The sequence below is a fragment of the Sitophilus oryzae genome, unplaced genomic scaffold, assembly GCF_002938485.1.
Source record: "Sitophilus oryzae breed Bouriz unplaced genomic scaffold, Soryzae_2.0 scaffold_497_pilon_pilon, whole genome shotgun sequence".
Taxonomy (NCBI): domain Eukaryota; kingdom Metazoa; phylum Arthropoda; class Insecta; order Coleoptera; family Curculionidae; genus Sitophilus; species Sitophilus oryzae.
In genome coordinates this window covers 1,569,713-1,641,801 of record NW_022147081.1, presented here as the reverse complement: position 1 = coordinate 1,641,801, position 72,089 = coordinate 1,569,713, and the positions used below count along the sequence as shown (strand labels likewise).

General features: G+C 33.1%; 1 protein-coding gene across 4 annotated transcripts; it reads left to right on the top strand.

Moving 5' to 3' along the window:
- The first annotated feature begins 30,493 nt into the window (after nucleotides 1-30,493).
- On the top strand, nucleotides 30,494-48,099 carry LOC115886796. 4 transcript variants are annotated; one of them, XM_030906086.1, is made up of 10 exons: nucleotides 30,494-30,679; nucleotides 30,748-30,969; nucleotides 31,028-31,203; nucleotides 37,723-37,963; nucleotides 39,840-40,024; nucleotides 41,836-42,086; nucleotides 44,400-44,612; nucleotides 45,716-45,955; nucleotides 46,372-46,562; nucleotides 46,754-47,241. In XM_030906086.1, exons 1-5 carry the CDS (start codon nucleotides 30,654-30,656, stop codon nucleotides 39,979-39,981), a joined length of 807 nt encoding a protein of 268 aa, XP_030761946.1. In that variant the 5' UTR covers nucleotides 30,494-30,653; the 3' UTR covers nucleotides 39,982-40,024; nucleotides 41,836-42,086; nucleotides 44,400-44,612; nucleotides 45,716-45,955; nucleotides 46,372-46,562; nucleotides 46,754-47,241. The 4 variants fall into 4 exon arrangements, with proteins under 4 accessions (XP_030761946.1, XP_030761947.1, XP_030761948.1 ...); XM_030906087.1 differs by having other exon boundaries at nucleotides 46,352-46,562; XM_030906088.1 differs by lacking the exons at nucleotides 46,372-46,562; nucleotides 46,754-47,241 and adding an exon at nucleotides 47,835-48,099.
- The last annotated feature ends 23,990 nt before the right edge of the window (nucleotides 48,100-72,089 follow it).

The window sequence follows — 72,089 nt, the reverse complement described above, 5'->3', positions numbered from 1 at the left end:
AAAAATAAAAATGATTTTCAAATTCTACTCTCACTTTTTGGAAAGTCTCTCTCGGAATATTTCGACATGCTTCAGTTATCCTCTGCCGCAATTCTTGCAACGAACCTGGTTTTGTCTCGTAGACTATGGATTTAGTGTAACCCCACAAGAAAGAGTCTAAAGGAGTGAGATCAGGTGACCTTAGCGGCCACTCGATTGGACCCCTTCTGCCCAATTCATTGCCTTGGATAATATCTATCCAACCACCGCCTTGTGACAATAGAAGAATGCAGAGGGGTTCCATCTTGCCGAATGTGTTTGAGGTCTTCATTAAGAGTTAAATTTCCTTCCAAATCTCTTTGATTTTCAACCTCATTTACAATGGCTGGCTCTATTAAATTGTTCAGCATTTCCACATAAGCATCGTCAGTCAAATTTCCATCGATGAAAAATGGACCTATAATTTTATCGCCTAGTATTCCGCACCAAACATTGAGCTTTTGGGGATGTTGGGTGTGTCCACGATTTATTATGCAACGTCTCCAAGAAACTAGTACAGAATTTGGGCTAAAACTTAATCCTAACAAAACTACTGTCATGATTGTGGACCGACAAAACAACAACCAACCTCACGTGGGAAACATAGCTGGATTTAAGGTGGTTAATAAATACTTATATCTGGGATCGCTAATCGACAACAGCGGCTCATGCGAAGGCGAAATAAGACGTAGAATTGCGCTGGCTAGAACAGCCGTAACTAAATTAACTAAGATATGGAAAGATACAGCCATCACTAAGAATACCAAACTAAGACTCACAACTCAGCCTCTCAAAAAAAATAAACCGATGTTTTCTGACATATATTGGTCACATTGCTAGAAGAACGGACTCACTGCAGCTGCTAATAGTCGAGGGAAAGGTAGAGGGAAAGCGACCACGAGGAAGATCACCCAAGAGATGGGTTGATCAAACTAAAGACCTAATCGGCCAAGGCCTTCATGAAACCGTCAGCATGGCTCAAAACAGAGCGGACTGGCACAATACGATAAAAACCGCTACAGGAACATCATAGTCACTAATCCCTCTTCAGGGAAACGGACCAAAGAGAGAGAGAGAGGGTGTGTCCTTCAACAACAATATGCGGAGTCTCATCGCTCAAGTATCTGCAGTTCTGCTTATTCACATTTCCGTTTACAAAAATGAGTACTCATCACCAGGGTTCGGAAGTAGTTAATTAAGACGTAATTTACCTGATTAACTACATGTAGTTTTTCTTCAAAAACTACGTCTTTTCCCGTTCATTATCTACATGAAAACTACGTTAATAAACTATGTATTGATATTATGAATAATTTTCCTTTGTATGAGGTGTAATACAGATAATATGATGTAAATATTATATCTAAAGCCATATTTCTTCTGTTTTCTTAAATACATTATGTGTTTTTAAAGCATCAACTTATTAAAACCTCACCTCAAACCTTTGATATTTGAAAGTTACATAAACTACACCCTCTACATAAACTACATTAACTACATGTAATGTAGTTTATGTAGTTTTTAAAAGTTTTTCATCACTAAAAGAAATATATTTAGTGAGTGAAGGTTCCCTTCGAATTTCCTCCGTCATTAGTTCGCAGAACTGAATCCATCTATCTGGACCGTCGTCGCCAAGTTCCTGCAGAATCTTCATTTTTTAGGGATGGAATTTGTACATTTTCAATACTCTTCTGACAGATGTTCGAGGTATACCTGTGATTGATGCCAACTGGCTTGTTGATGCTTCTGGATTGACCGATACCTGACCAATAACTTCCATCTGCATTTCTTCATTCAGTACCCTGGGCCCTGTCGTTGTTTTATTTTTGACCGATCCAGTTTCTTGAAACTTTAAAATCAAATCTCTAACATAAACGTGACTTACGTTTTTGTCCGGATTTCTCTCATTGAAAGCATGTGCCGTTCTCAAATAGCCCATACCTTCACCACCATAGAGAAAAACTATTTGAATTCTTTCCTCCATAGTATAAACCATTTTTTTTCAAATAAGCGAATCAAATAAAGGTTAAAAATACCACCAAATTTGCAATTGATTGAAAATCGATAGAAGACAGTGTAAAAACGCAAAGATATGCCGTTTTAAGGTACCTGTTTGTTGAAAGTAAAAAAAATAGATGATAAGGAAGAATTTGCGTTGAAAAACGAATTATCTTTGGCATAAGTTACAAATTGGGGCCCAGCTAAATGAGGCAAATGAGGTATTTGCCTCATTTAGCTGGGCCCCAATTTGTAACTTATGCCAAAGATAATTCGTGTTAACTATAATATTCCTTGCTTATGCTGATAAAATCACTTTTTTCATTAATGTCCACCTAATTTTTCGTGTAAGGGGTAGCTTTTCAATTTCACCCTAACAACTTTATGATCATCGTTTAGTATTTTTCATGGGCTTTCCAAAAAGGCGCCACAAGTGGGGTGTTGCCATTTAAGATTTTCAAGTGAGTAGGGGTGCCGCCGAGGGTGCCGTCTAAGGAGTAGCTTGGGGTGGTTCAAAAAATACGTCATATGTTCCCCCTCGATTCTCCCTCGATATTATGGAAACGGTATTTTTATTTTTTTATATTTTTTTTGGTTTAAAAATTATAGCCACAATTATAGCGTATTGTTACAAAACCATATAAATTATATATATCACTGTAATCACAAAACTTCAATTTATTTCTGTATTGTAACGGAATCTTAAATTATGTCTTTATTTTCGAGAAAATTTAATCCAAACATAAGGAATATTTTGTTGATATTTGACCATCGAAATCTTAAAAATAAAGAAGTTGTCTAAAAATGTGCTACAATACGGATATAGTATAATTCTTTATCTTTAATTTCCTTCTTCATTTGTGCAAAAATACCTAGCCAGTTTGTAGCGTTTTTTATAAAACATTACCACTGCGAACGGCAGCTTTTCGTTGGTAGAGCAGTCGTGGATAAGGTATTTCACTGGAAAGAACTAATTAACAATAATAACTCGAAATTATAAATATTGGGCGCCAGGCATGAACAGATAAAGAAAACACAGTTGTTTATTACTTAAAACTAGTGACTATATTCATTCATGATGTTCTTTGCTGGTACATGACATTGTAAAGTTCTAGTAAATATATAGTGGTTATATGTCGAGTAAAGCTATGTATGTAAATAATATTAAATATGTTCTATGAAAAGACTATGAAAAATACAATGCGTGTAACGTTTAAGAGAATATATGAAATGTAGCATTATTTTAATTAATTTGATATATTTTATATGATGTTAGTGCAATAATAATATCTATAAAAAAGTAATACTATTACAAGGCGTAATGTAATGAAACCTAAAATCTAAATCATAGTAATAATCTAACCACTAATAGTCTGTACGATATCGTTTAAAATGTACGTTAAGTTAAGACTGAAAATCGACTTTAAAGTTAAAAATAAAATCGACTTTAAAATTAGAACCTAAATCTACACTTAGCTGTTCTTGAGGCAATCCTGTTTCGAAGAGTAGCAGCGTGAGGTCGGCTCATATCTCTGCAATGTCTCTCGGCTATCCTGTTGGCCAATACAACAAAAGAGGCCAGAATGAGGACACCATGAATCAATACAGCCGTAACTACTGACTAGACTGAAAAATGGGAGCGAAGCAGCATGGGGCTTACACTGTATCCATACTGTGGCAATATGGGGACACTACCCGTACCTTGGAACCCTACTAGGACCTTGGATAATGTCCGTAACCTGGACCATAACCTTGGATACAGTCCGTCCATAAGATAACGGTACAGGGGAACACTACCCGTACCTTGGGTACTACTAGGACCTTGGATAATGCCCGTATCTTGTAAATAGTCCGTACCTTGGACCCTAAAATACGAAACTCTTGTTTAAAATCAAACAAGATCTAATAAACAAAATGAACCTACCTCGAATTACTTCCGAGGGCTCACTAAATAATAAAGAACATGTCCTTTCTTCCATGTGACATTCTGGAGGACAAAAAAAAAGGGACGCCAACGTGCCAGCAAAATACAAATACAAGTTAGGTTGGGACATCCAAAACTCTACCCTAAAAATATGCAGTAATAATATCGAATCTAAAAGGATAATATCTCATCTTTACCTGTTGCTTTGAAATAGCAGCTGATTCAGATTATACAGCAAGATTTAAATAATCACCATTTCTAAAAGCCGGGATGGTTAGGTTAGGCTACAGAGCGCGAAAAGCAAAAGTCAGTCGACAGCACAAAGAGTTGACAGAAGCGATGTTGACAGCGCCTCCACAGAGCGATAACAGGGTTGTGTCAAACGATAACAGGGTTGTGGACTAGAGAACGTAAAAATTACGCGTCAAATAAATTATCCGGCCTGAACGAGAGGGAATCCGGTGATGATAGGCCAGACATCATATATTATATATAAAAAAGACATGTAACGAACTAAAAACGTTACAAGTTTTACATAAAACGTTTAATGCCGAACGCTTATTTTGCTACTTTTTCAGACTAGCGAAATGGACTCTTAAGGCCACTAAGATTAACTCCCCTCCCATACTTTCTACATGCATTAAAAATAATATTTTACTGACGTTTCGTAGAGAAACATTATTATATAACTAAAATAAAACTAAATAGAAACCAGCCATTCGTAAATCGGTAAAACAATCAACCGGTACGAAGCAAGAACACGACAAGGAACGAAGCGTTTGCAGAAATTAAACGAATAAAATAGTTTATCTGCCATAGTATTTATTGAATTGCAATCCGGAACTGCTCGCTAAATTCATGTCCATTGTTTCATATAAACAACAGCTTTGTGCTCTTTATATAACTTATAAACGGGAGGAAAAAATGACTTATTTACCGGTGAAAATAAATAGAACACAACAGATTTAAAGTCGACAAGCTGGTTATTAATTTACGACAATGGGTACACTCCCTGTTGTTGTGTATTTTTTTGTAGGAAAATATGTAATATTCTCTTTAAGGTAGCGGTAATTTATGTAATTTTTAGAATTGCAGTTTGTCAGGCAGAAATTTTTAATGTATTTGATCAACTCCAAGGGTTCAAGGATCAACTTGACCGGAAAAAATCGAAGATTTTCCTGGATTTAAGTAAGAACAATCTTCGGATTGTCGCGGGGTTTTTAACAGGACACCAATGAAGAGGATGAAGCCTATAGGCTTGGTGCATTCTCCGCCCGTGCTGACACCATGGGAGAATATCGTAAACAATTAGTACTTAAAAATACACGGGTTTAAATAGCGAGAATATGAAAAATGTATTATTTTATTATTCTAAAAGCGTTGGGAAGTAAAATATGTGAAAATTCTAAAAATAAAAATAAAAAGGTAAATATTTTAATATCTTTAGAAGGTCTAACTTGTATTATAATTTATTATTCGAGTTAAAAAAAAATTGTCACAACACAACACGGCGTCTAGTTCGAATTCATTTTACGAGCCCTAACAACTATATGTTGGGACAAGTTCATATTTTGGAATTATTGCCCTGGTTTTTCAAAATGACTGAAAAATATATGTTTAATTTTTTAAATATAAACATAGCCATATATCCTAAACAACTTCACAATATTTTTATGAATTTGTAAATCAATCCATATTTACAGTAGCGGATTTTGTTCATAAAAGGGACAAATTTGCTGACAACTAAATGTTGGGACAAGCATTTTTAAATAATTAATATCATCATAGGCGGCTTTGCTATAAACGTTACAAATGTCGCAAACTGTTTACTTCAGCATTGACAGCTTGTAAGTGACTCGATACTTTGAGTAGTGAGATTTACTGTAAGTAATTTTAACTTTTTTAATTTTCAATTTTGTTAATTTAATTCAAAGTAATGGTCCGTGGAAAAGCTACAAATCAAAAACTACACGAAATTATCATTCGTCAATACAGTACGGGAAAAACAATTCGAAAAATTTCTGATGATTTAAGTATTCCAAAAACCACGGTCTTTAATATAATAAAAAAATACGGCAAATATGCCAATGTAGACGTTAGAGGTAACAGTTCGGGAAAGCCAAAAGTTGTATCTCAGAGAGATTTACGAAATTTAGTAAAAATTTGCAAGTCTGCGAGAAGAAGTACTCTTCGCGAAGTAACAGTTAAATGGAATACTGTAACTAGTTTAAGTATATCAAGAGAATGTTGCCGAAAATATATCCATAAATGCGGTCTGGGGTTTTACAAGGTAAACTTTATTTTGTGTGGATAATCAATTATCTGAAGATTATTGATACAAATTCTTATTTAGGCCAAAGAAAAACCGCTACTGACAGAAGTTCAAAAGAAAAATCGCTACAATTGGGCAAAATCTAAATTATCGTGGACACAAAACAATTGGAATAAGGTCATATTTAGCGATGAGTCTAAATTTGATGTTTGCGTTGGAGATCATCGAAAACGAATAATACGAAATAAAGCAGAAGCCTTTCATAAAGATTGCTTGAGGCGTTTCATAAAGAGAGTTGTTAAATTTCCTAAAGGGATTATGGTTTGGGATTGCATGTCAGCAAGAGGTTTGGGCAAATTAAATTTTATAGATGGCACTGTTAACGGTCAAAAATATCAACATATACTTGAGACCTCACTTTTGCCTAGTGCTCAAGAATTGTTTCCAAACGAAGACTATATTTTCCAACAAGATGGAGCATCGTGCCATTCAGCAAAATCAACTAAAAATTGGTTCCGTAATAATAATATAAAAGTTCTATCCCATCCTGCAAGTAGTCCGGACCTCAATGTTATAGAAACTGTGTGGCATAAAATGAAGCATTATTTAAGAAATCACCCTCAACGAACAATTTTTGATTTGCGGACAAAACTGCAGGAAATTTGGGATAATTTTTATCCTCAAATGTGCCAATTTTTGGTAAATACAATGCCATTAAGAATTCAGGCAGTTGTTAAGGCGAAAGGTGATGTAACTCCGTATTAAACAAATTTCTTGTTGTGCTGTCCCAATATATAGTTGTCAGCAAATTTGGCTTGATTTTGGCAAAATAAGCTATTATCAATAGTGATTTGTTTGCAAAGTTATAAAAATATAGTAAAATTGTCTAGATAATATTGTAATGTTTGAATTTAGAATAATAAACAAAATAAATTGAGTCGTTTTAACAAATTACTATTTTTATTGCAAAAAAAGACCTTTTCCCAACATATAGTTGTTAGGGCTCGTACTTATCTTTTACTACCCGAAACAGCGTTACATAATACAAACCTCGTTTACAGCGCTTTCACATGCGACGGACCGTCCGCGACGGACCGTCCGCGACGGACCGTCCGCGACCTCGAGTAAGTACCATGAGTTTATAACAATTTCACATGGCCGCGTATGCTCCGTCCGACGGCGACGGAGTTTGTTCGACGGCTATCTTGAAAAAACACGACGGACGGTCCGTCGCGGACGGTCCGTCGCATGTGAAAGCGCTGTTACAGCGCTTTCAGATGGAGCGGAGCGTCCGCGACGGAGCGTCCGCAACTTCGAGCAAGTACCATGAGTTTATATGAACAATTTCAGATGGGCGCGTATACTCCGTCCGACGGCGACGGAGTTCGTCCGACGGCTATCTTGAAAACACGCGACGGACAGTCCGTCGCGGACGGACTGTCCACGGACAATTCAAACGTTTTTCGGCCTAACTGGACTCCTCCCCAGACCATAACTGTTCTACCTTGATAAGGGTGCACTTCCTAAACATGATCCAACCGAATAAGATTTCCCGGTTCTCTCCATGCCCTAAGCCTTCTCGAATCCGGATGAATTCCAAAGCGTCACTCATCCGTGAATAGAACATTGGCCCATTGTTCATTCGACCACTGAACATGATCTTGAGCCCACAAATATCGTACCTCTCGATTTCCTCTCGTTAAGGGTTGAGCTCTCCAGGGGCGTCTACTTCTTAAGTTGACCTCTTTTAATCTATTGCGAACAGTGTCAGGACTAACGGTTACATTATGTGTTTCCTGGAGAATTAAACTAAGCTCTGGTGCTGTAAAAGTCGGTCCGCGTCGAGCATTTAATTGTAAAAAATGATCTTGCTGAGGGGTAGTAATGCGATGTCGCCCTGTGTGCCTTTCAGCAACATCACCACTTTCACGGTAGCGTGCACTTAATCGCGATATTACACTTTGCGTTGAATTTAATGCTCTAGCTACGTCGATTTGGCGCATTCCAGCTTCGAGCATACACATGGCCCTTAGCATTTCGTCTCTGTTAAGATGTCTATGCTCCATAATGTCGTTTAATACTAAACAGAGTTATTTGAATGAATTCTGGCAAGTTATCATAAAAACATAGCCAGTACAGGTTAAATTCGAACAACTGATGCTAGGTGCTTTTTATACATTTGACAAAAAATGCACAAACACTTCTGCAAATATTCCAAATTTAGAAATAACTAGTGTGACTACTTCGTTTCAATCAAAGTAGAAAGAATCGGCCTACAAATATGTGGTTGTTTATTCAAAACATTTATTTTTAACTTTAATAAAATGATATCCCTAGATTTTTCCGGTGTGTGTATTTATATTGTATTTTTATACACCGATTGTTTACGATATTGTCGGATGGTGGCAGCATCGGCAAAGAATACATCAAGCCTATAGGCTCAGCTAGTATTCTTAGTAATGCAACAAAAAAATAAGACAAAAAGTAGCCGATCGAATTACCTGATTAAAATACCAATCGAATTTTCTAATTAGATTTATTAATCGGATTCCATTTAATTTACAACATATCAAGTCGTTCGACTCATCAATTAAGATGTCGAAAGTGGGTTAGTAAATTCAATCTGACAATTCCGAACCCCCGAGGAAGAAATTTAATTAAACTATACAGAGAGAAAACAATTTTGCGAAGAGATGAAGACTACCAGTCACTTGCCACTTGTGACATTGTACCTAAAGGCGCGTTTACACGAGTCAAGTGGATTAATAAAGTTTCTTCTTGAATTCAACTGACTTCCGAGTTTGCACATTGAATATGTCAATAATTAATCCTTGTTTATGTCATGCACTCACCGGCACGAAAAACGGGCACCTTAAAATTTTCATGTATTTTAAAGTTTTGTATATTGTGTTCTAGTGTGCAGATTTTGGTGATTTTTTCACCAATTTGTAGCTAAATTATTTGACTTTTTAGTGTGTCTTTCTAAATTAAAATTGAAAGTTACCATCTGTCAATTATTCGGGGGAAAACAAAATGTTGATATATTTTGGTGAAAGTTTGAAACACCTTGTGGAGTATTTTAACAAAGCAAGGCATTTTAAAATCATTTTGTCATCTAGGTGTATCTTTTCTCGACAGTTTGCTTTTTGGATCATCGCAATAGCTTCATTTTTTTTGGAGATATTCGCTTTTGAAGAAGACACTAGCATTGTTTCGTATTTTTTACATTAAAACTATATCTATGCTTTTCGTCTTAGTCAACAGACCTAAATAGTGTTTACGATTTATCTGTCTGTCTTTGAAAAATCATATTATTATTGTCTATTAGGCAGATATTCTAGCAGAGATGGTTTTAAGTCCAAAAGTTGATCTCTATCTCTACCATGATCAATTAAAGCAGTAATAGCCAATACTTTAGACCTTCAGACCATCTCTACTAGAGTAAATGTCATTAAACAATAATAATATGACTTTTCAATGACAGTGACATTACAAAAACAATAAACACTATTTTATAAGAGTGTTGATGAGCAAGGTTGATGAGGACTTTGAGTGATAAGCGATGGTGACAGCGCTGCCAGATTGTGATGGATTTATGAGATGAATCTTAATTTAAAATTTTAGTAATTAATTGATTTATTTGTTTTATAGCTTATTTTACTTATTACATATTGGCAAAAACTAGTCCATTATAAAGATTATTCTAAGCGTTATTATGGATTATTTATTTATTTATTGATGTACAGGGTGGGTCAAATTCGACGCTTTTAAATGGAAACACCCTTTTCTATAGGAGATAGACTAAAACTAATATCGGTGTCTGAAGCTCAATTTTTATCAAAAACATGATGGTGAAAACCGCACATAAATATCTGTTACCGTTTCGGAGTTACGGGGTGTTTTTCAAAAATGTGCGTTTTGAACAAATCGCTGTAACTTTTTTGCTATGGAAAATTTTGTATTTCTATGAAAACATTTCCAAAGCACCTTTTTACGTAGAATTTAATCGTTTAAGTATAATTTTTCTAAAATTAATAATTTAAGAGTTATCAACTGAAAAATTGATTTTTTATTTGTGACACCCTCTATATTTTTAATTAACTGAAAAGAATTTAAAATTACCTTTCCAAAAATATAGCACACTTGATATTTTGTTCTAATCCCCTTCGAAATATTAAATTTTTAAAAGTTCGCCACTTTTAACTAGTAGGCTTTGGACCCCTTATTGATGATATGCCCTTAATGCAACTCGAAAACATATTTTTCCAGCAAGACGACGCAGCGCTCTTGAACGCTGAAGTTATCAGCAAATTTTTGCAGCCAATTTCAAGAATAATTGAATAGCTTACCAAGATCCCAGCCGTTGGCCGTCGAGGCCGCCTGACTTAGTGCCCATGGATCTAATCCTATGGATATATTTGCGGAAGAATAAAGGTTCCTTATTCTTCCGTATAATCTAGACAAGAATTAGAAATACTTAGCAGTTATGAGAGGGTATCTTTCACCACCACTGAGTTAATGAATTCCGCGAGAAATGTTCAAAAACGGCCCCGTCTGTCCATAACAGAAGACGGTCGATATGTCGAACACCTGTAGCAAAATCTCATGTCTTGGTTTGCTATTTAGTTTTACTGTTATTAGATATAGTTTAAATGTGTTGATGTTGGTTTAATATATTTTAAATTGTTATAAAACTCTGCATCTCTCATAGCTCTCATAGCAAATATTATTTTCGTTTTAATTGATGCTCACAGCTAGATTTTTTTTGCAATATAGCCGGTGCCGTTCAAAGCCTACTTATTTAAAACCGACGAATTTTTATATACTCTATATCTCGAAGAGGAATCGAGCAAAATATCAAGTGTGTTATATTTTTGGAAAGGTAATTATAATTTATTTTCAATAAATTAAAAATATACAGGGTGTTCCATATAAAAAATCAAATTTTCTGTTGATAATTCTTAAATTATTAATTTTAAAAAAAATACTCTTAAACCGTTAAATTCTACGTAAAAAGGTGCTTTGGAAATGTTTTCATAAAAATACAACATTTTCCATAGCAAAAAAGTTACAGCCATTTGTTAAAAATGCATATTTTTGAAAAACACCCCGTAACTCCGAAACGGTAACAGATATTGATGTGCGGTTTTCACCATCATGTTTTTGATGAAAATTGAGCTCCAGACACCGATATTAGTTTTTGTCTATCTCCTATAGAAAAGGATGTTTTCATTTAAAAGCGTCGAATTTGACCCACCCTGTACATCTTACAACGCCATAAGTGGTAATAACAAGTAAGAGGGTGCTATTAATGCACAAACTAATAATCACAGAATTTAATAAAAACTAACTTTGAAGTGGTATAATGTACTTATCAATCAAACTTACTTCTCTGACTGCAGTCAAGGCAGTCAAGGGTAATAAAGGATCTTTATTGTCACGTTCTCGTTCAGATTGCATGGAAGCATTTATGTCTACGGCACAAGAAGCCACAAATCATCGGTGTATGCATTCCATTTCCTATTGGTCGAGATATTTTGAGGTTAGGGTTAAGGCATTGTTTGTTGTTTTTAGTTATTTGGCGGCTTTTTTCATTAGTTATGATTTTTTCAGATAGACGTGAATTTAAGGTAATAATTTTAGTTAATTTCAAATTCAAACACAAAATATAAAATAAACACCGAAATAGAAAATAAATAATAGGTTAGGTAGAAACGTCACAACAGAAGGCGCGCGCAACACGGATGATTTGTGGCTTCTTGTGCCGTAGAAACAAGTTGGGAGCTACAAGCTCTTTGCTTCGACTATTTAAATGCTTGGGCATATTATTTTCAACACACAATTTCAAGAAATGCAATATAAAAACTCGAAAATTTAGCACTTAAAAGAACTGTTCGTGCTTAAAGTGCAATTTCTAAAAATAGGCTATGAAAATAGGCAAAAAAAAAACGAGAATTACTGAAAGATTCAACAACACAATATTATACAAAATAATGACTGATATTAGGATAATTATTGTTAAATAATAAAGGACAACATTGCTGAACACGACGCAATGTGACCTCGGTTTAATCTAATTTTTGCAGCTTTAATCTAAATAAAATATCTGTTACAATCATTTGCTCTATAAAGTAAAATGAAGAGCTGCTCGGTATCTTAAATTATACAACTAATTTAAACATTTTTGCCAAAATATCATTTAGCCAGGTTTATAGACTTTAATGTCAACATCGTTATGATTAATGAAGTGCATCGGAAAATGTTTTGCGATGTGATGAAAAATATAGCATTGCCGGTTTTCAGATATTTGCCCATCTCCAGACTTTTGGTTAGCCCAGTATGTACACATCTGTAGTTACCAATAACTTACATAAATCTAATTTACAACCAATACTTATATAGATTGCTTAAATAAACATTTTCTAATAATCTTAATAAGGAACACTCAATAATAGCCTTATCAAATAGCGCGAGAAAGGTTATAAATATCTCAGATTAGATACGGAGGAATATTTCTAGATTGGAATCTGTTCTACAGTTGATTTATTTAATCTAAACAGGCCATTATTATTTAGGATTTTTTTGATATCGATGAAAGTACGTACACATATCGTTGTAATGTACCCGTATGGAGTACCCACTTCCAGACCATCGTTTCATATCGATTTATAAAACACTTTTAACGCAGATAACATATAAGTTATATACACAGTGTTTGAGAAATTTTCCACACCAAAGATTTATATACAGGGTGTTCTCTATGGGTATCTCGGAAACTACTGGAGATAGAGAGTCGGTTAAATGGGGAAAGAATTGCAGTTTTGTGGGGTCATAAATATGCGCCTTTCAAATTTTTGAAAAAGTTCATGGCTTACTAGATATTTCGAAAAAAACAAATTTCGGCTATTTTGAAAATTGTCCCTAATTCCATTATGATCTATTTTAGACAAAAAGTTTTCAGATCAAAGTTATGCATAATCACATCCTTAATGAGATTGTGTCCTCCGTTTTTTTCTACAGCCTGTCATTTTCGACATATGACACAAACATATGTTTTTTTTAAATGGAAACCATAGTGGGCCATGACTTCATAAAAGCGCCGGTTTTAAAGCTTTTCAGCGATATAAGCTATATGTTTTTTTCGAAAAATTACTGAGTTATAGCCAATTCTTATCATTTTTAAACAGTTTCACTTAGTTAGCCATCCAAACTTTTCAAATTAAAATAAACGAAAATTGTAAATACGAATTTTTCAAATGAAGAAAAGCGGGTAGATACTCGCGCATCAATAGAATTGTTCCAACATGACTTTCATTATGACCTCCCCGGTTCTTATAACATTCACCGGTCAACGTATCCTCGAAAATGGTCAAGAAAAGTTGAACCACTAATCCTACACGCTTTTCTTCATTTGAAAAATTCATATTTACAATTTTTGTTTATTTTTATTTACAAAGTTTGGACACATTTCTGAAAGCAAAGACGAGTAGAGTTGTTATGGAAACAATTTTTAAACAATTTCACTTAGTTAGCCATGGGGCTAACTAAGTGAAATTGTTTAAAAATTATAAGAATTGGCTATTACTCAGTAATTTTTCGAAGAAAACATATTATAGCTTATATCGCCGAAAAGCTTAAAAAATGGCGTTTTTTATGAAGTCGTGGCCAGCTATGGTTTCCATTTAAAAAAACATATGTTTGTGTCATATGTCAAAAATGACAGGCTTTAGAGAAAAAAGGAGGACACAATCTCATTAAGGATGTGATTATCTACATCTACTTTTAATAGAATTAGGGACAATTTTTAAAATAGCCGAAATTTGTTTTTTTCGAAATATCTAGTAAGCCATGAACTTTTTCAAAAATCTGAAAGGCGCATATTTATGATCCCACAAAACTGCAATAATTCTTTCCCCATTTAACCGACTCTCTATTTCTAGTAGTCTTCGAGATACCCACAGAGAACATCGTAGGAAATTCACCTGTATGTATTATCTATTCTAATACCTTCACACTCCTCATAGAAATTTGGATATAGACAAATACACTTGTTCAGGGTGAATCTTAAATAAGAGCAAATATTTTCAGGGCGGGTAGATCTTGATAAAAAAAACATACTTTCTCTTTACCGTCATTCAAATAAGTCCAAAATAACCGAGTTACTTTAGTTTGAAAATTTCCAAAAAAAATATTGTTTGTTTAAATTTTGAGAACCACTGGATCTTTTCTGGGTTTTCTTTCTTGTAAATTTAATCTACTATCTATGTTATCATATCATCGATAAATTATGATTTTAACTAAAAACTAAAAAAAATCAAAATTTAAAAAAAAATAAAAAAAATGCTGCACAAGGAGTCAGAATGTCACAATATAGAGGGTAGCCAACACATCTCTAGAATGGTAGAGAAATGAAGGATTTTTTTAGAAAATTTAGACATTTAACAATATTCTCCCGTTTTAACCATTGACAATGTAATATAATTACTATAAAAGAAACTAAAAAATATTAGATCAAGAAATAAATCTATTAACATCTAAAGAAATGAATTTAAAAGAAAAGGATAGAAAATAAAAAAAGAAAAGAAGAAATAAAAAACATTTAAACTAAAAAATATTACCGTACTACCATGGTATTATATTGGGACACCATATATCAAAACGTGTACCTAGAGAAATGTTTACCAAGTTATTTTTTTATTTTCGATCTATATCTGAGAAACAATACAAATTGTGCGCCATAATTTCGTACTATATATCATCGGAGTACCGAAGCCGTACTTCAATCACTCGGTAAATTAATCTGTTTGTTCTATGTGTTTAGAAAAGGCGTTTTCTTTTACCGGGTAATTACCATTGGCGTACCTATATCTACTGCAAACGTCTATTTTGAAACAAAAATAAAAATAATTTAACAAAAATAACCAGATTTTTTTTGAATTTACAACAAAAATGAAAATATAACCTGTCACAAATTAGTTTTTCGGATAACAGCGGAGATATTATTCATTTTTTTTTTGATTTTATGATATTCCTCAAAACTATACCAATGAGGAAAAAATATTATAATTAAGTATGTGGTTTAATCAGACAGTAAACATAATCCAAAGATCTGGTTACACTTTGCTCTATGTATCGAGTCAAAACAAATCAATGTAAAATCATATCTATGATTATGGCTCTATAGTTTTTAGCCGACCATACCAATAGGTATGGTAGGCTATTAAGATCGTCAAAAAAAAAAAGTTTTTTTAATTTCACTCAAAATGAGTTATTTCATAAATGACCTAAATACAAAATATTGACGTGACATACTCGTCAAGTCCATGTAGACTCTCTACCGCTTGTATATAGGTAGAGATCTATAAAATATATTGCTGTTTAATTAAATGTGTTTTGTAGTAATCGATCATACTCTAATACTGTGTCTGCATTTTTTAAATGCCTTTCATAGACACAGATCCAGTAGACATACCTTACCTACCTATGTTTTGTACAGAGCGCCGCTACTGGTAATTGGTCTTCGTTGCAAAGAAAACCAATACATTTTCAGGCTATTGTCGACAAGAATAAGATAAAAGAATCATTAAAGACGCTGTGGAAATTAGGTTCTTCTATTAATTATATAGCCAAGGTACTGAGATTGAAGATCCCTGGCACTTCTGTTCTTCACGGGTACTACATTTCTTTTTGCACTTCCAATAATGGCTTATTTTTTAAAGTAGCCTGCGAGAAACAACACACAAAAAAACAAAGTAAACCAAACTTAATTTTGGTGTGCTGTAATCTGAAATATACTTAAACAGCGTTATTATACAGGGTGTCACATAAATAGGTGCGAGTGTTTTAGGTATATTTGTATAAACATAGAAATAAAATATGATTTTATATACAAGAAAGTATATATTTGATTAATTAAAATTAATTTTAATTCAATTAATTAAAATATGTAATTTTAATTCAATTAATTCAATTAATTCAATTAATTCAATTAATTCAATTAATTCAATTAATTCAATTAATTCAATTAATTCAATTAATTCAATTAATTCAATTAATTCAATTAATTCAATTAATTCAATTAATTCAATTAATTCAATTAATTCAATTAATTCAATTAATTCAATTAAATCAATTAATTCAATTAATTCAATTAATTCAATTAATTCAATTAATTAACTAATTAATTAATTCAAATTAATTCAAATTAATTCAAATTAATTCAAATTAATTCAAATTAATTAAAATTAATTCAATTAATTAATTAAAATAAATTAAAATTAATTCAATTAATTAAAATTAAGTAAGATTAAGTAAAAATAATTAAAATTAATTAAGATTAAAATTAATTAAAATTAATCACAATTAATTAAAATTAATTAAAATTAATTAAAATTAATTGAAATTAATTAAAATTAATTAAAATTAATTAAAATTAATTAAAATTAATTAAAATTAATTGAAATTAATTATAGTTAATTATAATTAACTAAAATTAACTAAAATTAATTAAAATCAACTAAAATTAATTACAATTAATTAAAATTAACTAAAATTAATTACAATTAATTAAAATTAAAATCGGTTTTTATTAAAAAAAAGCCTGAATTGCGTTGGACGTTGAAGTCCGCTTATATTAAAATGGGTGAATTATTAAAAAAAGCTGAATAAGTACAGGGACATCATTTTAAGTGTCTCACTCGATTTATAATTTTTCTGTTTGGTATTTAAAGATAGTAGAAAGATTTCCTAATGTAATTTTTCGCGAGGATGCCGATTTTCTACATTAAAATTTTTTACAACGTCAATTTTGACAGATACGACGCCATCTTGATTTTTTTAAATAGAAACCCTATCATATTTTAGCATGGTCCGGTAGACATATTTTAGCTAATTTCAAAATATATAATTTAGTATACTTTGCACTTACCGTTTTCGATATACAGTGTATTTAAAAATGAATTGTTCCAGAATCATTTTAAGTGTCTCACCAATTTAAACTTTTCCTCTTCTCTATTTTAAGATAGTAAAAAAGATATTTCAATGTAAATTTTCGCGAGGATGCCGAATTTCTCCATTCAAATTTTTACAGCGTCAATTTTGACAGATACGACGCCATCTTGATTTTTTTTTTTTTAAATAGAAATCCTATCATATTTTAGCATGGTCCGGTAGACATATTTTAGCTAATTTCAAAAATATATAGTTTAGTATACTTTGCACTTACCGTTTCGATATACAGTGGATTTAAAAATGAATTGTTCCAGAATCATTTTAAGTGTCTCACCCAATTTAAAATTTTTCTCTTTTCTATTTTAAGATAGTAAAAAGATATTTTAATGTAATTTTTCGCGAGGACGCCGAATTTCTACATTAAGATTTTCTACAACGTCAATTTTGACAGATACGACGCCATCTTGATTTTTTTTAAATGGAAACCCCCACATATTTTAGCATGGTCCGGTAGACATATTTTAGCTAATTTCAAAAATATATAGTTTAGTATATTTTGCACTTACCGTTTTCGATATACAGTGCATTTAAAAATGAAATCTTTAGAATTATTTTAAGTGACTCATCCAGTTTACAATTTTCGAATTTTAAAATTCTTGAAAATTTCAAATTTGACAATTACGACGCTTAAATTTTTTATTTATTTATACTTTGTTTCTTCTTCAATATGACCTTTACATACCGGGTGACTCCGGAAACTTTGGCAGCATATTTTGCAGATAAAAATAAGTAAAAAAGTTCGTATAAATGTCCTAACCTGTTTAGTTTCGGAGATGCAGGGAGTAGAAGTATCATTTTTATTTCGATATTTTCCAAATAATATATGAAGTAACGTTAATACTTTGATGCAAATTGGTGTCTGGGAGATTTTTGATATGAGAAATTTGATTTTGATGTCAATATAAATCCAATTTCTAGGGGGTGCCACATACGCATGTTTTAACTGTTTTGAAGAGTAATAACTTTTCGTCTGTACTGCTGAGTATACGTACTATAAAACTACTAAGTGAAAAAATATTCATTTATAACGATTTTTACGTAAAAAAGGTCTGTTGGTAAAAATTGTTACAAGTAATGGTTCTCGAGATATTGGGAATCGAAATTATCAATACCTGTCATCATTGACATATATTAAACATGTGGACTAAATAGTTACTAGTCTGAAATTATAAATTTGAAATGTTTTTTGCCAAAAGTTCAACAGAAACTGTTTTATCATCATTTTTCCGCAGAAAAATTTATAATTAATTTAAAAAAATCCCACATTTATTATTTCAACCAAATATCTATCTACTCAACGTGTTTATTTTTTTGTCAATAATGACATGTATTGACTATTTCCATTCGAAATATCTTGAGAAAGGTTGCTCGTAGCGATTTTTACCGAGAGATATTTTTTACGTAAAAAGTCAACAAAATGTATATTTTTTTACTCAGTAGTTTTATACAGGTATGGGCGAAAAGTTATTACTTTTCAAAACAGTTAAAACACATGTAGGTGGCGCCCTACAAATAAGAGTCATATTGACATCAAAATCAAGTTTCTCATGTCAAAAAACTCCCAGACACGAATTTTCAGCCAAATATTGACGTTACTTTAATTAGCTAAAATATGTCTACCGGACCATGCTAAAATATGTGGGGGTTTCCATTTAAAAAAAATCAAGATGGCGTCGTATCTGTCAAAATTGACGTTGTAAAAAATTTTAATGTAGAAAATCGGCATCCTCGCAAAAATTACATTAAAATATCTTTTACTATCTTAAAATAGAAAAGAGGAAAATTTTAAATTGGGTGAGACACTTAAAATGATTCTGGAACAATTCATTTTAAATCCACTGTATATCGAAAACGGTAAGAGCAAAGTATACTAAACTATATATTTTGAAATTAGCTAAAATATGTCTACCGGACCATGCTAAAATATGTGGGGGTTTCCATTTAAAAAAAATCAAGATGGCGTCGTATCTGTCAAAATTGACGTTTTAAAAAATTTTGGTGTAGAGAATCGGCATCCTCGCGGAAAATTACATTAGAAAATCTTTCTACTATCTTTAAATACCAAACAGGAAAATTATAAATCGAGTGAGACACTTAAAATGATGTCCCTGTACAAGTGTTGTTATTTCCATCTAAAAGTGAATCCATCCATTTACCAAAAGGAGTATAAAAATATACATTCAGTAGCTAGGAGAGAAAAATGTTGTGTACCAGGGGATGTCGATGAAACTGTGTGTGTGTTCTCTTTTATATTTATTATAATATGTGACATTAAATAATGTAAATAAATATATACGATGATAAGAGCACGAAATAAATAGTATATTAATTTAAATTGATTTTTCCTTCCAAAGTAAGTGTTGGGATAACTTTTGATGGCCATGTTTATTCTGCATATAGATATTTTCTTCTACATTCTCTGGTATTTACTCTTTATACTTTTGTCAAAAAAATCGCATATATTATAAATATAATTTACGCTACAAATGCGGTTTAATGGTCCTTTTTTACATCAAATTCTTGTCTAATTAAATCAACGCCTATAAACAACAATTTTCAACGAACTATCATAAATATAGACATTAAAATCGAGATTTTTTTATTATACACGGCCAGTAACAACAGCACAATGGGTAATTAGTTCTCTTTTAACGATCAAGTAGATCAATTTAATATCTATCGATACAAACATCTGGAATCAACTTTGACATTACACAGAGAGCACAAAGAAACGCTGCATGAGTAAGGCACTAAATTTGCCTTTAAATGCGATTGAATAATCGTAACCGACCTGCGTTTTTATGATATAGCCATTAATTTAATTATTATTTTTATTACCGCTTGATTAGAATTTGAAATAAGCATATAACTTTGAAAAATGAGAAATACGTTTGGTCCTTTATCAATGCAGGTGTCTTACCAGATCAAGACAAACTTCGGCAGTATATTCTGCAGATAAAAATAAGAAAAAAAGTTCGTATAAATGTATGTCCTAACATGCTTAGTTTTGGAGATACAGGGTGTCGAAGTTTCATTTTTATTTCGAGATTTTTTCCAAATAATTTCCGAAGTGACGTCAATATTTGGATGAAAATTGGTGTCCGGTAGTTTTTTGACATGAGAAATTTGATTTTGATGTCAATATGTCTCCTGTTTGTAGGAGACGCCACCTACATATTTTTTTAACTCGTTTGAAGAATAATAACTTTTTGTTCATACCTGTATATAAGTAGTTTTATACAGGTATGAACAAAAAGTTATTATTCTTCAAACGAGTTGTAGAATGTAGAATGTTTAGAAGGGGAGTTAATCACCGCGACCTTATAGATCTATTGTGTGTCCCCTTTCTTGAGTTATAACGAGTTATAACTCATCACACAGTCTCAGGGCTTTAACAAAAGCCAATATCTGAGACGGCTCCACAGAGGCCAGCTCTCCATCCTCGACATCAGACGTACCAAAGTTCATGGCACGAATGGTCGTCGTCTCGGCGCACTCAGTGATAAGGTATTCTGGTGTTTCCCCATTTTCCTCACAAAATCTGCATTCGCCGTTGTTTCTCAGCTTCAGCCTACTGAGGTGTTCGTTGAGGAGACAGTGTCCTGTTAGAAACCCCGTGACAATCCGAAGATTGTTTTTACTTAAATCAAGGAAAACCTTTGATTTTTCTCGGTCATAAGTTCTGAGGAACTTTTTCGAGTATCTCAGACCGTTGGAGGACACCCATTCCATGTTACGGATGGAGTCTTCCAGATTCTTCAGTTCCGCTTTCAGTTAGTTCCCGTTTGGAAAACAGAACGGTTCTGGTTCAGTTAGTGGAGTGTTCGCCCCTTTCCTAGCTAGATCATTTGCTCTTTCATTGCCTTCTATCCCTTGGTGAGCAGGCACCCAGAGTAGGAGGACTTTATTTTCTTTGCCTAATTTGTGGAGCTTCTCTAGGCATTCTTTGACCAAGTTCGAATTGATGGTTACTGAGTTGATCGCGTTAAGTGCTGCTTGACTATCGGATAGGATGACAATTTCCCGTTTTCGATAGTTCCTATCTAAGATAAATTGTACGCATCTTTCGATAGCGTAAATTTCTGCATGAAGGATACTGGGGTCCATTGGTTCGGAGTATTTAGTTTTCGGCCCAAATACTCCTATCCCTGTCCCTGCTTTGGTTTTGGAAGCATCAGTATACCACGTGATGGTATGGTCTTGTATATGCTGAGTAAGCGTTTCTTTCTTCCAATCCTTTTAATTACTAAATACTAGAGTGAGGTGTTTCTCAAAGTTGTAAATTCTTGGTATGTCGTCCACTGGGAGTTGGAGAAGTGGAATTTTCTTTTTGAGGGTGTTCCAAGCCCCTGACCTGAAAATTCTCCCAGTACTGTTTCCGTCAATAACCATTCTAATCATTGTCGCATTGGCAAAACTACTGACTACGATGTGCAGTGGCGTTAGGTCTAGAATGACCTCTATTGCTGCTGTTGGACATGTTCTCATGGCACCTGTGATGCAGATCCATGCCAGTCTCTGTACTTTGCATAGGTTTTGCCTTGCTGTACGTTGCTCTAGTTTTGTATACCAAGCAACTGCTCCATAAGTAATCATGGGTCTTACTATCATGGTATACATCCAGCGCAAAATGTTAGAGGCGCGTTAAATTAATCATCATTTTTTTGAAAAAAAAAATGATTAATTTAAAAAAAAACAAAAATTTCCCGAATTTATTATTTCAGTCAAATTCTAAATATCTTGAGAACGGTTGCTCGTACCGATTTTTACCGAGAGACATTTTTTACGTAAAAAATCATGGAAATGTATATTTTTTCACACAGTAGATTTATACAGGTACGGACGAAAAGTTATTACTCTTCAAAACTGTTAAAACACATGCTGGTGGCAACCCCTACAGATAGGAGTCATATTGACATCGAAATCCAAAGTTCTCCTGTCAAAAAACTCCCAGACACCAATTTTCATCCAAATATTGTCGTTGCTCCAGAATTCATTTGAAAAAAATCGAAATAAAATTAAACTTCTACACCCTGTGACCCTGTATCTCCAAAACTAAGCATTTTAGAACATACATTTATAAGAACTTTTTACTTATTTTTACCTGCAGAATATGCTGCCGAAGTTTCCGGAATTCAGTTCGGACCACTCTGTATAAAGTGTCCTTTTTATAAGAACCTAATGGTCATCGTAATAGCTATTTATGTAACTAGTACCTAAAATGATGTTTTTTAGGACGAATCATTACTGTTTGCGGACGAGGCGTTAGCCGAGTCCGAAATAGTAGATGAGTCCTAAAAAACATAATTTAGGTACGTGTTACATACACTATTTTTTGTCATACGCTTTTTACAGTTTTTTAGAACGCATATTTGCAAATTTTCCATATTTGAAATTATAATGTTTGAAAAAGTTGGCTTATAAATTCATATCTTAGTAACGAGTTTGTTTATTTCATCGCATTTTGACATGTCATTCGAAATTTGTCACAAAATCACACAAATTCATCAACAATTTTAAAATGTTCCAAAATCCCGAACATATTGCTAATAAGGCCAAAGAAATCGTGTTGGATTTACTTCCTGTGAAGTCTCGTGCCATTTACCAGAAAGAATATGATGTTTTTAATGAATGGAAAGACAAAAATGGCGTATTCGTTGTAAATGAAGATGTATTGCTAAATTATTTCCACGAAAAAAGTAAGTACCTAGGTACTTACTTTTAAACAAATAACTTAGCTTTTGATATTGTTAGTATTTAATAATTTAATTATAAATATATGTATAATTTTATGTGATTTTGTGACAAATTTCGAATGACAAAATAAAACAACCAAATAACGAATTTAGACATTTTAGTCCATAAAGGTTGCCATGACGACCTTTACGGCCTAGGCCGAAAAAGAAACATTTTACGGACTGAAATGAGTCCGTAAAATAGCTGTTTTTGGGAGCGTATGACAAAAATATATTTTCATAGTTTAAATATATTTTAATTGACTTATTAACAGCTATATTAATCAAAATTTGTTTTAATAATATAAGCTATTATATTTTAATGATAAAGAACAAAAGGTATAAATTGGACCCCTAAAGAAATCTCTAGGCTATTATACTTTCGTAATTGATGCGATGCTTATCGATACTGATAAATATATTAAGAGCACATTAATTTATTGTGTAAAACAATAGTGTGCTATTATTAGCTATTATTGGTCTATTTAAAATGTTGTTTGTCTATGATTTGTAGGCACTAAGAACGGTACATGGTTATAGCGTGAATAGAAAAAATTAGTAGTAATTAGAAATATTGTTCGGACGTCAAAATATAACATACAAAATTAGTTGTTAAAAAGATTTATTGTATCCTATTAAATATACACCTAAAAATCTTCAACCAGAGTTTTTTTTATATATTTTTGTTTAGTTCTATAAAATATTAATTATTATTCTATTAATATTTAATTCCGTAATTTATTATAATATTTCGTGATATACTGGGTGATTCAGAAATACTTTTACACTAGAGTTGAAGTTTCTTATAGAAATTTTATTGAGTTGAATTTTTAGACAAAATTTGCCCCTAAAATTTATTTGCGCCATATTTTGGGGGCGCAAAATCCAAGGGTCAATCAGTACTTTGTAACAAAAAACCGATACGCTTTCTTGCCAATAAACAAATACTTAAACATACATCATAGGATAAAGATTGCTTAGCGTCTTTTTTGCGTTGGCCGCACCGAATAAACAAGTCTAGAGCAATCTGTCGGCAGCACATTGATCTCATCTATTTATTTTTCATTTTATGGAAAGCACTGTTCATTAAAATGTTGTATCCTATGTTATAGGGCTTGTTTCTCTCTACAATTTCCTGTCTCACAATGTACCGTTTGTGTCCGGGAAGGGTTCATAGTTTCATAGTTGTCGATTTTTGAAAGAAATCAGTACATGTATATTATTTCGTATATTTTTCATTTTATTGATTTTATGGAAAGCACTGTTCATTAAAATGTTGTATCCTATGTTATAGGGCTTGTTTCTCTCTACAATTTCCTGTCTCACAATGTACCGTTTGTGTCGGGGAAGGGATCATAGTTTCATAGTTGTCGATTTTCGAAAGAAATCAGTACATGTATATTATTTCCGATTTTTAGTTTATTGTTTTTATGTATTTTATATAAAATGGGTCAGTTTTTTTCTTTAGGGTACTATTTTTATTACTAAATATTTTTGTGGTTTTGTTTGTTTTATTTATTTAATAATTGTTTTTATACTTTAATTAGAATAGTTTTTTTACATTTCCAGTTACATATTACTCGTTTGTCGCAGAATATAGATTCTTTAAATTTTTGAGATTAAGATTAAAATATATAATTGATTTAAATATAAAAAGGGCGCACCAAAGAATGCTGCACGTAGGCCAGATACCCCAGGAACGAGCCTGCTTATTTTAATGTTTTATTATAATAGACATATTTTAAAATTAAGTTAGGTATGAACTAGTTTACCATAAATAGATATTAGAAAATTTGTATCGATGGCTAATGACAATGTTTTCCAAATGGTTGAAGTTAGCACCGTATATTATACACAAAGATATAAAAAAATCGATTTTCTTAAACATCTATATAGCCAAAGCTGCTATTACAAATCTAATGATCGAAAAAAGTTGCCTAACCAAAAAAAAATAAAACCGACGAAACTAAGACAGAGTGGATATTAAAAGACACTATGGTATGCGGAACAACAGCTGAAGAGGAGTAACTAGAAATAAAAAACCTTTGCTCTATGTATTCTTACAAAATAAAAAGAAACATTTAGTATCTCTGTATAGTTTGTAAAAAACAATTTGTGTACAATGCTCAAGAAAAATATGTTTAAAATGCTGCGAGAATAAAAAAAAACATGTGAAAATATTACTTTTATAAGTTTACCAGGTAATTTTTTAAATAATGTTTGATTGTCGATTCATAATTGTTTCTATTATATGTATATATTTTTAACTAACTCACACACACACACACACACACATGTAAACTCATAAAAGTAAAGAGAGATACAAAAACATTTTATTTTTCATTAAATTATGTAATTTAATACAGATGTCTACCAGACCACTCTGTAGAGATTCATCATCATCATCATCATGTTCAGTTAGTGTCGAATATAATCCAAAAAATTACATATAAAATATTCACACCATGCACATAATGTTTACTGCGTACTCCATACTCAATGTAGATAATTTTAGTGTTAAGAATAATAATTTTAAAAAATATGTGGTCATCTTTTGATATGTTTATATTAGTTTATTAATTGCAGTAAACATTATGAGGTGTGAATTATATTGTATATGTTATTTTTTGGATTATATTCGACACTATTTTTCTCATATGACACAACACTGATGAAGGCTATAGTTAGCCGAAACGTTTTTTTAAACCAAATAAAAATAATGAAAACCCAAATGAAAGCTTAAATCAGCGTTTTTCCCGAACCTAAAAATCCCAAAAAAATTTTAGAATAATTTTACATATAAAATGCCAGCGATCTTCATTTCACAGCCATCGCTGACGCCTTTTTTTAGATAATATTGTATTATTTGTAAATATAATTTTTCGAACATTGATACTTGCAAAATATACATATAAATTTTGTGAATGCAAATAATAATACATCATTATTAGTAGATATTGAATGTTTTTGTTAAATTAGATCGATTTTCAAACCCAAAATTTAAAATATATTTACATTTTACCCATTATCTTATGTACCTATACATTATTTGTACATTGTAAAACATTTGCTGCATTTGTATGGTTCATAGTTTATTTGCCAAAGTATTTATTACTATAAATAGGTATATATGTTGTAGTTATTAACTGTATATTATGTATATTTCATGTAAACTATATCATTTTTAAAATACAAACCAAAAATCTGAGGAATAATTATGTTTCCATGTATTCTACAACATATTTATTAATCCGTTATATCTAACTAGCGTGACGTCATAAATCTCGCCCGTAGGCTGATCTTTTAATAGAGGGCACTGATCCAGCTACTGTAGCTATTAAAAGAAAATTATTCAGTGTAGCCGTTGAGGGTTTTAAACACTCAAAAATATATTCAATTTTCTTTATACTATGGAGTATTTCAATAATATTTACTGACCTATTTCTAAGAGGACGTCACACTCGGCTAAGTATTTAAGTATCGCGGAACATTAAGTTCTCTATTAAATTAAAAAGCGCCGCTCCGGTCAAATTCGTGCACGCCTTTTTTTTATTTCTTTCTCTCTGTTTAATCGGATAACCTATAAATTAAGTAGAAAAATTGTTGGGTAGATATAACTAGTGTATATATATATCGGCGGATATAATAATAACCGAACGGTATTATAGGTAACCGTTTCATATTCTACACAATTATTTTACCTTTGATCAAGTTCAGTGATGACGGTAATTGAAATATCAAGTTGTTTGTTGTAAACTAAGCCGGATCTTGGTTTTGAGGAATGATTTTTAGTATTTTTGACAGAAATTTCCAGAGATATTCGTTGTTAATGTTGCGGAAAATGGGAAAATGCTGATTAAAGCTTTATTCAGAACTTCTCAATTAGTGGAATAAATTAGTTGTTTTAATTACACTTTATACTTTTTAGTTTTCGATCATTTACAATGTCTAACAAACACAATTAAAATTAATAGAATATCCTAGCAACAGTTTGCGGTAGTCAGTTGTATTCATAGAGAATGTTGAAGTATAATTATTAGTCGAAAAGTTATAGTCCAGTCAGTGGGGTGTTTTGCCATACAAAAGGTGGTATAGTAGTATTTTTTTTTATATGTTGTTAAGGTTTGGGTCTTGACAAAAAATCCAAGTTTTCGACCTTGGGGTGGGACCGCTCGAGCCGCCATCTTGGATAGAAGGTACAGCGACGAAAAGTTGAACATATTTTCCAAAAAATAGAAAAACTCCCCAATTTTGTAATTTTTCCGAAATTCTCGCTATTTTTTACATAGGTATAAACAGCAGCGGCTGGTGAGGTAGTGCCACGGTGCCACGGAGCGAAAAAAAAATATGTTATAACCTTCATATGCCTCATTGAAATATAACGCACAACATAAAAAAACTGAAAAATAAGGTAGTGCCATGGCGATTTATTAGCGTTTTCTTTTCTTTGATGGTCCGGGTCGGTTATTAATAACGTTTTGAGTATTGTTTTCGGTGTCATCGTAATTGGTGCTTATGGGAATATATTGCTATTCCATTGTTAAGTCTTGGTCATCTTCGTCCTGAATGTCGATGTGAACCTCCGGGACATTTTTGCATGACTGACCACTGCAGAAGCTACATACAACGTAACACTTCAACCCAGCTGTCCTGCAACCACATGCTGCGCCGCATCCTTTTCTACAAGTGCAAATGAATTTCAATAAGTTGTCGGGTGCTGCTTGTTTTGTTATGGTGAGTGGAACAAGCCCATTGCTGCCCAGTTTCCAGCCCCAGTCTTCAGGTTTTTTCCCGATTCCATACCATATCTGGACTTGATGATATGTCCTGAAAGAATGATACCTCGCAGCATCCTTCGTTGGTGGCAATGAAGCAAGAAAGGATTTACTTTTTGTGGTTGATCTAGCAAAACGTTGGTAGCGGATTTCTTCTAAGGTGTCTTCTTCCAAGTTGCCACCATACAAAGCAACGAAAAAGCGTGCTGCAGCATCTGAGATGCCCTCTGTTGTTGCATCCTGATGTTTAAAAATGCCAATGGTGTCACTCCTGCTGTCTTCTGGAGAAGGGAACAAAACTTCATTTTTCCTTGGTCGAAGATTGACGATGTCGCGTCACAGCCACTAAAAGCATGGAGAAACAGAATGTTCTCAGCTACTTTTTCATGTTTTAAACTACTAGCTGAATATATTCTTTCAGCAATTTTGCCTTTTCCCGGTTTGCGGAGGTAGATGTTTCCTTGAGACGGTAGCAATGCTGTCAGCAAAACAAGAAGGACAACGTCTTCGCCAACTACGAAAACAGCATCAAATTTTGAGCACAATGAAATCGCTGTTCTGACAATCAACACATCAGCATCTTCTTCCGCCTGGTTGACCGTAATAGCAGCCTGCTCCATTTTTTTTGGTGGGCATCGAAATTAAACGGCCTTTATTGTTTTCATAGGCTAAAAATAATTCCTAATAATTTCTAATAATTTTCGTTATCTGCAAAACATCCTTCGCCCTTTTTGCTAATTCAAGATGGCGGCTCGAGCGGTCGCACCCCAAGGTCAAAAACTTGGATTTTTCATCAAGACCTAAACCTTAACAACATATTAAAAAATTACTACTACTACACTGATTGGACTAAAGTTTGGTAACTGTTTCCGCTAATTGAAAATTCTTACCACTAATTTTGACGTTCTGAATGCAAACAACTGTTCTGAATTCAAATTAAAGGAACAAACTTCTACGCTAATTGAAACAAAACTATTTTATTCCACTAATTGCGAGGTTCTGAATGAAGCTTTCACGATCATTCAAAATGTCTATAAAATATAATTAAAATTAATAGAATATCCTAGCAACAGCTTAAGGTAGTTAGTTGTATCCATAGAGAAAATTAAAGTATTTTTCTGTATTGAGGGATTTTTGAAATATTAAATATACCGTTGCAACTTCAGGGAAAGGTTGAGCCCTATACTTCCTTTACAGTCTCGAAGAATTTACGACAGTCGTCCGAATTGAGTCTATAGAATTAGCTAGAGTATTCATAATAAATATATCTCTAGAAAATACAAAAATGCTTTCCTACATTATTATATTACTCACAGTACCGATATCCAGCAAAATTTAATCAATATTTTAATTATTATACCATGAAACAGGTATAGGAAATCGACAGCAATAATTTTTCAGCATAATAATAATCTTATTTTTAAACAATTTCATAGACTCGTGACGACCTGTTTTCTCACTAATTGTAAAACACAATTTATTGTTATGGGTTTTCGTTGCGCTTATTATGAACAATACTGTTTTGGATAAAACATACACCGAAAGAACAAAATACTTCGTCTCAATAAAATTGGAGTTACTGAATTAACGAAGTTCCTCGTAAGTAGAGACCCCGTATATTGAAACAAACTTTTTATTACCTTAAACTATACCGGGTGTTTCTCAAAAGTGCCTCACCCCCTATAACTTTTTTATTTTTTCAGATAAATAAACGAGATTTGGTACGATAGTATACACTACAGATTGATTGACATATTCAATTGTCTTTCGTTACTTTCTCGTTTTACCAGAAATTACTACAAATTTTGATTTTTAAATGACATTCTCGGAATTTTTTTACTTTATTCGATTAAATATACTTTATTATTATTTTTACTTTATTCGGTAAAAACATATTTTTCCGTAACAGTAGCCTTTATTTATAGATTAAATATAAAACCCATTAAACAATAAAATATTTTTACGATATTGTTGGAAAAATTAAATGGCGCAATATTACACCCCCCCCCCCTCCACATTGAGATTTGTAATATTTTTTTATTTGGTTTTAACAGCACAAGTAGTTATTTCTTCATTTTGGAGATAATGAAGCATTTAGTCTTCCCTGTGGTATTTATTGCTTATCAATTTATTACCGTTTTTTGTTTACATGGACTACCAAATCAAACAGGTTAGTTTTCAGAAATCTTACTTACACATTTGACAATCAAATTAACACTAAATACCAGAAAGATTTAAAAAGGATAGAGCCCCCCCCCCTATTTCAAGACACAAATCTATTTCAGTTCTGTCCACCATATATGTCCACCACTATTGCCGGACCCTGTATATACGTACACAAGCAAAGCTTCCTGACACAAGCCAAGAATAAGGCTAAGCTTAGGCTAAGCATAAATTAAAAAAAAAAGAGATTTTTAGACTATAAAAACTTCATAATTTACAGGTGGGTCTATTTAAAAGATATTCTAGGATATCGACGTTAGGCAACTCAAAATACACGGAGTAGTTCTTTTAAAACTTTTGTTTACTTTCTTCTTTCTTTTTCTACTTAACCTCAATGAACAAAGCAGGAATTTTTGCAAAATGAATAGAGGTGGGCCAGTCTGCGATTTTTGTGGAGCTGCTACGCTCTGCGACTGCTCCAATAAAAGCACTGTGACAAGTAGCAGCGATTTTTCGGAGCAATTAACCTATAAATTAAAAATGTAGTTTTATAGGTTAATTGCTCCGAAAAATCGCACTCGGTGTTCGGCACCGTTCGTTGCAAGAATATGGATCGGCTGGTCAACACTCAAAGAGAATGATTGCAGTTCTCCGAATCCGCCACTACTTGATCTCGATTCAATAAAAAAGGTCGTGGAATATGAGTTACTTAAAAATTCATCAACACTATCCCAGCCAAAGAAAAGAGAGATAAAGGAATGTGGGCCAAAGTTTATAAGAAAAGGTAAATAGAATATATATCTTAATTATTTTATAAACACTTTAAAGTTGAACTAATGCAGATTCCTACAAGAGACGTATTCCACCCCATCTTTGGACTAAGGAGTCGTTTAAGCATGGTATTTGGCCCGCTCCTGATTTTTGCCTTATTTATAAATATAATGTAGATCAAGTGATAATATCTACCAACACATCAATATCACTTATTAAAGATTTTGATTCGAAAGAGCTCTATGAGTGGATGTTACATAGTCCAACTGCCAATGTCGTAATAATTGTGGTTCATGAAAAATGGTAACTTAAGTTGTCGTGGTTAAAGTTTGAGGTGTTAAAGTTTTTGATTTATTTTCAGGCCCGAAAAATTAACTGAAAAAATTAACGAAGCATTTAGTAAATCATATGTTTTGGTATGGGACTGGTCGATGTATACCTACAGTTCATTCCTTTTTACAGAAAAATTGGTCGGTGAAAGGTTGTCTCAATGGATTCTCAATCTAGGCATACCGGGTGATAAAATTACAATAATTGGTATGAAAAATATTTTTTTGTTATAATTACTATTCCTATTAATATTTGTCATTTTTAAATGGCACCCTCGGTATTTTTTTTCTCTATTTGTTAGAAAATGACACTCTGAATCGAATGACATATCATATTATGTCAACTTTTGACATTTTCGCATATAGTTTATTTGAAATTGTAACATGCAGTTCATAACGACAATAATTTGACTCGAAATACTAAGTATGTGGTACCAGATTATTCAAATAAATGCTTTTTCCAAATATGGTAATGAGCCACCCTTGTTCCATTTGAAAAAATTGAGATATGTTTAAAAATATATGATTTGGGCATCTTTTAACTGGCCAGGTCAAGACACGAAAAACATTAGAAGATGAAATATATTTTTCCAAGTCTCCTTGACTAAAAATTTGTGTTTTTAACACGGCCATGGCACTCTAGATTGAAATTTAAAATACGATTTTTTTAAGCGAAATTGTCAAAAGTTGAGTTCCATATGATATCTCATTCTATTCAGAGTGTCATTTTCTATCGAATAAAGTAAAAAAAAACGAGGGTGCTATTTAAAAATGAAAAGTTGTAGTCATTTCTGGTGAAACAGGAAGTGACCGAAAACAATTGAATACATATACTTAAAATAAAATATAGACTGAGCATCTCATTCATAAATAGCTGGAACATGCGGTCAGACACTGTCTTGTTATTGTTGTGTTATTGTTTTAGGTTATAACGAGTGCGACACGAGCGATAGATAGGTTGTCTCTGTCGTAACGGTCGTTCCCTGACGACTCTGCCGAGAAACACAACACTGTCTTTCGTTTACCGTACACCTGAACTCCGTACACCTGAACTCTACACTTTACCGTACACCTGAACTCTCCGTATCATAGCCGGGTAATTTTTTTATTTTAATGAAGCTATAATTAAATTAAAAATATATCGTATTTAAACTTTTTTATATTTTATTAAGATTTAGGACAGGTTTTTTAAATAAAAGTTTAGATAAAACCATTTAGAGTCCAAAAAGGATAAAAATAATAAAATACACGTTATAGAAGAAATTTTATAATCGAAATTAGGTAATTTTTGAAATTAATAATAAATTATTAATTTTAGTCAAACATTACAACTATAATATTAATCAAAACAGGATCTATTCCACAGATATAATAGAATCGGCGACAGGGAGAGAGAAAAAAAATATGATTGTTGTAATTTTTTTTCTGGTTAAGTGATGTCTTATTATGTAAATTAGAGAAAACATAAATCTGTTCCATTAAAGCAAAGGAAGGTGATAGGAAGTGGATAAAATAAAACTACATTTATTTAACTTCGGTACTGTCTTTATTATACCGGGTGCGTCTCAAAGTGGCTCTTCCCCATAATTTTTTTATATTTTCAAATAGAAAAACAAGATTTAGTATGTTAGTATATGAAATAAATTAGGATTGATTGACGCATTCAATTGTTTTGGTCACTTCCTGTTTCACCGGAAATGACTATAACTTTTAATTTTTAAACGGCACCCTCGGTATATTTCTACTTTATTCGATAGAAAATGACACTCTGAATAGAATGACATATCATATGTCAACTTTTGACATTTTCGCATATGGTTTAATTGTAATTGTAACACGCGGTTCATAACGACAATTTGACTCAGAAATACCAAGTGTGTGGTATCAATATATTCATAAAAAAAAAAAAAAAATGCTTTTTCAAAATAAGCTAATGAGTCACCCTTGTTCCATTTGAAAAAATTGACATATGTATGATTAAAAATACGATTTGTACATATTTTAACCGACTTAGACAAGACACGAAACCTATTAGACGATCAAAACTATTTTTCCAAGGCTCCTTGATTAAAACTTAGTGTTTTTAACAACACCATGGCACCCTGGATTGAAATTTAAAATACGATTTGTTTTTCAGCGACAATGTCAAAAGTTGACATATGATATGTCATTCTATTCAGAGTGTCATTTTTTATCGAATAAAGTAGCAATATACCGAGGTTGCCTTTAAAAATAAAAAGATGTAATCATTTCGGTGAAACAGGAAGAGACCAAAAACAACTGAATACATCAATAAATCCTAATTTATGTCATATACCTATAACATACAAATCTGTTTTTTTTATCTGAAAAAATAAAAAAGTTATAGGGGGTGAGCCACTTTTGAGACGACCCGGTATATTAAAAAATATTGTTTCATAATGTAATATCAATTTAAAATTCTTGTATGTTATTTTATATGCTCAAGATAATTTTAGAATAAACCATATTTTTAATAAAATCATTATTAATTATTAACAGGGTTATAATTATGACTTTGTTACAATGTAAGTAAGTAAATAATGTAATGAGAAAAAATTCAGATTTTACATTTTACTAAAATATTATCTAAATAAGCGCCTTTCTACAACAACGCCACTGGCTCCCAATGGGCAAATTGAGAGTTGTCTACCGGTCGAAAGTCGTTTCAAGACTTAAATGGATTATTTAAGTCAAATTTCTTGCAAATTTGGCACTGGCGAACCATATTTTATAGTTCTTGAACAGAAAAAGTCAATAAAATAAACACTTAAGGACTACAAACTAAGAAAATGCGTTAATACAGCCGGGGACATAGCGGCATCAAAGCTTTACCGCACACTTGCCACGCGTACTACAAGGTAATAAATGAATGAATAGGCTCCCTCGCCTCTAATCGGTGTTATCATATTGTAAAGAACTTATCCTTTTTAAACAGTATCCGACTTATAATTTAGTAGTATAAGGACTATTTAATACATCTATGGAATATTAAAACCTACTTTATTAAACTGTAGTATTAATATCTCAATATATGTGTATAACAAGAAAAAAAATATTGATAATATTAAAGACGTGACAACATAGGCTGGATGAGGAAGGCTCGGTCGACTGTACCCAGAAGTAAACATGTGTACAAAAAAGGTTGTTTGTCCGCATTGAGATGTAAATAGTGTAGTCTATATTTTATTTTAAGTCTATGATTGAATACGTCAATCAATACTAATTTATGACATACAGGGTGTCCCAGGCTGAGCGTTCATTAGAAGTTTCTAGAGAACCGCAATATCTGGATCGGAGATTTTTTGCACATCATTGTTTTACAACGAGATCTATTGATTAAAAATATTTTCAATATGGCGGCACTTCCGGAAATACCGGAAGTTAACAGCAACTTTCTTATTTTAAATGGGTGCCCCTATTTTTTATTACATAATTAAATTCTCTGTAAAATTCTATGAATCTTGATGTTAAGCACTCTATACCTAACATTTACCGTTTTTAAGAAAAAAAATATTTAAAATTTTTGGATGAAAAAAACTACCTGACAAAAAAAATGTGTATAGCCTAAAAGTTGCCTAAAAGTCAAATTTAGTGATTACCACAGCTACTGTGACATAAAGAGAAGACATTTGGCTATCTCATCACAGTCCGATATGTGCGTTTGTAGTGAGTAGACGTGAATCTCAGCTCCGACAATATTATTTACTTTTCAAAGTTATTCTTACAAACAAGTTTTTTTTTTCTCTCACACTCGGCCAGTTTATTTGTTTTGTTAAATTTGAACTAAGAATTGTGATTTACAATGGTATTTACGGAAAGACAAAAAACAGAATTGGTATGCATCGTGAAGGCCGTTTCTCAAAAAATCATAGAGATTTTTAATGATAAAAAATTTATGGAATCAATAGCAGCAAAGGTAGCAGACATGGTGGCCCAAAAAATTGACGAGCGAATGCAAATTTTTGAAGCAAGGATCAGTGAGTTGGAAAATAAATTACACAGTGTGCAAGTTGAAAAGGATGAGCTATTTTGTAAAACAGATAATATGGAACAGGTTTTAAAACTAAACCAGCTTTGTTTACATGGGCTCCCAGAAGAGGAAAATGAACTAAATAACTGTGTCTCCGAAATTATCAAAAAGCGTCTGGACTTGCCGAATATTGAAGTCGAACAATGCTATCGTATTGGTAAACATCCAATAGACTAGTCAAGATTTCGTACAGTGATTTTAAAATTTCTGTCTACTAGTCAAAGAAACCTTGTCCATTTGAGGAAAAATAGACTTAAAAATACTAAACTTGCCATTAGTGAGCAGTTAACATCCTACCGGCATGGGTTATTAATGTTAGCCAAAGACAAACTTGGAAAAGACAAAGTGTGGACCATGGAGGGTAGAATATTTGCCAGGGTTGATGGGAGAAAAATCTGGATTCGAAATGAGGATGATATAATTAAAAATTAACAACTGTTAGTGGGGAGTCTATTCTATTCAACAATATCTTCTTTATATTTTTTTTGTATTTTCAAATACTTCTAATATAAATATATATTTTTTTTTACTTATTTCTGTTAAATTGTTATTTCTTTAGGTAGTATAAGCAAAGTATAAGCTAGGAGGAAAGAGAATGAAAACACTGAGTATCTCATATTTAAACGTGCGCTCGTTATTGCCGCATTTCGCAGACTTGAAGAATTTATTATTGGAAAAGTCTTTTGATATTTTGGGCATTTCAGAAACATGGCTGACTCAGGGTATATACTCTGTTTTTTTTCTCAGGTAAGATTTCGACAGACGATGTCAGAAGAAAAGCAGATGACGTCCCATACCAATCTATTTATTTTACTAAAAAAGTTTCTAATAATTTTTAAGTTAACTATGGATGGGTTTAAATATAAATCCGTCATACGTCGTCTCTTGTTGTTTTTAACCAGTTTTATTGGTTTATTTCAAAAATGACAGATCGTATTTCAATTTTATTGGTTTGACGGAACGATGAACGACAAACGGATGCCGATGCGTATGAACTCGCCTTTAGATTTTTGACGCTTGTCAAAGTCTTGCTAAATTGTAGGTTATAATTTTGTGTCAACTTTTGTCAAATACCCTGCGTTTTGGAAGATGATGCATTTTGATTCGTGTTATTACGTGTGTTTTGTGTCTTTTGAAGTCAAGTGGAGGAAAAATCAAGTGAAAATTAACTGTAGACCCAGAGCACAGTTTATGGTTAATACTCGCTGCCCAGGCAGAAAGTCTTATACACCAATAAAGTTACCATCAATAAAGTTCGTATACCATCTCGTCGTAGATAAGTGCATCTCGAATATGGTAGAAGGACCGTACTAAACACATACTAAAAACTGGAGTAGCTGTAAAATATCGACATCACACGATAGGTAAATAATGGATTTTAGTACTGCAGAAAAATAATATCAAAAGGTACTGGTTTAAAAAAATTAAGATTAAAGTTAAGTAATCAACCTTTAAGGTATAAAATTTGGTAAGTGTTATTACTAATAAAATAGTTTGTTTTATTTATGTTGTTTTATTTATTCTTGTAGAATATTAAAAATTTGTATTTGTACATAAGTTATATAGATAAATATAATCGTAAATGCGGGAAGTTTTATAAAGCTTGAAAGTAAGAAATAGTTCTTTTTTATATTTTTTTTCGGTATCTGGTGGTGTTCTTGTTTGTTTTGTATTAACACATACCGTTTTTTATTAAATAAAATAACTCGATTACATTTTTTCAGTTTTATACAGTTTTTTTCACAATATTTTAAAGTAATCACTTGTCAGTCAAATTTTAAATACATTAATTTCCTGCTATGCGTTCCAGTTGTACCAACTTATTTCTTTGTAAAATAAAATAAACTACTTTGAAAAAAAATGACAGACACATCTATCACTGTCAAGGATCTTCTCGTTGGACAGACTATACCTAGTGACCATGTTCAAATTCCAGGATATACGTTTCTTAGAACAGACAGAGATATGAGAGGTGGTGGAGTGGGTATGTATTTTAAAAATAATTTTAAATATGAAGTTCTAACATCAAAGCAATCAGAAAGTTTGGAACAATTATGGATAAAATTTAAATTTAATAATGTAGTATATATTTTTGGATCAATCTATAGACCGCCAAAGGGACATTTCTTGGATTTTATGAATGAGTTAACACATACCGGTTTTATTAAATAAAATAACTCGATTACATCTTTTCAGTTTTATACAGTTTTTTTCACAATATTTTGAAGTAATCAGTTGTCATCTTGTCAATCAAATTTTAAATATTTCCTGCTATGCGTTCCAGTTGTACCAACTTATTTCTTTGTAAAATAAAATAAACTACTTTGGAATTAAAATGACAGACACATCTATCACTGTCAAGGATCTTCTCGTTGGATAGACTATAGAAGCGGTGAGGAGGGGAGATGTCATATGTCCAGCTAGTCCGGTGCGTCTGTGAGACGGAGTGTTAGTACTTAAGGGTTAAATTGATGAAACTTCTACACCTGGTATCTCGAAATCTATGTATTTTAGGACATACGTTTATAAGAACTTATTTACTTTTTTTATTCGCAGAATATGCTGCCGAAGTTTCCGGAGTACAGTTCGGACCACCCTGTATATTAACTTTATATTTTTTATATTTTTATTGTATTTTTTTGCATTCTTCTCATTTACTTCTTTTGTCTGAAACAGATCACTACCTAATATCTCCGAAATACTGGCCAGTCGAGATTATAGAGGTAGGTGAGGAATGGCCAGCAGTGGATTTCGCTATAGCAGAGCCTTACGATGCTAACAACGTGAGCATTAAGTTTTACAAACCGACTCACGAAGTCATTGCTTTCGATGTGAGCAGTCCTAGGTCGATCAGAAGCGTGGTGCAAGGTGTAGCGCATTTTTTTATCATAGTAACCGAAGAACCTGCTGAAAAATGGTAAGTGGCTATTTTTACTGGAAATAGCATATTAAAATAATTTTTTTTTATTTCACCAATTATGTTGATCGCTCCGTGTATGAGTGTTATGGTGCGTTTAGACTTGAGCACGCACGCACTGATCCTTCGCGAATGCTCAAGTGTAAACGGCTGTGCGCGCACGCTCACTCTGAATATGCCGCGAACGTGAGCCGTCCGGTGTCGGTTTTTGGTCCCTGCTCAAAGGAATTTTATGTGTGCGCGAACGCTCAGTTTGCACCGACAATTTGTTTTGTCTGCATTCGTGCGTGCGTGTGTGATTTTTTTTCGTTCTTTTTATTAAAATTATGGAGTGGATCAATGAATTTTCGTTATTATTAATTGAAGAATATGAAAAGTTGCCGATATTATGGGATGTTAAACATTCTTCGTATTATTAAAAAACCAAAAAAAAATGACGCATGGCAAGACCTTGTAAATAAAATTAATATTCAACATGTCGATATTAATGAAATTGCTATTCTAAAATTTGTATCTTTTGTTCGTAATTTTTGGTGTTGGTTAGGTTAGGTTAGGTTGTATTGTATTGTATTGTATTTGACTAAGAGTGGGTCCCGTAGGGGACCCTCCACTGAGGCCGCGAGGGCCTATTGTGGCTCAGTTTCTACAAGCTCTAATTTACAAGAGCGTCAAAGTTCATCCTCAAGACCCAGCCTCTTAATATAAGCCGTTATGTCTGAGGGCGATATGTCTCCTAGGTCTGATAGGTCTAGCATGGGTTTGCCAAACATCTCAAACCTGGTCCTGCGGGGCAGGTACACATAACGTGCTTCATTGTTTTATCATCTTCCATACAGAGTCGGCATTCGGCGTCTTCCACCAGTCCCGTCCTCTGTAGGTGAGATCTCAGCCGGCAGTGGCCCGTGTACACTGCAGTGAGCACACGCGTTCCATTCCTACCGGCCTTTAGGAGTTCTCCTGTTCTATGTTTGGATGGCCCTGCTAGGATTTTCTTGGCATGTTCCATTCCGGGACTGTCATTCCAGTCCCGGAACGTCGCACCCCTAACCCATTCACAGAGCCTGTCTCTTGCGAGATTTTTAGGAACGCTAAGTGTCGGTTCTGGGCCCACGAATGGCGAGCCTGCACCAATTTTGGCGAGGGAATCAGCACGTTCATTTCCCTCTAGGCCGACATGTCCCGGTATCCATATTAGCGACACTTTGTTTCTATCTCCCAGTATATTGAGTAGTTTCTTACAATGAAGAATCGTCATTGACGTGCTTTTCGTTGCCTCAAGTGCTTTCAGCGCAGCTTGACTATCCGAAAATATGCATATTGTTTTCCCGGTGTATTGCTGTTCTACCAGCAGTTGCACACAAGTTTCAATAGCATATAGCTCAGCTTGGAAGATCGTGGTGTGTTTTCCAAGACTGTGGTAGATCTCAGTCTTTGGACTGCTGCAGTAAATTCCTGCGCCAGATCCTTTTAGGTTAGGTTAGTCATATTATTAAATTTTGTAAATATTCAAAGTCGGGCCTGGTCATTCTTGTAAAGTTTTTGAACTGATCATAGCCCCCCTCAGACACTAAGTCGTTGCAGTAAATTATATCGATTTCTAAAAATATGGGTTTGCCACCAGCGACGATGTTTTCGATTTTTCTTCTTTTTAATAATTAAGCTGTGCAACAATGACTTCAGCCCCGACTATTTCTTGGTCGTCCATTATTTTCGCGAACACAACTCTGCTGTGCCCGCACAAGTGGACCACTTCATTCGTCGAAAAATAAGTTTTTAATTTGAACGGAGCCGAGAGCGCGAACGAATGCCGTGCGCGCAGGCTCAGCTCGTGTGTGCTCAAGTCTAAACGCACCATTATGTAATTGATTTATTTCAGGGCTCATGACTTGAAGGATAAGTTACTCAAAGCATCCACCTCTAACTACGTCATTATCGTGGATTGGTCCATGTACGTTTTCAACTCGTACATGTTTACTGCTGCTTACTCTAAGAGAGTTGCTGATACGGTTGCTGCCTAGGTTCATATCAGTGAAATTCCATCAGCAAATCTGGAAATGATAGGTACTTTATATTTATTATTTACTATTCATTAGTTAGTTATTGACATTATACTCGATTTCGACAGACAATGACAGAAAAAAAAGCAGATGACATCCATACCAATCCATTTATTTCACTTGAAAAGTTTAACTATTTTTGCTAAGTTAATATGGATGGGTATATATCACCGGGTGCGTCTAAAAGTGGCTCACCACTATAACTTTTTATTTTTTCAGATAAAACAACGATATTTGGTATGTTAGTATATGACATAAATTGGTTGATTGACGTATTCAAATTGTTTTCGGTCATTTCCGGTTTCACCGGAAATGACTAACTTTGATTTAAATAAAGTTCGTCGCAAGCAGACGCAGGTGAACTATACATAAATTAAAAGTGTATGAATATGACAACAAAAATATTCAATAAATACGATATGTTTTGATATGTTTTTTTTTTAAATGCCTTTTTGAAGTTTGAAAACGTAAAATTTTTATACCCATTTAAGAATCATCTTAAAAAATTTATAAAAACTAAACAATCACGAATTTGTTTATAAATAAATTTAAAGTACATACCTTGTTTAACAATATCCATAGTGGCTTTCAATTAAGTACGTAACGTTTAACTCCATAATATACAGAACTACTATGAATGTTATTCTTTTCACTGATAAGATAATGATCGCAAAATTTATTTTTAGTGAAAATATTTGCTAATAAAAAACGCTGTTTATGAAAAATAATATACAGGATGTTTGAACATTGCTATAAGTATAAAATTACATATTCAGATATTAGTAAATTTTAACTTTTTTTTCGATTTTTGTCAATGGGACGTAGCACTGTGCGAGAGCGCGAACGAATGCCGTGCGCGCACGCTCAGCTCGTGCGTGCTCAAGTCTAAACGCACCGTTATGTAATTGATTTATTTTAGGGCTCATGACTTGAAGAATAAGTTACTCAAAGCATCCACCTCTAACTACGTCATTATCGTGGATTGGTCCATGTACGTTTTCAACTCGTACATGTTTACTGCTGCTTACTCTAAGAGAGTTGCTGATACGGTTGCTGCCTAGGTTCATATCAGTGAAATTCCATCAGCAAATCTGGAAATGATAGGTACTTTATATTTATTATTTACTATTCATTAGTTAGTTATTGACATTATACTCGATTTCGACAGACAATGACAGAAAAAAAGCAGATGACATCCATACCAATCCATTTATTTCACTAAAAAAAGTTTCTAATATTTTTAAGTTAACTATGGATGGGTATATATACCGGGTGCGTCTCAAAAGTGGCTCACCACTATAACTTTTTTATTTTTTCAGATAAAACAACGATATTTGGTATGTTAGTATATGACATAAATTGGGATTGATTGACGTATTCAATTGTTTTCGGTCATTTCCGGTTTCACCGGAAATGACTACAACTTTTGATTTTTAAATGGCACCCTCGGTATTTTTTTACTTTATTCGATAGAAAATAACACTCTGAATCGAATGACATATCATATGTCAACTTTTCACATTTTGGCATATGGTTTATTTGAAATTGTAACATGCGGTTCATAACGACAATTTGACTCAAAATACCAAGTGTGTGGTATTCGTTTATATTAATTAGAGTAGAAGGATAGAAAATTGACATAGAAATTTATCTTTTTTATTAGTAGAACTTAAATAAAAAAACTAAACTAATAACACCTACCCATAATTCAAATCAGAAGTAACAATTCACCAAAAAGTGCGTTCTGAGTTTCAAACGAATATTGATTTATTAGAAATTTAATTCTTCGATTGATTTCTCTATTTTTATTATTAGGTTATGCCACAAGTGGTCACGTGATTGGTTTGATGGGACCTTAGAGAGAACTACATCGTAGAACGGATGGTGGTGTTAGACCCAGCCCATAGGATGTGAAGCATCATTGAAAGTCAACATGCAATCGGCTAATCTGGTTCAAGTTATCCACACTAATATCGGATACTACGGATATTCTGATCCTTTAGGTCACTTTGACATATATGCTAACGACGGAATCTATCAACCGCATTGCAAGAGCGCAGAAAACGGTAAGTTTGTTGCAATGGCAATAATCTAGCATCTATTTGAAGGTGCTGTCCCAAAACTATTTGATCTTAAGCTTCATTCAGAACCTCGCAATTAGTGGAATAAATTAGTGGTTTCAATTACACTTTATACTTTTTAGGTTACGATCATTCACAATATTTAAAAAACACAATTAAAATTAATAGAATATCCTAGCAACAGCTTGCGTTAGTCAGTTGTATCCATAGAGAAAGCCTAATATTTAGCATATAAAACAATTAATTTTTGATTTCTAACCACAATTTCTCTTGACAGAAGATAATCAAAGGCCAACATGACATTTCTCGATAAATTTTGAAGTATAATTAATGGAAAAGTTAAAAGTTTGATAGCTTTTTCAACTAATTGAAAATGTCTACCACTAATTTTGACGTTCTGACTGCTTACATTGAAATTAAAGGTACAAATTTCTACGCTAATTGAAACCACTAATTAGGTTAATAGCATGGTACAAACAAAACAAGGTATGATCGATAGCGGCTCCAATTTCGTTTAGTTCGCGCATACCACCTGTGACGTCACTAGGAAAAAAACGAATAAATAAAAAATAAAGGAAGTTGACAGGAGATCCGCATTTTTTGTATTTTTTAGGGTTATGGTTAAGAATTGTTTATTTTTTTCTGACTTTTTAGTTCGTTTAATTTAATAATTACTAAAACCAGCAGTTTCAAAAATATATTTAAAAATAAAAGATAAAAATCCAAAATATTAATTATCTATTAACATGGATTTGGACGATAATAGGTAAGAATACTAAATTTATCTCTATATTGGGTATAAAACAGTTTATTAGGTTTTTAGTTTGCGATTTTTATGGGTAAATAATTTTCATGTTCATTGTTTCTGAATTGACATGAGGACAGAACGTTTGAAGTAACCACAAGAGGAATTGTTACATCATTTAAAAAATGTTGGGAAGTTGATTGTTTCCCATCGAAAAGTAGAAAATGCCAATGCAGATCAATGTATTGTAATTGTAATAGAAATAATTCCAAGGGTGAAGTTTATTATAATTAGTGGAAGTAATTCCAAGGGTGAAGTTTATTATAATTAGTGACCTGTGCTTCTTTTTATATGTAGATGTTTCAGGTTTTGAGAATAAATTGGTTGAACGAAACCCAAAATTTAGAGGAAGTATTGCAATCCAGAATATGGCCATCAAGGATTATAGCTCAAATTTCCTTAAATGGTAGGCAACTATTCAATACAAATTAACTTTTTAAGTGACTGAAATATTAAATACTTTTAGGTACAATTTAGGGCCCGATACATTTCAAAAAGTAGAATATTTTTTTTTATAATAAATGAGGTATTGTACCAACAATCAATTTAAATTAATAACGGAGATTAAAAAATAACAGAATAAATAGTTATTTTTTTATACTACAAATAAACTATAGAATAAAACAGTATTTAAAAAATTAAATAAAAAAAAATGTCCCGGCCGAGATTCGAACTCCGGCCTCTTGCTTCCTAACCTGACTCTTCACGCACTGCTCCACAGTAACTTGTTTAGCGATAGTTCAATAACGGTATATCAACAAAAAAACAGGTTCATTACAATATCTTGACGATTTGAATTGGTGCGCGGAGCGTGCTGACCAATAGCGCCTGTTACCACCTGTGACGTAGCGACCAACCTGCGCAGTATCATAGCTTGTATTCTTTGTACCATGGGTTAATAGTCGTTAATTAGATTAATAGTAGTTAGTTAAAAATAGTTAGATTCTGAATGAAGCTTTACAGTATTTATAGTATGTTGGAACCTTTGGTGTTACACAGCAAAATAAAACACTAACAACCTAAACAATACACCAAATCACTTTTTACTCTTACACTGGACGCGTGTTTCGTTAACTATGGTTGCATCATCATCAGCTTTAATCATCTGCTGATGATGCTAACATGGTTACGTCCAGTGTATAAGTAAAAAGTGTTTTGGTGTATTGTGGTGATTTAGTGTTTTGTTTTATTTTGATGTTAACGCCCCTTTAAATTTATTTAAGAGAAATTTTGAACATTGTCTAGACATTTTTATGTTATTTGTGGTCGAGATATAGAATTTAAATCTTGGTTTACTGATTTTCGCCCTTGAAATTTGCCTTGAAATTTGAAAAAAAGTAGTACCTATAGTAATCGGAAAACCGTATCTTTCTATCTCTACTCATAACCGAGAAACCACATAAAATACACGAAAATGGGACACCCTGTACAGTCTAAATTAATGAAAATATTTTATTTGAATTGTAATTTTCAACTAATTTATTTTGTTGTAGTTAACAAGTGTTCTCATATGGCTGCCGTTCAATATTACATGGATTCGATTAAAATTCGCGCTCAAGCCAGAGAAACAGAGTACTATAACGGTACTTTAACGTCTGAGGGTAAAGCATACGTCGACTTTGGTTATTGGTTAACTTCGTATACAAAATACAAACCTGGAGTTTACAGGTTGGACACTAATGAGGATTATCACTACTTAAACGGATGTAAGTTTTCTATTTTTTTTTTAGTTATAGTCCAATAATTGATTCTTATAAAGTTTGAATATTTGTCATGCTAATGATTTTCTTTAAACAGTTATAGAATTATTTTATTTTAAACGACTTTACTGAATAAACCGGAAGGTTTCGTTATAGGAACATGATATATCCTTATATGGTTGAATTATTAAAATAAAAAATATTTCAGCAATTTTATAATTTTTTTTTATCTCCCTGTGTGATATCCAATCAGCTGCTTCAGATAGATCGAATATATCGACTTTCCTTAACATACATATAACTTAAATTTCAACTTTAAAATTGCTCAATACATGATTTTACCAATTCTTTTTCAAGATCATGTTTTTGTCACTTTTACATATGTTGTATTTTTTATCCCGAACACTATTAGAGACATAGGTTAGATTAATAAAAAAAAACTATGATATATATATATCTACCGGTTGTTCCGCTTAAAATAACAAAGATACCATTACTTTTCAAATGATACGGAAGACACTGTAACAGTGAAAACTTAAGACACCACTATATAACTATTATATCCCCTTTTTCAGTTTTATAGCGGTAACTCGATAGGATATATAAAGGTGTTGAGAAAGTTTTCAGGACTTTGGTTGCACACCTTGAGTGTTAAGGGTTACCATAGGAACAGTTATAAAATGGACCGTTTAGGGCATATAAGTGTTATATAATGGTTACCTACCAATAACTCACGACAACCATTCTAGATGCGTTTAGGTTGTATAATATGGTGTTGGGAAGTTTCCTAACACACTTATAAAACAAAAAATGCTTCTTGGGCTACCACCTGAATCACCAGCGGGAAATTTATTAGTGTACAACCAAAGTCCAGTTAGTCAGCCCGGCAACGAATATGTTGCCATGGCTGGCAACAATGAATTTAAAAATTGCGCCCTTGATTACGTAACTAAAAGTTTAATTGGTATCAAATATATCAAGGTTTTCCAAACGACTATCCTGTATAAACAAAATACCAGATAAAAGATGATAGTTTGGTTTAGAGAGAATTGTTTTACTTTAACACCACTTGTTATTGTCATTGTTTTAAATTGTCATATTATTTTTAGACGTTGATCTGTCTGAAGACGATCTTGTTATGGAACCAACGAAGTTCTCAACTCGACTCGCTACATCCACAGAGATTTCAGACAAATCGTTTTTAGCGGTTTTTCTAACTATGTGAAAACAGAGTTTAGCGTGGAAAGTCCTCTGTACAGGATACCGTTACCTGCCACATGGTTTAATGTCTATGATGGCGGCCAGGTGTTTATTAGTTTAGACATTGAAGAAAAAACCGGCCTTGAATGGTATTGACTTGTAAAATATGTTTCTTTTTTCAAACGCCACAAAAGTATTAATTTTTGCGACGTGGTTGACAATATAAAAAAATCATTTTAACGCCTAGGCATAAAAGTACGAAAATATATTATTAAACTGACATAAATTGTCAAATTTAACGAGCGTAACCATAGTTTCTTGATATACAATTACATACAGGGTATGACTTTTAAATATTTTTTATATTATTTGGAACGTTTGAAATTGTTTTAAAAATTATTTGTGGCGTTTGAAAAAAAAGCATGTTCTATTAGGAGTAAAAATAACTTTTTACGCCTCGGCTGTATGCCAACCGTACCGCCTCGCCCCGAAATATGTCATTTTTACTCCTAACTAAGCAATATACTATTTTTTTTAAATTTAAGTTTATATATTCTTGCTTTAGGATGGATATATTGAAAGACACAATATTAACAAACGTACCGAAAAGCATGGTACTCGGTTTTACTTGGATGACGTATAAGTTTGGTTATAAGGTCGATTCGGAACTTGCCAGACCAATAGGAGAGACTATAGCGGATATTTTAACAATTATGTTTAGCACATATGTGCCACATGACAAAGTTCACATAATAGGTAAATTATTATGAATGATCAATCTTTATACAATTTTGCACTACAGGTATTTTTATTTTTTTTTTCAATTTGGTTTCAATTTCCTAAAAATCTCATATTTCAAATTCAGAGAGAGAGAGAGGTTTTTGGACGCCCCCCTTAGTGAAACTAACAACTAAGTTTAAAACATTTAAATAAAATCCTGGTTTTAGGTCATTCAATAGGAGCCCATGTGGGTGGTTTTATTGGGAAGATACTAAAACACTGACGGCACTGGATCCTGCTGGACCCTTGTGGGTCGACGAATTAAACCAAGATAGATTGACCCATAAGGACGCCAAAATGGTAGATGTCATTCATAGCGACGTTAACTGGTACGGATATCCCACGAGCATCGGCGATGTAGACTTCTATGTCAACTTTGGAGGCATACAACCCAACTGTGAAGGCAAGTTATACCACCAAGTCTAAAGCTTCATTCAGAAAATCGCAATTAGTGGAATAAATAGTAGTTTCAATTACACTTTATACTTTTTAGTTTACGATCATTCACAATGTTTCAAAAACACAATTAAATTTAATAGAATATCCTAGCAACAGCTAGCATTAGTCAGTTGCATCCATAGGGAAAGCCTAATATTTAGCTTTTAAAGCAATCAACTTTTGATTTCTAACCACAATTTCTCTTGACAGAAGATAATCAAAGGCCAAAATGACATTTATCGCAAATTTTGAAGTATAATTAGTGGAAGTATAATTAGTAGAACGAAAGTTAAAAGTTTGGTAACTTTTTCTATTGAAAATGTCCACCACTAATTTTGACGTTCTGAATCTTTGAATAAGAAGACTAAGGAAGGAGCATAATGCTATCCATGTATTCATGCATGGTGGGCGGAAAAGGCACCATAAAAACTCTCTAGGGTGGGGATCCTTGACAGTTCTGTTTGACGATTCATTTGACACATTTGAATTTGATTTGAAATTTTGTGGATTTATCAGTCTTTATGGAGCTTTCCCTATGGTTACAAACCATTAAATTCTACGTAAAAAGGTGCTTTGCAAATGTTTTCATAAAAATACAAAATTTTCCATAACAAAAAAGCTAAAGAGCTTTGTTAAAAATGCATATCTTTGAAAAACACCCTGTAACTCCGAAACGGTAACAGATATCGTTGGTCTTTACTATCATGTTTTTGATAAAAATTGAGCTCCAGACACCGATATTAGTTTTCGTCTATCTCCTATAGAAGATGGTGTTTCCCTTTAATTGACTTATGAATTTTTTGATTTTAGGTCAAAATGATTCATGTTCTCATCTTCGATCAGTCGAACTGTTTTTGGAATCCTTCAAACGAAAATCTCTGGCTCTTCAAGTAGAAGTACGAAAGGACGTGTTGATATACAGCCAAACTACCACGTTTGGATATTATTTGGAACCGGAAGCTAAGGGATCGTACATTATTTTGACCAATAAAACGCCACCATTCTTAAAGATACAGGAAGAAACAACAAAATGATATGTTGTGATATGTGTATTATACAACAAAAATAAAACTAAGCGATAATTAAGTTTAAATGGGCTGTTTTATCTACAGTATGTTTCCGAATTGTCTTTACAGGCGGGAAAAAACTTTTTAATTACTGTCATTTTAAAATAAAAACACTAAATCACCACAATACACTAAAACACTTTTACTTTTACATTGGACGCGCGTTTCGCTAACCATGTTAGCATCATCAGCAGATGATTATAAACTAAAGTACAATCTACAAGTTGAGCGTTTATATACTCGCTCAGTGGGCACCGAGTGGGCGTGGCAAAATCTAGCCAACCGAGTCAGAGCCCACTGAGCGTAACAGTTAGATTTCCGCCACTAGAGTAGTAGGAACAAAGAACTTGAAGGAATTGGACCGTTGTCTCTGTTCATACTATCTTTACATTTATTAATTCTGATGCTTTCATTTGCATCTCCAATTCCTTCAAGTTCTTTGTTCTTACTACTCTAGTGGCGGAAATCTAACTGTTACGCTCAGTGGGCTCTAACTCGGTTGGCTAGATTTTGCCACGCCCACTCGGTGCCCACTGAGCGAGTATATAAACGCTCAACTTGTAGATTGTACTTTAGTTTATAATCATCTGCTGATGATGCTAACATGGTTAGCGAAACGCGCGTCCAGTGTAAAAGTAAAAGTGTTTTGGTGTATTGTGGTGAATTAGTGTTTTTATTTTGCTGTGTAATACCAAAGGTTCCAACCCTCAACTGTAATATTGTCATTTTGAGAAAAATGCATTCTTCGTAAAAATTTTGCTTATACTAAAATACTTAATCTCGTCTATATTTTTCAAAATTTCCATACCGTTTTAGAGAAAATAAAAAAAAACATGAAAATATTATTGAATCCTAAAAATTAAAAGGCGTTTCTATTGTAACATCATAGATATATAGTTCAATAACAATCTATCAAGAATGAAATGGAAATGATGTTACCATAGAAACGTCTTTTGATTTTTAGGACCCAGGAAAAAATTTAACAATATTTCGTCCCATTGCTGCCAAAAGTCACTAACTTACTTTTTATTACTTCCGAGAAAAATGCGTCTGAAGATGAATTGCATTGCATAAAGATGTTATAGTTAGTAACTATTCAGTATTACAATAAAACATAAATAGCCAGAAATCGTAGTTAATGACTTTTGTAATCGATTCTCCGCTTCAAAACATAGTTAGTGATTGAATTTGGTTGTTCGGAAAAATGTTAGTTAGTGACTTTTGGCAGCAATGGGACGATTTCATGTTTTTTTTTAATTTTATTTAAAACGGTGTGGAAATTTGGAAAAGTAAAACGGGATTAACCATTTTATAACAAGCAAAAATTTTTATGAAGAATAAATTTTTCTCAAAATATCAATAATAAAAAATTATATCATAGATAAAGTTATAGACTGTTCAGCCATCGTTCACCGTTACGTCATCATTATATGTCAAATATGAGTCTTTAGGTGTGTCTGAGATCAGTTCATATGTTGTTACAGTTTGAAGTACGTTCCTATATTATTGATTGAGCGAGTTCCGTTTTTTTCGGTATTTATTGATTATTTTTTCTTGAACTCCTCATCAACTCATGATCTCTTTAGTTCCAAACCTTTGAACTGTTGAAATTCCTATTTCATAAGCATCAACAACCCGCTATATTACTTAAAAACACTAGCAATTTCTATTTTACTTAGGAATATTACACCTTTACATTGTACTTACTTTATATACGGCGTCCACGAGCCAATAGTGTTCTACCAGCGTCTCTTTCAATGTCTCTTTCTTGAGAAAAATAATTTTTAAGCTTGGCAATGAGCTCTTATTCATTTTGATTACATCTTTGAGGCATTCTTACAATAAAAAAAGTTGAATTTTGTTTGACAACAATCGATGTCCGTCAATAAAATTATAACGTCAAATCAATAAGTGACAATGACAATTACTAAAAAGAATATGCAGCTTTGAATAAGAAGACTAAGAAAGGAGCATATCAAAAATCTTAGGTACACCGCGATAGGCCTCAAATATGGCCGACTTAAATTCCGGTTTATCAGTGTCGTTCTAATTTTATTTAAAAAATGTAAAACTATGATGTAGGGTAAAAATATATAATTCTAATAAAAATAGATAAGTTGTAATAAGTATTTATTAACACAAACATCCGATACGCTACTGAAGCAGGTAAGTCAAATTAACGTATCTAAATTCTTTGACATCTAATCTTTGACAAGTAATAAATAAAAGCTAAAATGCAAGAAAAATAAATAATTTAGTTAATTTAAGTGAATTTCATAAATGATCGGTTTACTACACGTATGTATATTATATAGTCACTTACTAGCGAAAAGTTGTTCCATTATTTCACTCAATTTTTGCCGAGATCTACCGCACGCTACACAACCAACTATTTTAGAATCTTTTTCGATAAATCGCGATAGTGTCACTGTTAATTTAAGTTCTGCCACAATTTCTATCTAGATTTACTACCTTTATACAACTATCAGTAGTAGAATAAATAATAAATAACATAAAATAAGCTCCGTAAAGACTGACAAATCCACAAAATTTCAAATCAAATTCAAATGTGTCAAATGAATCGTCAAACAGAACTGTCAAGGATCCCCACCCTAGAGAGCTTTTATGGTGGCTTTTCCGCCCACCATGCATGAATACATGGATAGCATTATGCTCCTTCCTTAGTCTTCTTATTCAAAGGATGTCACCAATCTCTTTAATCTGGTTGTCAAGTGATTGAGAGAGTTTGACAATATATGACATGACGGTGAACGATGGTTGAACATTCTATAGTTATCTCGGATCTATCTTGTCTCGGATACTCGTTGCTCATAAGTGACGTCACAAGTGAAAAATTACAACTCGCTTTTTTCATTTTAAAGATAAAATTTGATGACAATTATATCCGCAAAACAAAGCAAAAGTTAAAATCGTAACACATATCTCTAGAATCTTTATACGGTCTCAGATATCGTAAGGCTTGGCGAATCTTCAAGTATTTGCGACTATGGCCGCGTTGTTTTTCTTTATCCGCACGCTATGAATAAAAAATGAGCGTCGTAATGGCTCAGCCGGGATTAGGTTTAGCCGGAAGGCAAGACGTACGGCCATATTTTCTTTATGCAAATGTAGTGCTTTACGCACACGAGTTTTTCCCTTCGCTGTGCCATAGGTCAGGCGAAAGAACAAATTTCACTACTAGAATACGCAAAAGAAGGTGTGTAGAAATTAGAATTATTTTTATAAAACATGTTGATAAGTTAAAAATATTACATAATCACAAAATCATCAGATACACTACTCTATCACTAGTGAAATTGGCGTATCATAATTATTTGTAAGAAAACATAATGAGTACATAGTTTTCCTTGATTTAAGAACAATTTTCGGATTATATTAATAGTTATTAATAGGACATTGTCTCCTCAATGAACACCTTAGCAGACTGAAGCTAAAAAACAACGGCGAATGCAAATTCTGTGGGGAAAATGGGGAAATACCAGAACACCTCATCACCGAGTGCGCCGAGACGTGATATAAGCTTTGGGACGATCGATGTTGGGGATGAAGAACTCTGTAAACCCGTCTCAAATACTGGCTTTTGTCAAAGGCCTGGACTGTATGATGAGTTACTCAAGAAAGAGGGACACAATAGAACAAAGTCGCGGTGATTAACTTCCTCCCTCTCTACAATATACAATCTAGCCTCCAGACTACCATGGATATTACAATTTATTAAAAAATTACAAAGTAATTATAATATAGAGTATAGGCTTCATACGCAGCGCTTCAACGGCAGAAATCAAAAATTATTAGTATGTATTTCAGACCGTCCCGGTTGCGTATTTCCATAATATACCATGTAGAGAACATAAGGTCTCTAAGCCCCGCCCACAAGCTTAGTTCAGCAGTAAAGATGTCTCTAACACGGTATAGAACGGAATGGGAAATGCGCCAAAATCGGGTATAGTTCGTAGACACATTACTGGCGTTACTTTTGATAGCATAAACAGTAATATTCGTTTGTGTAAAATAATACCGTATGGTAAAAAGCGGCATCAGCGATGGCTATGAAATGAAGATCGCTGTCATTTTATATATAAATTTATATGGGAAATGTCATCAATCGTTATTTTCCAGCCAACTGGACGCCGTTTTTTTTTCGATCATGCAGTATGTATTTATTCTTTATCATTACATTAAAAACATGACTACAAATATAAAACAAACAAAATATCAACAAAAATAACATTTAATTATTAAATAATGTATATTCTACTAATTTCTTTAAAATATCAGCCACTTAAAAAATAATAAAAATAAACATTGTTATTTCCTGTTAGATTGTATTGTTTAGTTTAAAGTATTAAATATTAATGTCTTTTGGCATTTAGTGTATTTTTGGTAATATTTTTGCCCAAGCACTATTTTTTTAGTCTGTACTCTTCTGATAGCCTTCTTTTTTTTCGAGTGCAAACAAGTTCTTCTGGATAAAGCTCTTGGTTGTACTTTAATATACTACTTGCTTTTTTACAATTTATTGTAGTATTTTTGAGAAATGTTTTAACTGCTGCACTGTGTCAATATGATGTGACATTATTAAACCGAGTTAATATTTCTAGCATCTGATTACTTTTCTATTTTTGTGTTAAACCTAAGACTTTTTTCTATATTTGTTTTCAATAAACCAGGTTGGGCTTCAAAACTGTCTTCCTTAAATTCTTGCAGCCCGACAAATATAGATGTAGTGTTACTTACAGCACTGGTTTTTGGTGAATACCTGTTGTCTCTTGTGAAGCCGAATTACTATTTATATCGACAATTTTACTGCAAATTTTATATTTGTTAACATAATCTCTAACGTACATTGCTCAGCCATCCTGATACTTGTTTACAATTCGCAACGGTCGCAAACTGTCTAATTCAATGCAAAATACAAGAAGTGACTAAAAATGTGATTCCATACTATACCACATTTGGCGCGTTGTCCTATTCCATTCTATACCGCGTTAAAGACATCTTCAATGCTAAACTAAACTTGGAGGTGGAGCTTAGAGACCCTATGCTCTCTACATGGTATATTATGGAAATACGAGTCCCGGTTGCAGTTCCATTTGATTTCAACAAATTCCGACCGCAACGCTTCAACGGCAAAAATCAGAAATTATTAGTACCTATTTCATGCGCCGTAATGTTGATTGCATTAAAATTATATTGAAATCGTGGGTTTGTCATAATATTTAAGTATTTTAGTTTTTTGCTACGGCAGTTATTGAGACTATAAAACACTCAGGTACGAGGTTTGTGTGATGTAACACTGTTTCGGGTAGTAAAAAATAAGTGAAAAAGAATTCGAACTAGGCCTTCCCAAGCAGCATTTGGACGTCGGGACAACGTTGTGTCACGCGACCAAACGTCGGGGCGCAACGTCGGCACAACCTCGTGCCAACCCTAGTCTGCACTAGTTTGGAGAATAATTTTTGGGTCGAAACGACGTTGGATACCGACGTTGGCTAGAAGCCTAATTTAGTACAAACTGCAACGTTTAAAATCCTAATTCACAGAAATACAAAACTAATATGGCGTCTAAGTCGCGTTTTATCCTAAATTGGGATAATTATAGTAAAAATATTATTTTTACGATTTAGTTAGAGACATAATGTCAGATGGCAGTGAAGGAAAACAAAACAAAAGTATTTAAGTGTGGAGGATGTTTGAAGATCATAATTATTGAAATACTTTAACCGACTCTGTAACTCGTTACCCAAGGCAAAAAAGTTAAACGCAAACAACTTCATTGATAAATGTATCGTTTCTACTTTGAAAAATACTAATGGGCCTTAAAATTAAAGAAGTTTCAAATATTTTCTTGAATTTTTTTTAGTAAAATGAGAATAATTTATTCGCAGTCGAAAAAATTGTTTCCGCGTGTTTTTTAGGGTCAAATATTTCAAGTTAATGTATTCAAAAAGCAGGAATTGCATTTTAGGAACGAAACATTTTCTTATTTAACAACATGGCGGCTTTCACTTTGTTGTTTTGGAGATTAAGATGGAGTAGTTCGAGTAGTCACATACTGAACTAATAAAGTCGCAGTTCGGCCTTAACAGGTAGTATACTAGTCGCAAGATTGCCTAATTTAGTCATCCTAAAGTCTAGCTTGTGCCGCCCTCTATAATCTAAATAAACGAGGGAGTGGATAAACTATCGGTAATATATGTCGATGTATATTTAAATTTAGTTTTATATGTACCTTTCTTATGTCCCATTTTAATTAAGTTTTTTTTATAAAAACAAAAACAGCACTGAACTGTCTGACTGAACAGAACAATGAAGTGAAAATTTAAGATTTAAGGTTATGGTTCAATACAGTTGCAAAAAGGTAGTGACTCAACGTCCTACCAACGTAAGAATAAGGAAATCTAAACAACGTTGGAATTAGTAAAACAGACGACGTTTGCATAACGTTGGAATTGGTCCTGAAACTGACGTCGGAAAACTCTATATTGTCCAACGTTGTAACTACGTTGTCCGAATCACCTAAAGATCACTTAAGCAAAAAAGGTTAGAAGACAATGTTTATTCGACGTCACAGAAGCTTCTACTTTGCTGTAGTACTAGTCCAACGTCGGCACAACGTTATAAAAACTATAGTATTAAAAAACTTAATTGAACACGACTGTTTGAAATTATTACTTGACACGTTTATTATTTGACACGTTTTGATTAAACAGGTAGGAATGACAGGTAAAACCTGTTTTATGTAGGTGGGACCTAACTGTCTCTTAAGGGCCGTTTAGACTTTCAGTTAATTTGCTCAAACTGAATTGCTCTAATCAAACTTCACTAATAAAATCTATACTAATATATAAAATCTTGAAGTGACTGACATACTGATTAATCACGCGATCCTGCTCAAACCACCCGACGTAAGAAGCTCAATTTTGGCATACAGGTTGATTCTAGGGTGTAGAGGTTCGATAAGGAGGGATTTTTCGAAATTCCAGTTCCAAGAGGGCGAAACCACCCCTTAAATATCACAATATTTTTTATTTAAAAAACGGTCAAGTTTTCGAAAAAACGCTTAAACACGTATATTAACAATCGCAAAACTAAACATAAGTCTTTAGTATCAGAGAAATACAAAGGAACATCTACATACTAAAAATATTCCTACTAAGGCCCTATGTGTATTCTTACTCTAATATGTACTAAATATTCATAGCACGATCCACTATGGATGCAGTTTAAAAGTATCTATATAACCAGCGTATCCTTAGAATGTTGTCTGAAATTGTGCTTTACATGTATCTGATATTCATATTCTAAACTTCTGTACAAGTCTCAATAAATAAAAACGATAAGGAAGAAAATATCAGAGACAAAATTAAGTACTGAATATCTCGATATATAATATGGATATACAGGGTCTGTTAAATAACTGCCAGAATTTTAACTGGTACAGGGTGAGTTTGAAACAAGTGCAAATATTTTCAGAGCTGGTAGATCTCTACAAAAGAAATATATTTTCCTATTGCTGTTTTTCAAATAAGTTTAAAATAATTCTGATTAAAATGACATATCATATGTCAACTTTTGACATTTTTGAATATGGTTTATTTCAAATTGCAAAATGCGATTCATAACGACAATTTGACTCGAAAAACCAAGTCGGTTGAAGGATAATATGATTCAACCTCTGAGTGAAAACGTACTAATGAAAATAGGCATTTAAAGGACGTCTCCTTGCTATAAACTCTTCTCGTTTACAGCCTTCTCGATTTCACCATTGTGGGCTATAAACTAAATGATCGCGTAAAGTTTATTAGAAACCTTTAATTATGTTCGAGACCCTTTGTTTATACATGTGTTTTTGTCTATTTTTTCGGTGAAAATAAAGTTTTTAAAGGTGTATTAAAAGAGGGTGGAATGAAATTGAATTTAGAGAAATATAAATTTGTGTTGTATTAAAAATACAGGGTGAGTCTTTAATGAGTGCAAATATACTCCCCCCGGCACAAAATCTTTGATGTTTCATAACTTTTTATTTTGTAATCCGAATATTATGATTTTTTTATTATTTTAATGGTTTATATTTTTTGGTTAAGTGGGTTTATACTGGGGTAAATCAAAACGTTGTTTTTTTGCAATAAATTCAAAACACCCTGTGGAAAAAATGAGACTGGAATTTTGGATAAAAAACAATTTTTTGTATGTAATCTTTGATTACTTCCTAACATTTCATTTTTTGAATTATCCCATTATCACTATTTTTTTATGAGCTACACATTTTTAAGTAAAGTACTCATTTCAGAGCTGCTTTTATTGACATAAACAATAATTTTATAATAATTTTAGTAGCGTATATGTTCACCTCTCGCAGCAATAACAGATCGAGGTCTTCGTCGTATCGAACAAATAAAAATGAAATGTTAGGAATATATCTAAGATTAAAGGAAAGTGTTTTTTATCCAAAATTCGAATTAAACAAACTATTTAAAAATTTTTTGGAACTTTTTTTAAATTTTAGGTAAAGAACACATAATCTTGGTAATATGGCAACATAGATAAATTCAATTTATTAATTTAATTTAATTTGAACATTGGGTTTATTATTTAAGGTAAACGTGTGTTTTTTAAAAATTCCCTATCCGTGTTTGCTCTTTCCATCATATCAAAACAAAACGCCTGCCGCCGTATTTCGTCCCCAGCTTTTCATATTTGAAGGAATAGTACTTATGTCGTTTCAAACTTCGAAACGCTTTAGTGTGATCTATTCCTATTTCATCCTCAAGTTTCCTTGTGCTTATCTTTCCATCGTTCTCTTCCACGCACAATAAAACCTCGAAGTCGGTATCATTTCTTGCATCTTCTCTTTGTTCCTGTCTTGCTTCACATCTGCAGTTATTTATTAGGGTCCCTTGGTCTCAAATCTCTGGATATTCTTTGCGATTGTAGATTTTCCAGGTATCGGTCTATTCGGATACAGAGCAGCAAATATGTCCGACACCTTTTGATAACTATTTCCTTGATAATACCATTTAATCATCAATACTTTTTCTTCGGTAGTGTAAAGCTTGATTTTCATGCATCCGTTGTCCGACGATACGATGATACGATATTAATTTTATTGGTTGAATTTAAAGACTTCGATTGGTTAGAAACGGTTAACCAATCGAAACCTTTAAATTCAACCAATAAAATTAATATCGTATCATCGTATCGTCGGACAACGGATGCATGAAAATCAAGCTTAATTCATGGCTAATATTTTCGATGTAGGTATGAGCATGGTATAAGTTTTTAATAATAATAATAAAGCACTAAATCATCACTAAATAGATAAATTTCTGAAATGACAACTTGATTTGACAGTTATCATTTACCTTGACTGGTGCTCATAAGTAAATACAGGGCCATAAGAAAGGAGAAATATTTAAAAAGAAATCGGCGATAACTCGTAACCGGGCTAATAAAAATATCTAAAGTTATTCTTTTGAATGTGGGTTTTAGTGCTCTTCAATAAACCTAAATAGAATTATTCTCTAAAATAATTAGGGAAGTCAATAATTGACCCCATTAAAATTTACATGGGATTTCCTAAATGGAGCTATGATAATTCAAAAAATTAAATGTTAGGAATATATCTAAGATTAAAGGAAAGTGTTTTTTATCCAAAATTCGAATTAAACAAACTATCTAAAATTTTTTTGGAACTTTTTTTAAATTTTAGAAAAAGAACACATAATCTTGGTAATATGGCAACATAGATAAATTCAATTTACAAGAAAGACAACCCACGAAAGATCCAGAGGTCCTAAAAATTTAAGCAATTTTTTTTTCAATGCAAAATAACTCGATTATTTTGGACATATTTGAAAAACAGTATAGAGAAAATATGTTTCTTGTATCGAGATCTCTCAGCCCTGAAAATATGTGCACTTATTTAAGACTCTCCCTGTATAATTATAGATGTATTTGATAATCAAAAACACCCAGATACTAAATTTTATCCAAATACATATTATAAACTTGCATGCATAGAAATCGGTCCACTGTAAACTTTTGACTTTAAATGTATCTTTTAGAATCGATTTATCAGACCAAGAAAAAAAATATGAGCTGTTTCAGACAATTTAACATGCTTTAATATGAGTATAAATTTATCCAAAGTACTTATCGTTTATATGCGTAGCAACGGGTAAACCAATTAAAGGCATTTGTGTTGTGGTGACAATAAGAATAAAAAACTTATCAAATATTGCAATTACTACTTTACTGTTATTTTGTAATCGAAATTTGCACATTGTTCTTTCATTGTTTGATTTGTTGTGTTTCATTGTTTGATTAGTGTTTCAATTTAATGCATACATCACGGAAAAAAGCTGCCAAAGTAATCGCTTTAATTGAAAATGGATTTAAACATGACTTAAACAGAGAACTGTTGCTCGGCAACTGTATATGACACGCGGAGCGGTTCGAAGAGTGTGTGAACGATATGAGGAGACTCGATCCTTTCGTAGGCGACCTGGAACTGGTGGAAAGAGATATACAACGGATCGTGATGACCGCTTTGTTATGTCAACAATATTAAGAAATCGGCATCTTAATGCTATTCAGATACAACAACAGCTCCGTGAAAAACAGTGACTGTTAGTCAGAAGACAGTAAGACGAAGATTGAAGGAAACTAACATGACCCCCAAAACACCCGCAATTGGTCCAAAACTTACCCCAGCTCATTGTCAAACACGCCTGCCTTTTGCACGGAACATCTGAATTGGCCACTAGAACAATGGGAATGTGTTTTATTCTCAGATGAGACCAGGATATGCCTCTATGGTAGCGACCGAAGAAGAAAAGTGTTCCAAAGGCCAGATGAGCGATTCGCAGAATGCTGCATTGAGGAGCGGATTGCTTATGGTGGTGGTTTCTGCATGATCTGGGGTACAATTTCTATGACTGCGCGAACCGACCCAGTTTTTATCCGTTGGGACGACCGTCGGCATTGGAGAGGAGGTTTAACTGGTGCTAGGTATATTGAGGAGATTTTAGCAGTTCATGTGGTACCTTACGTCGACTACATTGGAAGCGAATTCACTTTTATGCATGCCAATGCGAGAGCACACACATCAAGAATTGTACACGATTACATTTTAGAAGTCGGTTTTCGGGTTATGGAATGGCCAGCATGCAGTCCAGACTTAAATACGATAGAATATTTATGGGATGAGCTAAAACGAAGGATTCGTACTAGACAAAGAGCCCCAACCTCTATCTCAAAGCTCATTGTTGCAGTATAAAAAAAGTGGCTTAACATACCGCAAGCAACAATATCAAACTTGATTGAATCTATGCCAAACTGTATGAGAGATGTTGTAAGAGCAAGAGGGGGTCATACCCATTATTGAAAATTTATTTTAGTTAATTGTCAATCAATAAATAAATAAATAATGGCATACATCTTAGTAATAAAAAACGATAATTTGTTTCATGCATTAATTTAATAATTTTAATCCAAAGAAACCGAAATACAAATTAATATCTCTAAACTATTTTCAAAGAATATAAAATTGTCTTTCAAACAGTAATAATTTTTTCTTAATCTGACAAATATATTCTAAAAAATATATAGTTAGCTTCAAAAGTTTGCCTTGGGCCGATTTCTATGCAGGCAAGTGTAGTTCAGAAATCAATTTGAAATAATAGAAATAAAAATGAAATTTCTACACCCTGCATTTCCAGAAGACTAAAACAAAGCCCCATTTTAGGACATAAATTTATTTTACTTATTTTTATCTGCAGAAATATGTTGCCAAAGTATCCCGAATAAAATTCGGACCACCCTGTATACTATAAGGATCCAAAAAACAGTACTTTCTTATCTTTACGTGGCGTCGGTCGGGGCTTGAGTAGAGAGCAAATGGGAGAAGCATACGTCGTCGATTATAATCAATCGTTGGCGCACTTTAAACGATAAATTTGCAACAGCACAGCCCGCCAAAGTTCCTGCGCGCAAAGTAACGATTTTTGCAAACGACCACGGCGCCGCCCGCGGCCAAATCGCGTACTCGCTAGTGTCCTTTCGGCGGTCGCCGCGGTCCGGGACGCACACGGAGCTTCAGTAGCGCGCGTACGGGATCGGGAAAACGTCGCCCCGCTCACACGCGTGCGCGGTCTTTCATTTATTATTATTATATATCGGACACGTTCTCGCGATCTGACATCTCAGAGATTCGACCGAATAACCGGAGAATGATCGAAATCCGTCACGAACAGCCGGTCGAAATGTAGTTAGTGCGAATTTTCGTGATTACTTTGTCGGCTTCAGTCATAAACAGAGGTTAGAAGAATTTTTGTTAAGGATATATTAAACGTATGTGTAAAACAACAGGGTATATTTTAACTATAAGTGTCTTGAAACAGTGTAAAAATATATAGTGTGATATACTTTTGCTGGAGTACGTGTTTTTAACAGTAACAACTTGGATTCATAAGGTAATTTAAAATACATATTTTGTTATCCATTTTCTTTAAAAATATATTTAATACATAATATGTCTTCAAACAGTTAGTTAAAATAACACAAAACTAGTTTTTTTTGCATATATATTTTAATGTCATCTAATTTCAAGAAGCCGGTAATCATATCCAGGCAAATTGTGACAATCAGTGTAATTTCTTATATAACTATTTTTATTACTAATTGATTTTATAATTTAAACAGCCGACCCGGTAAACGTTGTTTTGCCATATAAATATTTATTTATGGGACAACAATAATTTTTATTCACGAGGTTGAAAATTATTGAATTACAAATAACGCTATTAAAAAATATGGGGTTGATGGTAGAAAGGTGAAAATTTAGGGTTGTATGAATTTTTGATATAATAATAATAATAGCTCTCGTATTAGTTTAACGCCTTGGGAGTAGCAAGGAACCGTTCGGTATACAAGGAAGGTAATGTGGCTAGCACTACACTTCAACCGCCTATTATTACCTCAGGATTGTGAATTCCAAGTACTCATTTAGGGCTGAGTCGACCTAGGTACCCAAACCATTTTTATTTTAATAAAAATAGTCGGCTGATGAAATGCCGAATGGTGTGGAATTCGAACCCACTACCTTGCGATTGGTAGAGGAGAGCCTGTACCTCTACGCCACCGGGCACCTTTGATACCTTTGACACCTTTGTTTGATACCACATCATAAAAATTGGGGTGGACCACCCTTATCACTTAGGGGTATAAAAGATAGATAACTACCTATTCTCATATATTATCTGTAACATATTATATTATTAAAAACAAAATATTGGAATATATATCCATTTCAATTTATCAAAAAATATATAAATCAATAATTATTTATACAGGGCGAATTTTAAGTAAATATACAGGACTGGTAGACCTCAATAAAAGGAACATATTTTCTGGTTACCGTTTTTTCAAGTATAAAATTCCTGATTTATTTTATTTGAAAAAAAATTACTACTAAAATTTTGAAAACCCCTGGAATTTTTATGTCTTTTGGTTTGTCTAAATTTAATCTACTATACCTCATATTAAGTAAACTTTTAGTCACGTGATTAAGCTTGACCGGCACAGAAAATAAAAATTAAATATATAAACAGTTATTATTTACATCAACAAAACTCTTAACCGCATTTAAGGGACGTAGAGGGCAATTACTACCGCTTTCCCGTTCAAAATATTCTAATTAAGTTGCGATGACTTTTTTACGGCTATTAAGTTATCTTGTATACTTCGAGCTCAAAGAGGTTCTAAAAAGAACAATGTTCGACTGCAATATCTGCTAGTAAACATTTTTAAGCTGTAGTATCAAAAGCATCTAAAAAAGGAAAAAAAGTTCTGAACGCTATTTATTTATACCTAAAACTCGTAATACAAAACTAAAATGTCAAAACTAATGACAATGTCAGTAAGTCAATAAATAAATTTCGCAACTTGACACTTTTTACAGCAGAGCTACCACCTAAATCCCCAGCGGGAAATTTAAATTCCAGTTAGTCAGCCCGGCGCCGAATATGTCCATCGTTGCCAACAATGAATTTAAAAATCGCGCTCTATTAGAAAAAAACTGAACCTGAGATGGGACCATGATATTGGGAAATTAGCAGGGATAACTTAGACAAACATAGCCAACAATATACAACCAATGGGCCCAACTACAAAGAGTGCATCTAAATATGTGTCTACATCATAATTGGAAATGGTTGAATAAGCTGAAAATCATGATGATGATGATAATTGTGATGAATAAAAACTAGAAGACTATCAAAACTGTAGTGGCTCACCTATTATAGCAGTAAGTTTAATAGACATTTAAAGCTGATGGGATTAAAGAACGAAACCATGCACAGATTTTGTCAATCTCAAGAAGAAACGACATAACTCGTTTTTTGTCAATGCCCGGAAAATGGAAGGTTCTTTATATTAGGCAATAATACGACATTGGCAAAAAGCTATTCGAAAAATTCAGTCGCCAAGTATATAGTCTCCAATAGACTTTTTGAAAATAATAGGTCTGTAGAGCGTCACCTAGAAATCAGAAGAGAACCACAATAGATTCGAAAAGCTCACAGTGGAATAAGTCAATGGCTACCTGAAAAACCTAGTCTAATCTAATAACTCAACAAAACTCTTAACCGCACTTAAGGGACATAGAGGGCAATTACTACCGCTTTCCCGTTCAAAATATTCTAATTAAGTTGCGATGACTTTTTTACGGCTATTAAGTTATCTTGTATACTTCGAGCTCAAAGAGGTTCTAAAAAGAACAATGTTCGACTGCAATATCTGCTAGTAAACATTTTTAAGCTGTAGTATCAAAAGCATCTAAAAAAGGAAAAAAAGTTCTGAACGCTATTTATTTATACCTAAAACTCGTAATACAAAACTAAAATGTCAAAACTAATGACAATGTCAGTAAGTAAATAAATAAATTTCGCAACTTGACACTTTTTACAGCAGAGCTACCACCTAAATCCCCAGCGGGAAATTTAAATTCCAGTTAGTCAGCCCGGCGCCGAATATGTCCATCGTTGCCAACAATGAATTTAAAAATCGCGCTCTCGATTACGTAACTAAAAGTTTAATTGATATCAAATATACCTGTGTTGCCATATTATCAATATTATGTTTTTTGAATAAAAATTAATATACATACTTACTTTCCATAAATAGAAAATACACAAAATTATCAAATTTATTTTTTCGTCAAAAAATCATTCATCATATTTCTGGATTGAAATAGCCCACACTCTTAAAACATGTACACTTACAAATGTCTCACCCTGTTTATTATTCATACCGTGAAACATAAAAGTATTTATAATAGTATTAATAAAATAGAGATTTTTATATTTGTAATTTATAGAAAATATCGGTTTATATATTTGAATTAAAAGACACCTACATTACTTTTTTTAACAGTCAGACATGGTGCTTTTTTTGTCTACTGGATATTTCTCCAATTTCTTCGCCTGGTTTCTGTTTACTTATTGCTTTCCGCACCACGTAAGTAAAAACCTTTAACGCCAATTTATCTCGAGACGTCGGTTTACGTTGCAAGCATCGCTCATCTAACAGAGATAGGGTTAAGTTGAAGATGAAAAGGTCAAACGAAAGTTGTTTATTCTACGCGATACGATCAGAATCTTATTGAAAGTTCAACAGTCTCAAGTATTTACTGCCTTACGTAGGTGGAAATTCACTGTATGGCTTTTGGATTAGCCACTTAAATATTAGAGATTATCTAAGAAGATTAGTTTTAGAGAGTCTTGTTTAAAATATTTATTAGTTTTTCAATTTGCTTTTGTGCTTGTTTGATTTATAATTTATTCATAAAAACAATCTAAAAATATATCTACTGCTAGAAATCAACAGAAGAATTAAGTTAGCATGGAGTACTTATAGAAGAAACTCAATCATACTCAAATCTAGAATGCCACTCTATCTAAAGATAGTGCGGGCGCTAGCCCATGTCTTGTGTGCAGTTATATGTCCCCTAAGTTTTTTTGCGGCGTTTTATTAAATATGTATAAGAGCTTAAAAACCAACTGGTCACATGCTCCAGATCGTTGTCGTTTAATCGTCATATTTAAAGATGTCTTATATATTTTAATATTTTCCTAACAAACGGTCGGGATTTTAGTTTTAAAGGTTATTATACTCATTTTTTGACCGCAAACAAATTTTGTGAATACATATTTTTTAACTGTAGTTCTTTTGAGGAAAGTATAATTTAAAAATAAGGAACAATGCCGCGTTTTTACTACAAGTATAATTTTTCTTTTCAAATGCAAAAAATTTAGATGTTTAAGCAGAAAACTTACTAACTTATGTATGAGGGCTCTTGCATTGGTCTAAAACACTACTTTTACATTTACAAAAGTCGCAACACATTATTTCTCTGAAATACATCTAGCAACTACATAGGCTAGGAAAGTCTTCAGGGTCCTTTGGGTCGTCTGTTACTTGTGGAATCAAAATACCATCTTTTTCTATGTAACCATAGTTCAACGGATTAAGTTTTTCACATGGTTCCAAAGCATGAGTCCATTTGTAGCATTGCAAGTAGCTCTGTTTTATGTGAAGACGGGGCCAAATCTTGAAGTAGGGGCCAAATCTTTTTGAAAGTTTTGTAATTTTTATGATGGAACTGATGGAAACGCAACTTATCCATTGTACTCAAGTTTGATGAAAGTGCACGAACCAAAAATTCTTCTGCTTCCATTTCTTCATTTAATGACTCTTTACCAAATTCTAACAAGAGCTTTTCAGCATACGATTTTGCTACTTTCAGAGCTGCTAATTTTGTACTAACCTTGCTTGTAGTATCGCAACCAACCGGTTAAAGAATGAATAGCAGGTAAAGCTGTTAAAACATCAAGTGGTAATCTGCCATCAAACGAGTGAAGAGGAATATACCGCAACGTTTTTCCTACTCTAAAAGCAACGTAAAGCTCTTTAAGTCCTACACTTTTCAACTACTGCAAGTAAAGCAGTGGTAAAGTGCACTAACAAAACCATCAGTATCGGTAGAACAAATAACTACGTTCTTTACGTTTGTAGTCAGTGTCATGTGAGAAGTCAGTGTCATCCGCTTCTTCATGATCAGATTCCAACTTACGTTCTTCTTCAATTCGGCCATTCTTTATACTGAAACACCTTGGCTGACCATCTTTAACAACGCCACCCAGGTAAATGGGAATAGATGCAGTGACAGAATCTTTTTTCCGGAATACCCAATCAACAAATTATGACTGCAATAATTCTTTGTTTTGTCAGGAGACCCAGTAAGCGTCAAAATCCACAGGAAGTGGTGTGTTGTAATCGCCTGAAATTACTCACAAGAATGTGTAATTTCAATAAAATTAAAGAAAATATTCCAAATTCCTCCGCTAAGTGGAAATGTTAAAAGTATCTCAATAACTAATAAAATTGTCAGTAAATTAATTACAATTTTTTTCTTCATAAGAGGAGTAAGTTGATCTTTAAAAATGCAAAATCGGAGCACTTTTTACGGAAATATAGTAAAAACATTTTTTTTTAGAATTTGGCAGCCATTTTTAAATATGGCGACCAAATGACCATGTTCTGGACCATGTGACCAATTTTTCAGAGACATAGAAAAAAACTGAACCTGAGATGGGACCATGATATTGGGAAATTAGCAGGGATAACTTAGACAAACAGCCAACAATAGACAACCAATGGGCCCAACTACAAAGAGTGCATCCAAATATGTGTCTACATCACAATTGGAAATGGTTGAATAAGCTGAAAATCATGATGATGATGATGATAATTATGATGAATAAAAACAAACTAGAAGACTATCAAAACTGTAGTGGCTCACCTATTATAGCAGTAAGCTTAATAGGCATTTAAAGCTGATGGGATTAAAGAAGGAAACAATATACAGATTTTGTCAATCTCAAGAAGAAACGACATAACTCGTTTTTTGTCAATGCCCGGAAAATGGGAGGTTCTTTATATTAGGCAATGATAGGACATTGGCAAAAAGCTATTCGAAAAATTCAGTCTCCAAGTATATAGTCTCCAATAGACTTTTTGAAAATAATAGGTCTGTAGAGTGTCACCTAGAAATCAGAAGAGAACCACAATAGATTCGAACAGCTCACAGTGGAATAAGTCAATGGCTACCTGAAAAGTCTAATCTAATAACGACAAATGCATTTATTGTTTGATAAAACTAACTAAATAAAATGAAAATTAAAACATAACACAGCAGAAGTTGTGCTCTAGATAATTACGGAAAATTAAATATTAGTATCGCGTTAACTTTTAAGGGTCTAAAAGCATTTGGGATAGGTCAATAAAGGGACTGGTGAACGTTTGCTCTTCAATAGACCTTAAAAGTTGAGTTAAGGGTTCAACAAAGACTGTATAAATACAGCTGGATATATAGGGCAAATTGTTAAAAGCTTTCTGTTTTTGTTACCAGTAAATTTAATAATAGATGTAAAAACTTTTTTCTTAGTTGAATACTCTGATTGATAATGTCGTGGATATCGTATCAGACAAAATTATGATAAAATTTTCTTATACTTTGCTTAAAAATTCTCCTTTAAAATAAATTTTAATTGAAACAAAACTCTTAATGAATATTTTGATTAGGTAATTTTTTTCGAGCTCACAGTCCATCAAATTTCAAACAGGTGTGATATCACGACGGATAAAATAAGTATGGATCTTATGTGGAAATTCCTTAACTTTAAAACATCCTGTGCCATAATTTTGTTAGCGTATTTTCTTAAAGCATTATTTTTCGGTTAGAACTATGTCTCCTGAGCATTTTGTTTTTTGGATCAATTTTTAGGAGGGAAATGAACTTGCCACCAACACTTCAATTTTTCAATTATCATCTCTTTTTGATGTTATTTTTTAATATGAGAGGTGGTTTTGGTGATTATTGTGAACTATAAACTACTATGAACTGCCCAGTATGTTCGAAGTTTGGAAATTGCTTGACAGGAGGGCTAGAGGTCAGGAAGCGGTACTAGCTTCATTAAATGAACTTCGATCGCTTGGTCCTTAAAGAAGAATGAAAAAATATAACGGAATATGATATATGCAGCATACGAAACGGACGTATATAGACAGTTATAACAACCAAGGGAGGCAATACAAAGTATTGGGGCCTTTTTTATAAGTTTCTTTTCTGTTTGTATACTTGTGATTATTACAGATTTTTTCTTTAATATCGTTAACGTTTTTCTAATTTAATATAGAGTATCCAATGCTGCGTAATATGACGTTACGATAATAGTCAATGTCCGCACTAGAATCAGAATTCTAAGATGCTACGTGCTCTCAACCCTTCTGTATGGAGCAGAGGCGTGGAACCTTACCGACGCAGCATGCAAGCGTGTGGATGCATTTGAGATGTGGTGCCATCGGCGCATGCTTAGGATTTCGTGGGTGCATTGCGTGTCAAATGAGATTGTACTACACCACATCAACAAGGAGTTGGAGTTTCTGGTGAATGTCAAACGCAGAAAACTGGAATACTTCGGACACATCATGCGGAACGAGAAATACCGCCTACTCCAACTCATACTGCAGGGGAAAATAGAAGGCAGAAGATCAGCGGGACGCAGTCGAATATCGTGGCTGCGAAATCTACGAACACGGACCGGAATGACGTCAACAGCTTTGTTCAGAACGGCAGTGAACAAAGTAATATGGACCAATGTGCTAGCCAACATCCATAGAGGATAGGCACTTTAAGAAGAAGATAATAGTCACCAAAGCAACCTCATCGTGAAAAATAACATCAAAAAGTAATGATAATTTGCAATTGAGAAAATTGCAAATTGTTGGTGGAAAGTTCATTTACCTCTTAAAAATTAACCAAGGCATGTGTTGACATGACACAAAAAACAAAATGCTCAGGAAACATGGTTCTGACAGAAAAACAACATTTTAGGAAAATTTGCACACGGAATTATTGCACAGAGTGTTTTAAAGTTAAGGTAAAAAACAACCATTCGATAAACCCTGTATAATAAAGCCCAATACTAAAGTTTATACAAAACTTAGTTTACGAATTAAGCTTCATTCAGAACCTCGCAATTAGTGAAATAAATTAGTGGTTTTAATTAGCCTAGAAGTTTGTTCCTTTAATTTCAGAACGTCAAAATTAGTGGTAGAAATTTTCAATTAGTAGAAAAAGTTATCAAACCTTTAACTTTTCCACTAATTTTACTTCAAAATTTGAGAGAAATGTCATTTTGGCCTTTGATTATCTTCCGTCAAGAGAAAATTGTGGTTAGAAATCGAAAGTTTATTGTTTTATAAACTAAATATTAGGCTTTCTCTATGCATACAACTGATTACCGGAAGCTGTTGCTAGGATATTCTATTAATTTTAAAGGAAGGAGCATATCAAAAATCTTAGGTCCACCGCGATGGGCCTCAAATATGGCCGACTTAAATTCCGGTTTATCAGTGCCGTTCTAATTTTATTTAAAAAATGTAAAACTATGATGTAGGGTAGACGTGGGGTAGACTCAATATTTTTTTTTATTTTACGTTGTGAATAAATGTTGGTGGTTATTAAAATTGTTATAAAAAATATAAAATTCTAATAAAAATAGATAAGTTATAACAATTATTTATAAACATAAGCCTCCGATACGCTACTGAAGCAGGTAAGTCAAATTGACGTATCAATTGACGTAAATTCTTTAACATCCAATCTTGGACAAGTAGTAAATAAAAGCAAAAATGCAAGAAAAAATATATAATTAGTTAATTTAAGTGAATTTCATAAATGATCGGTTTACTACACGTATGTATATTATATAGTCACTTACTAGCGAAAAGTTGTTCCATTATTTCACTCGATTTTTGCCGAGATCTACCGCACGCTACAAAACCAACTATTTTAGAGTCTTTTTCGATAAATCGCGATAATGTCACTGTTAATTTAAGTTCTGCCACAATTTCCATCTAGATTTACTACCTTTATACAACTATCAGTAGTAGAATAAATAATAAATAACATTAAGTAAGCTCCGTAAAGACTGAGAAATCCACAAAATTTTAAATCAAATTCAAATGTGTCAAATGAATCGTCAAACAGAACTGACAAGGATCCCCACCCTAGAGTCCTTTTTTCGCCCACCATGCATGAATATATGTGGATAGCATTCTGCTCCTTCCTTAGTCTTCTTATTCAAAGATTTTAATTGTGGTTTTAGACATTGTAAATGATCGTAAACTAAAATGTATAAAGTGTAATTCAAAGCACTATTTTATTCCACTAGTAGTTCTGTGAGGTTCTGAATAAAGCTTTAAAGTCGATAAATTTATATACAGTTTTTCAAAAAAATTATGAAAATTGGTCTAAAATTAAAAAAAAATATAATACTTTAACTTTGACGAAAAAAGTTTCCGTTGCGTTTTTTTTGCATCTGTGTCTATTATCACATATTAAATCAATACTGCATTCTCTACTAACAACCAAACTTTACCACTCAGCCTTTCATCAAAAGACACCGCGTCGCACAAATTGGCCATTAATTACGTGAAATTACAAAAGGATCGTCCAATAAGCAAACAACTCAATATACGCAGTACCACCTCGCCTGATAATTTCTGCATCCGACCGTAAACCTCTAATGAATGCACCGAATTAAGTGAATACGCGTTATGTATTCGACCGCTCGTACAACAGGGGATCAATACCGGTCTTCTCCGAATATCGGGATTACGGAGGAGTGTGCGAACCGAAGTCGTGGCTGTTGTTGATGTTTCGCCTCTGTCAACAACCCCTGGCCTCGTGTATCTCTAAACGGAACTGCAAACGCAAATGGATTAACTAAATCCGTATATCGGGGTTTTCACACTTTGTTTTTATCCGTCGTGAAAATGTGTCCGTGAAAATTACCCAATCAAGATTTTCATTTCTTTAAAAAAAACCGTAAACCGGGGTAACTTTCGTATGATTTTTCAGGCTTTTCGTTGATATAGTCCTTGTTATATGAAATACAGACACCGGAAAAGTCTAGGGATATTACAATTTTATCCAGCCATCGTCAGTAATTTTATTATTTGCATTTCTGATATAATAAAATTAAAATAAACAAATAGTTTACAGGATGTATTGGAAATAAAAATGCGAAATTTACCGAATTTTTTAAATTTACCTTGATTTTTATTGAATTCAAAAAATACACACATTTTTTTTAATTCTAAACTGTGAATTAAAAAAAAAAGATAAAACCATTTTTACTTAATAAAGGGTATGGCCTCCTCTACTGTTCATTACAGCCTTACATCGTCTCTCCATGCTTCTGATCAGGTTGTTGATCTCTTCTTGAGGTACAGCCTCCCACGCTGCATTCCCGAACCAGATCCCTACGAGTTTCACGAGGCATACCCATTCTCAAAATTCTTCTTTGGACCGCGTCCCATACGTGCTCGAGGGGTTGAGGTCAGTAGATTGTGCCGGCCAGGGTAAGATGTTTAATTGATGAGCATTGGTAAACTCACTTACCACTCTGGCTGGATGAGGCCGTGCATTGTCATGCATGAGAATGAAGTTTCTCCCAAAATCATTGGCATATGGTAACACGACAGGCTCAAGAATTAAATCACGATATGTGATTCCTGTTAGAAACCTTTCAAGAAAAAAGAGATCGGTTTTTCGGCCTAACTGGACTCGTCCCCAGACCATAACTGTTCCATCTTGATAAGGGTGCACTTCCTGAACATGATCCAACCGAATAAGATTTCCCGGTTCTCTCCATATCCTAAGCCTTCTCGAATCCGGATGAATTCCAAAGCGTGACTCATCCGCGAAGAGAACATTAGCCCATTGTTCATTCGACCACTGAACATGATCTTGAGCCCACAAATATCGTACCTCTCGATTTTCTCTCGTTAAGGGTTGAGCTCTCCAGGGGCGTCTGCTTCTTAAGTTGACCTCGCTTAATCTATTGCGAACAATGTCAGGACTAACGGTTACATTATATGTTTCCTGGAGAATTAAACTAAGCTCTGGTCCTGTAAGAGTCGGCGTCGAGCATTTAATTGTAAAAAATGATCTTGCTGAGGGGTAGTAATGCGATGTCACCCTGTGTGCCTTTCAGCAACATCACCACTTTCACGGTAGCGTGCACTTAATCGCGATATTACACTTTGCGTTGTATTTAATCCTCTAGCTACGTCGATTTGGCGCATTCCAGCTTCGAGCATACCCATGGCCCTTAGCATTTCGTCTCTGTTAAGATGTCTACGCTCCATAATGTCGTTTAATACTAAACAGATTTATTTGAATGAATTCTGGCCAGTTGTCATAAAAACATAGCCAGTACAGGTTAAATTCGAACAATTGATGCTAGGTGCTTTTTATACATGCACAAAACTTCTGCAAATATCCCAAATTTAGAAATAACTAGTGTGACTACTTCGTTTCAATCGAAGTAGAAAGAATCGGCCTACAAATATGTGGTTGTTTATTCAAAACATTTATTTTTAACTTTAATTAAATGATATCCCTAGATTTTTCCGGTGTGTGTATTTAAACTTAAGAAATGTCATTTAATCTCTTTATTATAACACAAAAATTGGCCAGAATGTGGAATCAGAATTCTAAGCAGTATTTTAATTATTGTACTTTAAAGTTGTCTAAAGTAACCCCGTCTGTCGGGGTAACTTGGGACAGATAAATTTTACACGTAAATAGCTGTAATGAAGCATTTTGTACCAAAGGACACAGAGTTGTATTCCGAAAACTTTGGGAGCATATTCTGCAGATAAAAATAAGTAAAAAAGTTCGTATAAATGTATGTCGTAAAATGCTTGGTTTTGGAGATACAGGGTGTAGAAATAATTTCTGAAGTAACGTCCATATTTGGATAAAAATTGGTATTTGGGAGTTTTTTGATATGAGAAATTTGATTTTGATGCCAACCCTTACTTGTAGAGGGCACCACCTAGA

Coding starts and splice junctions, on each gene's coding strand:
- LOC115886796 (XM_030906089.1), top strand. CDS start 30,654: ATGTGGGCCAAAGTTTATAAGAAAAG. Junction 30,970..31,027: donor ATTGTGGTTCATGAAAAATG/GTAACTTAAGTT, acceptor ATTTATTTTCAG/GCCCGAAAAATTAACTGAAA. Junction 31,204..37,722: donor TGATAAAATTACAATAATTG/GTATGAAAAATA, acceptor TGTCTGAAACAG/ATCACTACCTAATATCTCCG.